At 42.5% G+C, this 72,089-nt stretch overlaps 1 protein-coding gene and 1 non-coding gene across 2 annotated transcripts; one reads left to right on the top strand and one right to left on the bottom strand.

Annotated features, from left to right (window-relative positions):
- The first annotated feature begins 35,779 nt into the window (after window positions 1-35,779).
- On the top strand, window positions 35,780-60,981 carry LOC126474369 (UDP-glycosyltransferase UGT5-like). Its single transcript, XM_050101836.1, has 4 exons — window positions 35,780-35,902; window positions 46,072-46,294; window positions 46,387-46,606; window positions 60,705-60,981. Exons 1-4 carry the CDS (start codon window positions 35,795-35,797, stop codon window positions 60,979-60,981), a joined length of 828 nt encoding a protein of 275 aa, XP_049957793.1. The 5' UTR covers window positions 35,780-35,794.
- On the bottom strand, window positions 44,158-44,232 carry Trnar-gcg (transfer RNA arginine (anticodon GCG)). Its single transcript has one exon. It is a non-coding gene; the product is annotated as a tRNA-Arg (tRNA).
- Window positions 60,982-72,089: the final 11,108 nt, after the last annotated feature.

Below are 72,089 nucleotides of genomic sequence, written 5' to 3'. Positions count from 1 at the left end.
GGCACTGGCAGGGATGGTTGCTGGCTCAATCGGAAGGTCCCTCAGGTGGAGGTTGTATATACAAGTAGGTCTGACTCAGTAGAAGAAAAAAGCCTGTTGGTTCTGCCTATATGCATGCGAGAGTAGTGTGGTCTGATTTAATTTTTATGGCACATTATGATTCCATGTGAACACTGAATCTCAAACATAACAGTGCCGAACTGCCGGATATTTTGCCTCGTCCCCCTTTCTTTTTCCCATAGTCTTACACTACTATGAGAACCTGATCAATCAGTTGGGAAAAAATTGCATCGAGTCTTGTCGAGGCTTGGCAAGTGGATGCAGGAGTGGTTTTAAAATTGATGTTAAAGTTCAATGCAGATGTCCGTGGAGTTTGTCCGTTGGAGATTGTGCGTCGTATGGAGTGGTTGTGTACTGCGATAGAAAAGTGATTAAAGCATTCTCTTTATTGTATTGTTGTGCCAAGTTCATCAGGTGCTCCTTGAAGGAGCATATGAATCTTTCAGCGAGTCTGTTGGCCTCGGAATGAAATTGTGGAATCCGGGAGTAATTTCGCAGATTGTTTAAGTCTCTGAGAATAAAATTGTCTGCTGGTATCAGTAGCAATAAATTTCGGCATTCCTTCAATAGAGAAAGAATTTGACAAAGCCTGAATAGACCTTGCACAGGATATCGATAACATTTGGATCACAAATGGGAGCCGGCCGAAGTGGCCGTGCGGTTAAAGGCGCTGCAGTCTGGAACCGCAAGACCGCTACGGTCGCAGGTTCGAATCCTGCCTCGGGCGTGGATGTTTGTGATGTCCTTAGGTTGGTTAGGTTTAACTAGTTCTAAGTTCTAGGGGACTAATGACCTCAGCAGTTGAGTCCCATAGTGCTCAGAGCCATTTGAACAAATGGGAGTTTGGAGGAACCGTCGATGAACCATCAGCTTCCGAGAAACTGTCCTGCAAAATCAGTATGCAGACGTGACCAGGTTTCTCATGCCTGAGGCCACGTAGAATATTGTAGAGGCGGAGCTGACTGGTATTTTTTACATGAGCACCATGTAGCCTATATCATTTCAATGTCTTTTTGAATATCGTTTCAGTAGCATTGCTCTTTGGCTAAATCGTTTGGCACGAGCTATTACGATTAGACCAGATGCATTTGCTCTTAGAAAAAGTGGGACCTTGAGGCAAAAGTTGGGCAATTAAATTAGAGTTTTTGTGTACTTGTTTAACCGTGAATCGATAAAAGGAATGCGTGCTTTGGAAAATATCGGCACCGCATTCTGCTTCAGCGTAAAGAGTGCTTTATAACTTTTGATGCTCCCTGTTGCTTCGGAAAAACGTCATCAAATTTTTGCAACAGATTATTCAACTTTCCAGACGGGGCGTCAGTTTGAAGCAGATTCGCTCCCTCATCGATGGTGAAGTCGGAAGCATTGACGAAATCCGGTTCGAATAAATTCGTTGCTTTATTTAAATTTACACCTGCAAATTCACATGTGTCGTAAATTGTTTACCCTTGAAAACTGATCTTTCACTGGAATCTCCAGGTTGCTGTAACTCCAACTGTGAACTTTGGCATTGCTAATTTTTGGCACGCCTGGAGCTTAACGATTGAAATTAACGATCCCCTGTCAGTTTCAAAACTGATCGGCATTTTCTTAAGTCGAAGAATTACATTGAACACCTTTTTATGGCGAGCAAAGATGGCATTCACTTTTCGTCTGTGAAAGTTTTTGCATTTTCATATGTACATTATAAACAGTAACTGACTTTTCACTATTAAGCATTGTCAAATACTTGAGATTCTGCTGCTGTTGTCTCTTGTTCATTTTGCACACCTTAGCCGTATGTCCAGTCTTGGTACAGTAATTATAAAGAGGGTTGCTATAGAAATAATCGTCTCATTTGTGGTTTGCACCACACTGTGAACAGTATTCTTATTCCGGATTATTTAAACTTGTTTTCTGACTGTAGCGTGCACGGGCTGTGTTTTCCGGGTCTGGCTCTGCAGCCTGCTTTGCCGTGCCGGCTGTTTACAAATGATGGATAGTGAGCGTAGGCACACTATACTGCTTCAGCAGGTACGTGCATTTCCTAATACGCGCAAATCATAGACAAACAATCTTGGAAGGACGGGTCTGTTAGACTACGCAATTTATTCTTTAATTAGTCAGCGGAGTCCACGACACGCATGTTTGCAGATAAGTGATCCTGCAAAAGATTTCTTACGCTGATCACTTTCACAATAAAATTTACGTTCCCGAATCACACCCTGTAATTAAGTAATCCACTCTTCATAGCTGCGATCTGACTTCTCAAAATATTTCTTTAGGGTCAGGGTAAGAGGGAGCCACTGGTTCAGGGTCAACAGAAACCTCCGATCTTACTCGTCTGCTTTGACCCGTGACGTAAGCGTGTTGTGGTGTGTGACGTCATTACGGCGCGGAGTTTAGTCTTGTTTTTGTTTGTGGTGCTCTCTGGTGGTGTGTTCATGGTTTTCGTTTGTTTTAATTTAATGCTTATTGCTGTATGTCGGGTGAGTTTGTTATTGAGTGTATTTGGTTGTGGTTTTTTGTTTAGGAATGGATATGAAAGACCGCCTTAATAGTGTTCGGTTGAGGGCGATGGTGGGCGAGACCTGGTTCGAGAAGTCTAGATTGGGCATGCGTGAGATTGTGCTTATTACATATTATTTTTGTTATAGATGCCCACAGAGTTTTTGCGCGTTTGAGACTGGTGTGAGTGAGAGGACTGTTTTAGACTGGTATTCCTTTTGTCGTGAAGTGTGTTCGGAATTTATTAAGTACAGGGGTAAGTTGGGTGGGCATGGGGTGCTTGTGGAGGTGGACGAGTCGCAGTTTGGTAAAAGGAAGTATGGGAGGGGGAAGTCTGTGGCTGGTCTTTGGGTGTGGGGGGCTGTTGTTCACGGGGGTGGGGGTACTGAATGTGTTTTTAGGGTTGTGGAGGGGAGGTCGAAGGCTGAATTAGTGGGGTTAATTGAGGAGTATGTAGAGGCCGGGTCCACAATAGTTTCTGATGCTTTTTATTCTTATAGGGGGTTGGGTGACAGGGGATTTAATCATTTAGTAGTGAACCACAGTCTAGAATTTAACAATTATGATACTGGGGCTTGCACTAACACAATTGAGGGGATGTGGGGAGCGGTTAAGTCAGTTCTTGGGAGGGGGAAGAGGCGCTCTTCCAACCTTCAGTCTCATTTAGATGAGTACTGTTGGCGGAAGAGTGTCCCAGAGGCATATTGCATTTTTCGGGTTTTTTTAAGGGCTGTGGGTAAAATGTATAGGCCGAAAGTGGTTAGTTAGGGTGCATTTGTGTGTGATTGTGGTGGCCAATCTAGTTTGTGGGGCTGGAACTTTTTTGAGGTAAGTTCCGTTTTTTTTGTTTTTGATGTGTGTTTTGTGTCAACAGAAACATCCGATCTCACGCGTCGGCTTTGACCCGTGGCGTTAGGGACCTACACATTGATCTGTAGCGTAGCCCTGAATACGAGGTTAGGTTGGGAGGTTTTTTTTTGGCTGGGGGGGTCAGGGGGGGGGGGGGCGCACCCCCCCCTGCCTGGCCTCGAGTACCACTTGTTTATTATTATCTTTGTTCGATCGTAATTTATGTGATTGGGAGCTGTTGTAGATGTATGTAGGTGTAAGGGAAGTGTTGGTTTTTTAGGTTGGTGTTGGGGGATGTGATCGGTAGGTTCTGTTGAGCTAGGTCAACGGAAGTGTTCGATCGTAATTTATGTGATTGGGAGCTGTTGTAGATGTATGTAGGTGTAAGGGAAGTGTTCGTTTTTTTTTTTTTTTTTTTTTTTTTTGTATTGGAGGATGTGATCGGTAGGTTCTGTTGAGCTACATAGGTCAAGGGAAGTGTCCGATTCTGGATAGGAATGTGTTTTTTGGTATTTGGTCAGTTTTGTGATGTTGATTTATTTCGTTGTTTTGCGTGGTTTTGTATGGCGGTCGGTGGCTACATTTGTGTATATTTAGTTTGTCCCCACCCAAAAACCCCCAATTTCCCACGCTTGTCCCGTTAGAGTCATTAGGCTTTTTGTGAAACTTGTGTATTTCAGTGTTTATAATACGTATGCGATGTTTTTATATCCGCCATATTGGATAATACGTATGCGATGTTTTTATATCCGCCATATTGGAATTGTCGTTTATAGTCGTTTCCGCTACATTTGTGACGTCATGGGTCAAAGCCGACGGGTAAGATCGGACGCTTCTGTATTTCCCTGGTTCACAAGTAGGCGACAATTTCTGAAGGGGTTTAAATACAGTTGGACTTGCATATGCTAATAAAAATGGTTGTCATTCTACACCATCAGTTACCTTAAGCTTGAGATAATGCTGCTCCAGACGCTGGATAAGGTTGTTACAAGTCTCAAATTTTCGTTCGAGTGGCGCATAGGATGTGGCGGCAGGTTTAATGACAGGGGTTTTTATTGCTGGTCGTCCTTCTTGCTTTCTTCAAGTTAGGCCGAGTGCGTCACCATGAGCTCCTCGGCTGCTTACAGCTGCAGCAGTAAATGTAGTACCGGCTGAAGGAGGAATTCCGGGTGGCTCATATATGAAATATACGCTCAGGGCAGTTAACATAATTCATAAAAATATTCATGGAACGGAGACAGATTAGCAGTTCGAGAAAAAAATAATAATCATAAAATGAAGCCTCGCAGTGCTGCCACAAAATCAACACATCTCCTACTGGAAAGCGATTTTATTTTGGACGAGTTATTTACCACATTCAGATAGAAATAGCCAGCACGAAGAATTGATATTGGATAAATAAAAACAAATACATCCATTACAGTGACATAAATACGACCATTTCAGCCAACTGAATATAGGAAAAGGTGCAAAGCATTTTCCAGAGTACGAAAACGGCCGTTGGAATTCTAAGGAAAGTAGATTCACTTAGGGACTCTACAATCTCTTGAGAGCAATCGACCGATGATTTGATACAGGCAACAAAGGGTCGGTGCTGCGCGTTTGTCAGCTTCGTTGGCTTTGGCATGTTTCGCTGCAGCGCCCCTTCATTCCGTGTCTCGACCCGTTCGACAACGCCGAACAGTAGTCTAACTAACCACTAATTGCTCGTTGCTACTTCTACAGATCGGAGACGAGTAGAGGCGTTGCTGAGGTCCAGCGCTGAAAGCAAGAAGTGTTCACGACATGGAAGGAGCACTTGATACTATGAAACGTGCCCCTGGGAAAGTCACCGAAAACGACAGTGACCGCATGTTTGTCTTTCTTCTATTAACTTGCGCTTCCCTGTGCCACGTCATGCCCTAAGCAGTTCTCAGTAATGTACCAATCCGTCAAAAACTGACAAGAATATCGTTTTGAATTAAATTGCAGTAGTAAGGTCCAGCAGTCATGTCTTCTATTTAATAAATGATAATATCTATTCCCGAGAATTTTGGTACCCAGATACTATAGAACGTAGAGATTGTGTTAGTAGCTCCCCTCGTCCTTACGCAGGTGGAGATATACCTAATTTCTCACATTAAAATCTGGTAGTTAAATAGTTAGTAATAACTGCTGCTGCACAATGTACCGGCAAAACACAGCTTTGTATCGAAAACCGTCTGATAAACCATAGTCTTTGGTCCAAACATGATTCCTAACACACTCCCCACTAGGAACTTAATTATTGTCTTCTGCACTTGTATAAGGTCACCGATGCTCCTGCCATATGCCAACTCACACCGATCTTCGTTTGCATGCTACAGTTGGTAACCCTCTAACAAATGGCTCTGAGCACTATGGGACTCAACTGCTGTGGTCATAAGTCCCCTAGAACATAGAACTACTTAATCCTAACTAACCTAAGGACATCACACACATCCATGCCCGAGGCAGGATTCGAACCTGCGACCGTAGCGGTCGTGCGGTTCCAGACTGTAGCGCCTTTAACTGCTCGGCCACTCCGGCCGGCTAACCCTCTAACAACGTGGGAGTACATTGTGCTCTCTACTTACCATGTATTACTTAATAACGAAACAACTGCATCGTCTCATGGTAGTTTTCCAACAGAACAGGTATTTAGAGAATTCATCGTGCACTGCAGCCAAGGCGGGTCCCGTCTTTGTAATACCACGAAAAGACGATGGCACTATCACAGACATTTTGACGTAGTTAGAGGAAATTCGTCAAGAATCGGAACTATTTCGTCCCTGGAAATGGGTCTCTCATCCACCGGCGAAGCTAAAGAACTTGCTTGGACTGGTCAAGAACGATCACTGCCGAACCAGTCAAGGATGATCTCTGTCACTGGTAACAAACTGCACACGAAATTCCAACTCAGTGTCGAATAACGTATACTGGGCAGATGTATCACTTTCGTGCAAGACAACTCTCACGAGAATTATCGTGACACACACGTCTTGGCTAACAGGATAACTCCAGTGTCCAGTGGCAGTGTACTCTATTAGTACGTATTATCACATGATTACATACACAAAATTATACCCTCAACTTAAAGAAAGCGATATATGTGTACACGACTGAAAATCCCTTCGCCAAGGAATTCGGAATTGCGACACATTACAGCTTGGAGCTCAGAGTTTTCTACACTGAAGAGCCAAAGAAACAAGTACACGTGCCTAATATCGTATAGGGCCCCCGCGAGCACGCAGTAGTGCCGCAGAATAGACTCGTCTGAAATAGTGCTGGAGTGAACTGGCACCATGAATGCTACAGAGCTCTCCATAAATCCCTAAGAGTACGAGGGGTGGAGATCTCTTCCGAACAGTACGTTTCAAGGCATCCCAGATATGCTAAATAATGTTCATGTCTGGGGAGTTTGGTGGCCATCGGAAGTGTTTAAGATCAGAAGAGTGTTACTGTTCCTGGAGCCACTATGTAGCAATTCTGAATGTGAGGTGGGTCGCGTTGTCCTTCTGAAATTGCCCAAGTCCATCGGAATGCACAATGAACATGAATAGATGCAGGCGATCAGACTAGATGCTTACATACGTGTCATCTCATCTATCAGAGAGTCGTTTCGTTCGCTTGTGACTTTTCCCGCAGTTAAGCAGGGTCGGCATGGTTAATGGGATTTGGCAATGCCCTTCCTGCCGCCACCGCGTACCCAAACTGTCTGCGACTAGTGTAATCGATGGAATAGTACGAAAGTGTTCAAATGTCTGCGAGCCGTGTAACTGAGGCGGGATGTGGGGATCAGCCCGGTATTCACCTACGGTGATGCGGAAAAGCGCCTAAAAACCACATCCAGGCCGTCGTCGTAAATCCGCCGGGCGGATTCGATCCGGGGCCGGTGCTCCTACCCGAGTCCAGGAAGCAGTGCATTAGCGCTCTCGGCTAATCTGGCGGGTCATCTATCAGAGAGTCGTATGTAGACGTCTTGGGGCCCAATATCACTTCAGTTGCACGCGCCCCACAACATTACAAAGCCGCCACCAGCTTCAACAGTCTCCTGCTGACAGGTAGGATCCATGGATTCATGACGTTGTCTCCGTACCCGTACACGTCCATCCGCTCGCTACTATTTGAAACGAGACTCGTCCGACCACGCAACATGTTTCCAGTCATCAGCAGTCCAAAGTCGGCGCTGACGAACTCGTGGAGTCATCAAGGCTACACGAGCGAGCCTTCGACTCCTAAAGCCTATATCGATGATGTTTCGTTGAATGGTTCTCACGCTGATACTTGGTAATGGCCCAGCATTGAAATCTGCAGCAATTTGCGGAAGGTTTGCACTTCTGTCACGTTGAACGATTCTCTTCAGTCGTCGTTGATCCCGTTCTTGCAGGATCTTTTTCCCGGCCGCAGCAATGGCGGGAGATTTGATGTTTTACCGGATTCCCGATATTTACGGTACACTCGTGAAATCCCCACTTCATCGCCACCTCGGAGATGTTTTGTCCCATCGCTCGTGCACCGACCATAACACCACGCTCAAACTCACTAAAATCTTGATAATCTGCCATTGTAGGAGCAGTAACCGATATAACAACTGCGCCAGACACATGTTGTATTACGAAGGCGTTGCCGACCGCAGCACCGTATTCTGCCTGTTTGCATATATCCGTATTTGAATACGCATGTCTATACCAGTTTATTTGGTGCTTCAGTGGTTAATCAGATATCGAACACAAGTTTTTGGCACGAAGACAATGTAACAATGGAGAGTCCATGTAACAGCCCAACATTTTTGGTCTACCAGCCATAGCAATGCCAAGCGGCAGCAAATGTGACTTGGGTTCTGTGCGGAAGGCTTCACATCGATTCCAAATTGGGACCCTCAGTACGCCAAACTCACACTGTGGAAAGTGCTCAGTTCCAGGCGTCGTGTCCGTCGTAAGTCCGCCTTGGCCACCATCACCGGTGGTTCAAACTTGTCAGCAGTCAGCAGCAACCACCAGCTCAAGTTCCCGAGCAGTTACACGGAACAAAAATTGGGAAAATTAAACAATGCTATCCATGCAGACCTGAGGACCTCGTTTTCACTCTAGTAATGCTGAGGTGAAGTTTAAGATTCAGTTAGTTATTCGAACTACCCTGCTAATCATAAACATTCTTCTGTCGCGTTTCAAAAGCTCCCCTTCTTGTCTTGTAGAAGATCACACTCGACGCATAACACCTTCCGAATATACTTCTTAACATATAAACTTTCTTTTAAGCGATTGGACACTGAATTAAATTCCGTGCTGACAAGTGAGAATTTGTGCTGAACCGGGACACGCACTCACATTTGCCGCTTTGCTCGAGCGGTCGTTTTAACTGCTTCTTAACCAATTCTCTCGAGCTTCCAGTCGGGTCAAGTGGTTCTAAATCTACGAGTTTTCGTCCGAGTACTCTTCACCTTCTGTAACGTCACTGGCGCTAGTTCCAGCACCATATAACGTACTGTTTTCGTCGAGCGCCAGCCACGCCCGCTTCAACCTTCCAATGACCGGGTCCCAAGCCGTGCTTAGCTGCAAGACCGCCGTCTTTATTGAGGATGTTGTCAGAAATTTTTATCTCACTTTTATCATGCTATCCCATAAACCGTTAATCCGTGTGGTAACAGCTGTCTCTTCGAATGCAATACAATGTCCGTTTTCTAGAGCATGCTCTGCAACCGTTGATTTCTCGGGGTACCAAAGATGCAGACATCTCCGGTGATTAAAACAGCGCTGTTTGATAGTACACACGGTCTTTTCGACGTAAAACTGTCCACACCCAAACGGTATTTCATATATTCCTGGCGTTATGAGGCCAACGACGTCTTTTACAGGCTCATGAGTTGTCGAATTTTTGTTGGAGCGCTGAAGAACCAATGTATTTTATGCGTCTTTAGGAGACGGCTAACATTTCCTTTTATTGAGACACAGAAGGCAAAAACGCAGGATTCTTAGAATCTTCCTCGGGGTCCTTCTGCTTACGTGTTTTCTGAAAGATGGCTTGTGAAATCTGGCGGTTGTTTTAGCCGTTTTCCTTGCATATTTTACGAAAACGGATCAGTTGTTTCAGCAGTTTTTCAGTGACTGAGACGGCTTCCGCTAGATGCACCAGGATCCTCAAAACAGAACGTTTCTGCTACGGATGGTGATAACTGTAGGCGTGCAGGTATCAATCCGTGTGGGTGGGTTTCCATTAAACAGTATGTCTGAGACATCCGTTTGCTTTACGGCTTCAAGGAAAGGCAAGGCACCATCTTTCTCTTCTTCAATCGTCATTTCGAAGGGATAGGACAGAATATTTTGAAATGGGCGCACGACAGCAATGTCTTCAGCTCCGGCGCAAGAACAGTTTGTGACGAGTGTCGGTGAAATGCACCATACAAGAGTGTAAAACAGCACGGAAAATAAATTTAACAAAAGTTGGAAAAGTATGTGCATATCCACGCAGAAACACGGGACGCCAATATTAAAACATTAACTAAACAGGAAGAAAGTGGTGTTAAAACAAAATAGCAGATGGACTTGGCTGACTGACGGCAAGAATAAAAAAGGAATGAGCCAGCCACACTGCAATACACTAAAACCTCCATCAAAAACCTTTAGTCACACTCGTCTCATCATCAGGTAAAACAGAGGCCAGATCCCCACTGATATTTGCGTCTACCATTGCGTCACGGCATAAAATACACTTTGTTAAAATATGTCGTACACAGATTTGCACGCCACAAGCCACACAAAATGGAGGATCCTCTTGCCGTAGTAAAAAACCGTGTGTAAGAGGGCAGCGCCCAATTCTAAGACGTGTGAGGATAAGTTCACCCACCTGAACAACATGCAGGAGGAACGCCCCAACCGCAGCTTATTGTCCGTTACCACCAGCCATTCCTCATCCCACAACTGCATGAACCTCCTATGTAGTGCAGAAACGACAGCCTGAATGGAAATAGGACACTGTGCCACATTCTGCAGGCCTCACTGGCAGCCCGACTGGCCTGTTCATTTCCCCATATTCCTACATGGCCTGGCACCCAGCAGAATCACACATGTTTTCCCTGCCGTTGGAGCAAGTATAGCTGGTCATATATCAGATGGTACAGATTGCAGGGCCCTCATGTACATTAACAGAATCGCTGTCAGATCAGGCGACATCTTCTTCTCCCCTAGCAGCGGCTGCACGATACAACATTGCAAACAGCTAAATCAGAGATGTCCCTCTTGCCCTCAGTCCAAACATGTCTTTGCCTTATACGATCGTAAATTATGATGGCATGGCATCTGCATGTGTTCAACAGAGTACATTGGAACGTACGCCTATTTTTCCGCCTTATGGGCTATCGCGGAGTCATTGGGTATCAAAGCCGAGATCAACATCTCTGCTGACACCTCAGACACAGGGACCGTCCTCTGACCGAGACATGCCAGTGTGTCAAGCTGAATGTCTAAATTGAAGGTAGCTCATCTTATTGAAGAAAGCCGCATTGTCCACCAATTTCGCATAGAACGCTCCACTCACGATGCAGAAGTCAATCCCTACTAGGCCATGTTAATAACTGCCACAAATGTCACCTCATAAGAACTGGTCAGTTCCCAACACTTTTGGTCACGCATACTCGGTCGTAATACTAAACTCTAACGACGATTTTCGTTATGATAATGCCATGGTACGACAAAGAAGTAAATTGCATGTTGACAACCGTAAACCACAACACCACCACATGCACGTTATCTCAGCAGGGATGCAGACAGGACATTTGTGCTGCTCCCTTGCCAAAGGCAGGGTGAATGACTTCTGCTATCCAGACACACTTCCACGCGTATAATTTAAACCTTCATTTGATCTTAGCAGAATTCCCATTTTCAGGACTACATTACTTTCTGCATGAAATGTATTCGCAGTTGCGAATGCGAAAAACCATCAGCTATACAAGGGAATTAAGGTAATGAAAATTTATTTCAGACTGGGACTCGAACCCAAATTTCCCAATATACGCTAGCAGTCGCCTTTTTTAATCACTTTGGCTATCTGTGTACAACTCAGGACCAGACACACTTTTCCATACATCGTCGTTCATACGTCACAACCCGCTCTCATACACATTACGTAATTCCTGTACAGGGTCGGGACAATTTCATTGAAATTCTCTGCCTGGCATCGGCTGTGAAATATGATATTGCAGTGCCTGTGTTGTTAAGAAGTTCGATGCAACGAGCCTTCGCCCTCGTCGAACACTGCATCGTCCTCAGTTTTGCCTTTTTTGCCCTGCATTTTCCTGAAACCCAAACTAATCCACCCTAAGATCGGTTTCTACCAATTTTTCAGCTCTGCTGTAAATAATCGGCATCATTATTTCTCAATTGCGATCTGTTAATCTGATGGTGCGGTAGTATTCACACCTGTCACCAATGCAGCTACTATATTTGGATTGAAATTATTAACTTATTTTTAAGACTGAGCGTCGCATCACGGAAAAAGTTTGATATGGATTGCTCTCCCAAGAAATACATTAATTCTGAGGAGATGTGGTGTATTACAGGGGCATAGTTTCTACTTAAGAAATTCAATGCTCTGTCAGGACCTTCTCGCAGCACTATATCTACCACCTCATTTTCATTTACTTCTCTTTCACCTTCTACAGTATTGGCGGCCCTTCTTCATAAGACACACACACACACACACAGACACACACGCGCGAGCGCGCGTTTTTAATTTTTGTCTCTGAGAATGGTGTGCATTACCTGAGAAATAAATCTGAAATAGGTATTTCCCTCTGGTTCTGATCAAGGCTTTCGCAAGGTATCCTCAGTCATAGGACAAAAGCCAAAACTGGAACACCCCTCCCAAATGTTTTCAGTTGGGTTTCCCTCTGCCTCCCTGCCAAACCGCTGGAATCCTTAGCCTAAACGAAGCGCGACTCTGTCATGTGCCGGATGTTAAGTTGCCCTTTCTATTGATTGGGAAAACGAATGAAAAGCGTAAAAACAGAGAGAAGTTCTGTATCCTTGACACGAAGTTCATTTTCCTTGTATACTCTATCTTCCTCTTTTAGTTTTCTTTTCTTTCCTAAGAACTTGCATGCTATCTGAACTCTTGATATTCTTACATGTGCTATTCTTTTCACCATGGGCCTCTTTTACTTATAGGTTAGTTAAGTTTCCTTTTGCATCCCTGCATTTGTCTTCGAATCATTTCTGGTCAACCATTTTGTACTTACTGTCTATTTCATTTCTTAAATGTCAAAGCAGACACGTTGACGAAAGGCAGATTTAGGTTTATAGCATTTGTAGACTTGGGGAAATCTTTCAGCAGTGTGGACTAGGCTACTGTCGTTGAAAATTTGAAGATAACATAAATAAAGTACAGGGAGCGAAAGGTTATACGCAGTTTGTACAGAAATCAGCCTGCCACTAAAATATTCTAAGAACTGAAGTAGTAGTTGAGATTGGAATGATGCCATGTTGAAGACTGTAGGGTGATTTCAACAGTAGCAGTAAATATTGTAGCCGAGTTAGCTTTTGTTGTAATTAGGAAGATACGGTAGAGAGTGAGTCACTGTGAACAGTCCATTGATTGAATTGCTCTATCTGAATCGACAGCAAACCAGCACCGAGAGCAATAGTTCAAGTATACATGCCGATGTCTCAAGCAGAGGATAAAGAGATAGTGAAAGCATATGATGATATCGGACGGGTGATTCAAGATGTAAAGGGAGATGAAAACTTAAATGAACATGAGAGACTGGAATGAGGATGCAGACGAAGGAGTAGAAGGAAGTGCTATTGGAGAACATGTGCTTGGTAGTAGAAATGAGAGAGGAGAAATGCTATTTGAGATTTGCAACACATCTCAGCTAGTAATAGCGAACACTGTTCAAGAATCAAAACAGAAGGAATTATACTCGGAAGGAGCCGGGAAATATGAGATGATTGCAGTTAGATTACTTGATGGTCAGGCAGAGATTGCGAAATCCAATACTGGATTTTAAGGGTTACGCAGAAGCAGATATAGACTCAGATCCCAGTTTAGCAATGATATAAAGTAGGCTGAAGTTGAAGTTCAATATTATTGTAATTATGTACCTCATTGTTCGTCTTGAACTGTAGTGGATTATGTACAACAAATTTCGTGAGGGAATAGATATACTGTGAAGAATTAGTGAAAACGCCCAACTCCTTAAACAGATGGCTGCAAGACGATCGTGGGTGTTCACAACATATTATTCTTACAGCAAGTTTTTCCGCAGTGAAGACTTTATTTCTTAAAGATGAATTACCCAAGAACATCATTCCATATGACATTATTGAATGAAAATTTGTTAAATATATATTTACTAACTGATTTGTCTCTCAATAAGATTTCTAATGATTCTAAACGCAAATCTGGATGAAGTAAGTTGTCTTAGGAGTTACAAAATGTGTTTTATTTTTCTGTTGAAATACTCATCGATATGGATCTCTAAGAATTTTGAAATTTCCATCGTATTTATTATTTCCTCGCCATGTGGTACACTTACCACTCTAGATGTGCAGAACTGTATATGTTGTGTCTTTCTGGAATTGATCGTGGGACCATTTGCAGAAAACCAGATATTTTTAGGAAATTTGTTTACCATTTCTTCTGTTTCTGCGTGTCTGCTTGAATTGATTACGATACTAGTGTCATCTGCAAGAAGAATTTATTCTGTTTGCTATATATTAGAAGATCGTTTTCATATACGAGGAACAGTAGTGGACTTATGATTGAACCTTCGGGAACCTCATATGTAATTACTCCCCAGCCAGAATTATGTCCCTGGACTACATTGCTTCCATTACTAAGCACAACTTTTTGCGTTCTTTTGGTTGACTATACCATCAATCCCATATAACGTCAATTTGTCTAGGAGACTACTGTCGAATGACTTAGAGATGTCTCAGAAAATACCATCAGGTGTTATTTTATTATTTAATGCTCTCGCAAAATTTGGTTGGTTATGTGTAATTGGTATTCTCAGTAGACCAACTCTTCTGGAACCCAAACTGTGTTTTGCTAAGGATACTACTGTTGCTAAGGTAAGATACTATCGTAGAATACATCAACTGCTCAAAAATTTTGGAGAATGACGGCAGCAGTGAATCAAATTGGTAGTAATTATCATCTCTCTCACCACCTTTTGGAAATTTGAAAATTTGTGGTAAGGTCTTATGGGACCAAACTGCTGAGGTCATCAGTCCCTAAGTTTACGCACTACTTAAGCTAGCTTAAACTAACTTAAGCTAATGACAGTAGACACATCCGTGCCCGAGGGTGGACTGGAACCTTCGACGGGGAGAGTCGCGTGGACCGTGACAAGACGCCCTAGACTGCACACCGCGACTATTACCTTTCGTAAAGAGGATTTTAACAACGGCATCTTTCTGTTTGTCTGTAAAAATGCCTTGAGTTAGTGATGCATTACGTATTTAGATAAGACTGGAACAAATTTTATTACTCTATTGGAAACTCTATCACAATTAGAAGATTTTTTTAATGCTGGAATGTCTAATTTCCTTAATTTCAAGAGGAGAAGTTCATGACACATTCGTATGATTCAATTTTATGGGAGCTACATTTCCATCATACTGCTGCGACTTTTTTCTCTTGAACTGTTTATCCCTAGGCTTCCTTCTACATCTACGAAATGAGTATTAAACACATTTGCTACCAGTTCCTCATTATTGTTGTTAGTAGTAAAGAATGACTGAAGGAAAAACAAGACAATGTTCATGGTACTTATCGACCTTGAATATGTATTCGACAGTATTAAGTGCTGCAAAACGTTCGAAATTCATAGAAAAGTAGGGGTAAGCAGGAAAGAAGGATGGGTGATGTACAATATATACGAGGACTAAGCGGACAGTAAGACTGGAACTCAAGACGCAGTGCTCGGATGAAAAAGGGTGCAAGACAGATATGTAATCTTTCGCCCCTACTGTTCAGTCGGTACTAGAAGAAGCAGTGATGAAAATTAAAGAATCATTCAAGAGTGGAATTAAAATTCAAGATGAAAGGACATCAATGATAAAGTTCGCAGATGACGTAATCGTCCGCAGTTAAAGTGAAGCATAATTGCAGGATCTGCTGAACGGAATGAACAGTCAGATGAAAAGAGAATTTCGATTCAGAGTAAAGCGAAGACAGAAGAAAGTAATGAGATGTAGCAGAAATGAGAACAGCAAGAAACTTAATACCAAGTTTGGTGATCATTAAGTAGACGAAATTCAGGAATTTTGCTGTCTAGGCAGCAAAATAATCCGTGATGGATGGATCACGGAGGGCATAAAAGCAGACTATCACTGGCAAAAAGGGCACATCTGACCGAGAGAAGTATATTGATATAAAATATAGGCCTTAATTTGAGGAAAAATTTGCTACGATGTACGTTTGGAACACAGAATTGTATGGTAGTGAAATATGGACTGTGAGAAAATCGGAACAGAAGGAAATAGAAGCATCCGAGATGTGCTGCTACTGAAGAATGTTGAAAATTAGGTGTACTGGTAAGTTAAGGAATGAGGAAGTTTTTTGCAGAATCGGCGAGGAAATGAATTTATGAGGAACATTGACAAGAAGAAGGGACGGACTGACAGGACATCTGTTACAACATAAGGGAATGACTTCCACAGTGTTAGAGGGAGCTGTAGATGGTACCATCTGTACAGGAAGAGAGAGATTGGAGCAAAAAGAGGAGGAGGAGGGTGAGATCTGTGCCCCTCAAATGCAGTTACAAGACGCAATGGGGGAACTAGATAGGTTGAGGAGTGTGAAAGATGCTGGGCAATAGGAACTGGCATTTGGTAAGAAGGCAGCTAGGAGGAGGAGATATTCAGACAATTGTTCTTGGCGCATGTGCAAAATATTTGACCAACTGTCACAGGAGCCTCTCGTAGATGCAGGTATAGGAATCATGCAGCAGTCCTCAGCAGTTATGACACCTAAGTCAGCTGCAAACTCTAACAGAAAGAAGAAGGTTCTGCTGATAGGTAGTTCGGATGTTACAGGTGTGGGCCAGTAGTTGCAAGAAGTGTTGAGTAGTGAATACCAGGTCACCAGCAATGTGAAGCCTAGTGCGTGTTTGGCTCAGGTGACTGACAGCATAGCGGAGTTATGTAGGAATTTTACCAAAGAGGATCAGGTAGTGATCGTAGGTGAAGCTGGGAACAGTCTTGATAGGGACAGGGAATATCATGTAGTTGGTGACCTGGTAAAGAAGTCCACTAATGTGCATTTCATGCAGCTGTTTCAGCGTCTTGATCGGCCTCATCTTAATGCTGCTGTTAGGCTTGTTAACGTGGGGCTGGAGAAGGCACTGATGGTGGAGGGCATAACTCACATTGCAGTAGTTTCACTTGAGTCTATCAATAGATCAGTTTCCATCATGCGTGGCCTGCACCTGAGTTGGTATTGGAAGGGGAGGCTGGCAAAGGTTATAGGTAGCAGTGTACTGGGTGGTGGTGGGATCACTCATGGGAAAATTCCTGTAGTAGTTGCTGTTAGAGCTGCACGTTTTTTGAATTGAAGTCAGGTGAAAGGTATATTTGCTTAAAGGAAGTCCCTCTAACAAAGGATTGCTTTCAGAGGAGGAATTATCATATTTCATCAAAATATAAGACATACTATAGGTAAAGTTAGTGAACTGCTTATACGTCTTGAGACTGACATTACTGGTACATCGGAACACCACATAAATAATTTGGCAATTCAGAGGCTTCCTTTACCATGATACACACTGGCTGTTTTTCAATAAGTTCTTTGCAGAGTGGGGAAGTGCCCATGTATGTAAAAAACAGTGTTTACTTTTATTCCATAGATGTAAAATGGCACTGCACTGAATAGGTATTTCAATGTTGTGCAGAGCAGTTGAATTTAGTGAAACCAAACATCTACCTGTACTTATTTATAGGTCCCCTAACTCTGACTTCAGAACACTTCTGCTCAAGCTAGAGAGGATTTGTGGTTAGCTTATACGAAGTACCAAAAATTAGTTACATGTGATGGCATCACTATTGATTTTTTCTGTGACTGTGCAAGAAAAAGGATGTTCGAAGATTCCCTAAATTCATATGATCTGATTCAGACTGTGTTTTTCCAACCACGGTGCAACAGCCATACACAATATTATAATTCATTCTTCATTACTAGATGGGAATCCTGTCAGTAAAAGGGTAAATGGCCTTTCAGATCATGATGCTCAAATTCTAACACTAAAAGGCGTTTGTACTCAAACAAACGTTATATATAATTACAAACTATGTAGTAAAACTAATCCAATGGCAACAGAGAGATTTTTAAACGTCGTTAAGGAAGAAGAATGGCAGGATGTTTATAGTGTCGGTAACATAGATAACAAATATAATGCTTTCCATAACACATTTCTCAAGCTATTTGAGAGTTTCTTTCCATTAGAACGGTCTATACAGGGTACTAGCAGTAAAAGGCGGCCTGTGTGGCTGATTAATAGGATAAGGGTATCATGTACAACAAAGTGGGTATTATATCAGAATGTCAGAAGCAGTGACATTCAGGCTACATTAGCCCATTACAAACAGTATTGTGAGGTGCTTCAAAATGTTATTACGAAGGCAAAGAGTATGTAGTATGCAAATAGAACAGCTAATTCACAGGATATAATTGAAACCATATGGTCAGTTGTGAAGGAAGTGTCTGGTCAACAGCACAAGGTCAATGCCATAAAGTCAGTTCGTACTAAAATTATTTCTGTTACTGATATGTCGGATATGTTTCCAGTATTTAACAATCATTTTCTGAGCATTGTTGGTGAATTAAATAAAAACTTAGTTTCTGCAGGTTATTCTCTTGTAAAATGCATTTCCAAGACTGACGTCTGAAATACTTCTCTGTGATACTGGCAAGGGGGAGACTGAGTCAATAATTATATCACTGAAGACTAAGGAACCTCGTGGATGTGATGGGGTGGCTAGCAGAATATTTAAGTACTGTGCTGAACATGTTAGGCCTGTGCTTAGCCATATTTGTAATTTTTCGTTTAAGAATTCTCAGTTTCCTGAACGATAAAAGTATTCATTAGTGAAGCCGCTTTATAAAAAGGGATAAAGTGGTAAGGCAGATAATTTTAGACCTATTTATATGCAATCATTGTTTGCTAAAGATATGGAAAAGGCTGTGAACTAAGGACAATTGATCATTTTATATCACATAATTTGCTATCAAGTGCACAGTTCGGCTTTAGAAGCGGTTTAACAACTGACAATACTATATTCTCTTTTCTCTGTGAGGTTCTGCATGAATTAAACAAAAGGTTTCGAACGTTAGGCATATTTTTTGATTGAACTAAGGTGTTTGATGGTGTTGATCACAAAATATGGCTCCAGAAGTTGGGCCACTATGGAAAATGGTGAGTAGCTCACAACTGGTTCACCTCATGCTTTAACAACAGACAGCAAAAGGTCATTATTCACAGTGTTGAGGCTGGCTATGACATGAGATCTGAATGGTGCATGGTCAAATGGAGGTATCCAAGAGATCAGTGTTGGGGACAGTCCTGTTCCTTATTTATATAAACGATACGCCCTCTAGCATTATAGGTAATTCTAAAATATTTTTGTTTGGTGATGACACCAGCTTGGTAACAGAGGATGTTGTGTAAATTTGGTTCTGTTTGAAATTGTGCGGTTCGTGATATAAGTTCGTGGCTTGTAGAAAATAAATTAACGCTAAATCACAGTTGGACTAAGTTTTTACAGTTTCCAAAATACAATTCATCAAAAGATAACGTTTCAGTTTCACAGAATGGGCATATGATTAGTGAAACTGAACAGTTCACATTTCTAGGTGTTCAGATATATAGTAAACTGTCATGGAAAGCCCACGTTCAGGATCTTGCTCAAAGACTTAATGCCACCATTTTTACTATTCGAACTATATTTGAAGTAAGTGATCGTTCTACACGAAAATTAGGCTACTTTGGTTATTTTCATTCCCTTATGTAGTATGATATTATATTTTGGGGTAACTCTTCCCATCTCAAAGAATATTTTCGGTTGAGAAATGGGCAGTTCGGGCAAAAGTTGTGTCGACTACTGTTCGCTAGTTTGGGTATCCTGACACTGGCCTCTGAATATATATATTCTTTAGTGTCGTTTCTTATTAACAATGCCAACTTCTTCCCAAGAATAAGGATATAATACTAAACAGAAGCCGAATCTGCTCTTGGATCGCAGTTCTTGACTCTTGTGCAGAAATATGTACACTATACTGCTACATCCATTTTCAATAAGGTACCACAAGACAGGTGGCAGGAGGAACAAGACTTTTGGTCAGGTGATTACAGGGTTATAAATACAAAATCAAATAGAGGTAATGCAGGGGTAGGTTTAATAATGAATAAAAAAAATAGGAGTGCGGGTTAGCTACTACAAACAGCATAATGAACGCATTATTGTGGCCAAGATGGACACAAAGCCCATGCCTACTACAGTAGTACAAGTTTATATGCCAACTAACTCTGCAGATGATGAGGAAATTGATGAAATGTATGACGAGATAAAAGAAATTATTCAGGTAGTGAAGGGAGACGAAAATTTAATAGTCATGGGTGACTGGAATTCGTCAGTAGGAAAAGGGAGAGAAGGAAACATAGTAGGTGAATATGGATTGGGGGGAAGAAATGAAAGAGGAAGCCACCTTGTAGAATTTTGCACAGAGCATAACTTAATCATAGCTAACACTTGGTTCAAGAATCATAAAAGAAGGTTGTATACCTGGAGGAATCCTGGAGATACTAAAAGGTATCAGATTGATTATATAATGGTAAGACAGAGATTTAGGAACCAGGTTTTAAATTGTAAGACATTTCCAGGGGAAGATGTGGATTCTGACCACAATCTATTGGCTATGAACTGCAGATTGAAACTGAAGAAACTGAAGAAAGGTGGGAATTTAATGAGATGGGACCTGGATAAACTGAAAGAACCAGAGGATGTAGAGAGTTTCAGGGAGAGCGTAAGGGAACAATTGACAGGAATGGGGGAAAGAAATACAGTAGAAGAAGAATGGGTAGCTCTGAGGGATGAAGTAGTGAAGGAAGCAGACGATCAAGTAGGCAAAAAAACGAGGGCTAATAGGAATCCTTGGGTAACAGAAGAAATATTGAATTTAATTGATGAAAGGAGAAAATATAAAAATGCAGTGAATGAAGCAGGCAAAAAGGAATACAAAAGTCTCAAAAATGAGATCGACAGGAAGTGCAAAACGGCTAAGCAGGGATGGCTAGAGGACAAATGTAAGGATGTAGGGGCTTGTCTCACTAGGGGTAAGATAGATACTGCCTACAGGAAAATTATAGAGACCTTTGGAGAGAAGAGAACCACTTGTATGAATATCAAGAGCTCAGATGGCAACACAGTTCTAAGCAAAGAAGGGAAGGCAGAAAGGTGGAAGGAGTATACAGAGGGTTTATACAAGGGCGATGTACTTGAGGACAATATTATGGAAATGGAAGAGGATGTAGATGAAGATGAAACGGGAGATATGATACTGCGTGAAGAGTTTGACAGAGCACTGAAAGACCTGAGTCGAAACAAGGCCCCGGGAGTAGACAACATTCCATTAGACCTACTGGTGGCCTTGGAGAGCCAGTCATGACAAAACTCTACCATCTGGTGAGCAAAATGTATGAGGCAGACGAAATACCCTCAGACTTCAAGAAGAATATAGTAATTCCAATCCCAAAGAAAGCAGGTGTTGACAGATGTGAAAATTACTGAACTATTAGTTTAATAAGTCACAGCTGCAACATACTAACGCGAATTCCTTACAGACGAATGGAAAAACTGGTAGAAGCGGACCTCGGGGAAGATCAGTTTGGATTCCACAGAAATGTTGGAACACGTGAGGCAATACTAACCTTACGACTTATCTTAGAAGAAAGATTAAGAAAAGGCAAACCTACGTTTCTAGCATTTGTAGTCTTAGAGAAAGCTTTTGACAATGTTAACTGGAATACTCTCTTTCAAATTCTGAAGGTGGCAGGGTAAAATACAGGGAGCGAAAGGCTATTTACAATTTGTACAGAAACCAGATGGCGGTTATAAGAGTCGAGGTTCATAAAAGGGAAGCAGTGGTTGGGAAAGGAGTGAGACAGGGTTGTAGCCTCTCCCCGATGTTATTCAATCTGTATATTGAGCAAGCAGTAAAGGAAACAAAAGAAAAATTCGGACTAGGTATTAAAATTCATGGAGAAGAAATAAAAACTTTGAGGTTCGCCGATGACATTGTAATTCTGTCAGAGGCAGCAAAGGACTTGGAAGAACAGTTGAACGGAATGGACAGTGTCTTGAAAGGAGGATATAAGATGAACATCAACAAAAGCAAAACGAGGATTATGGAATGTAGTCAAATTAAATCGGGTGATGTTGAGTGAATTAGATTAGGAAATGAGACACTTAAAGTAGTAAAGGAGTTTTGCTATTTAGGGAGTAAAATAACTGATGATGGTCGAAGTAGAGAGGATATAAAATGTAGACTGGCAATGGCAAGGAAATCGTTTCTGAAGAAGAGAAATTTGTTAACATCGAGTATGGATTTAAGTGTCAGGAAGTCGTTTCTGAAAGTATTTGTATGGAGTGTAGCCATGTATGGAAGTGAAACATGGACGATAACTAGTTTGGACAAGAAGAGAATAGAAGCTTTCGAAATGTGGTGCTACAGAAGAATGCTGAAGATAAGGTGGGTAGATCACGTAACTAATGAGGAGGTATTGAATAGGATTGGGGAGAAGAGAAGTTTGTGGCACAACTTGACTAGAAGAAGGGATGGGTTGGTAGGACATGTTTTGAGGCATCAAGAGATCACCAATTTAGTATTGGAGGGCAGCGTGGAGGGTAAAAATCGTAGAGGGAGACCAAGAGATGAATACACTAAGAAGATTCAGAAGGATGTAGGTTGCAGTAGGTACTGGTAGATGAAGAAGCTTGCACAGGATAGAGTAGCATGGAGAGCTGCATCAAACCGGTCTCAGGACTGAAGACCACAACAACAACAACAACAACCACAAGACTTCAAAAATCTTCGCAGTGAGCCACGCACTTTCAAATCGAAACTGATGGTTTTACTTGTGGGCCACTCCTTCTATTCTGTCAAGGAGTTCTTTGGAAAATTAAGCTGATTCCTATGTTATATTGTTGATTGTGTTTACTTAAACTTATGGCTTGTCTTGTTTTGGGTTTATAAACATTTTATTTAATATGTTATAACTTTTATGTTGTAATTTCATGTACTAACACGTTCCATGAGGTAGGAGATTTGCTCCTCAATTTGGTCCTACGAAACTAGACGTGTAAAATAAATAAATAAACAGTTGAGGTTGTGTGTTGCAAGTGGTAGTCTAAGATGAAAATCTTAGCACAGGAATGGAATGTGGCGGATCGCATGAAACCAGCCAGAAGACAAAAAAAGGGAAAACCTTTTCACTCACTCCACTCGGCTTTATCTACGAAGTTTTGACAATTTTTTTGATCTGGAGATAATTGATTGTGTTGTTGCGAACACCAATACAACCAACAAGAGATCGTCTGTGAATTATGCGAGAGACTGAGACTGCAGAAATACTTCTGCTTCTGAAATAATGGCTCGCTTAGGAGAACTGTTTCTCATTGCTGTACAAAAAGAAGGACACTCAAACGTCAAGTGCACAGGAATGATTCTTGTCAGGACTGCATTAAGCTACAAGCGCTTTCTGTTCTTGCTCCAGTCACTGAGGTTTGATGATAATTCAACGAGACAAGAGCTGCTAGCAATTAACAAAACTGCTGCCATCTGCGATCTCCACTCTGAATTTTTGAACAACTATAGAAATAACTACAGCCAAGGGGATTTCACAACCATAGACGAAATGTTTGTTCGTTTCCTAGATATTGTGGTTTTGTGCAGTACGTGCCCAATAACCCTATCAAGTATGGTTTGAAGTTTTACGCAATATGTGATAGCAAAACTTTTTACATTTGTAACTTTGAAGTATACTGATGCAGACAGAATGCTGGACCGTATTTTGCATCTAACCAGTATATGCATATTGTGAAAAGATTAGATAAACCAATCAAGGGCACTCACAGGAATGCAGCTACTGACAAGTGTTATAGAAGTTATCCTTTACGGCAGTATCTTCTAGAAAATATGCTAACCTTCATAGGCACACGGAAAAAGAAAAAGAAGGAAATTCCTCCGGAATTTTTGCCAAACGGGTGGCAAGAAACTAGAAACCGTCTTTTCAGATTTCAAGATCTGTCTTGTTTCGTGCCAAACGAAAAGAAACAATCCTGCGCTTTTTCTGTCGTCAGTGCAGGAAACTGATGAAACAGACAGTTCTGCAGCAAAGTTTGTTGTAAATATGGACTAAAATGCAGCGAAAGGTGGCGTAGATACTGTTGATTACATGTGTACATCCTACTCCACTCAGAAGACAAGAAAAAGATCGCCCTTGGCCTTATCTTTCCGGTACCGATACTTGGATATTGCTGGAATTAATTCCCAAGTGGTGTTCTTCGCAAGTAACCCAGATAAATGGTTCATAAGAACATACCTCACAGACGTCGCCGTCTCCCTAATGGAGAGTCAGTTGAAAGAAAGGGCTTAAATCTTTACTTTACCAAGGGACATCCAAAATTTTTATCACCCTATCGATTAATCCTCATAAGTAACGATGAAGTTGCTAGAAGGTGTGGAAGGTGCTACCTTTGTGGTGTTAAAAAAAAAAAATAAAATAAAATAAAAAAAAAAAAAAAAACTACAACGACTTGCAACAGCGGCAAAAGATTTATTTGCAGGAATACGGTCACATCATTGTGACTTGTAATGACTGAAGAGTTTCTCCAGAGGCACCAAGTGTATGATTCTTGATATGTGTTCACGACATTTTTTTTTGTTAATTGGATGTCTTGTTCTTTGCTATGAGTATACAGTATTTCCATTTCTCCTCACTATACATTTTTGTAACACTTGCTTTAATAAAGGCCTATAACAGCACTGAAACCTGTGGTTACGAATATATCGATCTTACCTGTAGCTCAAAACCTCTTCTATAAATCCTATAAATCCTGCCAGAAAAGTAAAACAATTGTCAGTTAAACGGTATTTGATGTTAGGCGTCACTGGGTGCCGCAAGCGCCCGCTGGCGTAATAATCTTCAGCACGCCTGCAATAGGGATATAAAACCTCCATTTAAATCCTGGTTGTTGAAATCTGGAATACTCTAGCAGCGTGGCCTTTGACCTTTATGATGGTGACCTGGTAGTTAAGGAGAATTAACACACTGGGAGACATCACTTCCATGTACCACATTTAATTCACATCTAAGCTCATCACAGGTCTAATACATCAAAATATTGTCACACCTTATTGTAGTAATTTGGACATGCAATCCACACTGTAATCCACTGATTGGTGCAATTCACGTGAGCATGTACAATCGGCACTCCATACTTTTACATTCAATTTTTGGTAAAAACAAATACTTTATATCGCTAATTGGTATAATTAACAATTTAGTAATAGTCAACCCACGGTGAAACGGACAATCTCAGCCAATATTACTCCTAATCTACTATCTTTATAATCGATAGTTTACCTCCTTGTGGCGTATGTGAGCGAATGATCATCTCTTACAGCATTGGCTCATCTTATTATATTGATTACATACAAGCAACTAGCAGACACATAACTCTTCAATGCCACGATTTACGTCAGCCGACAGGATCACATGGGCACATGCTACTGGTTCTATACTATCAACAAGTCTCCAAGACATCCCCAGTGCTTTTAGAAACATATATTTTGTTATGTGAGCTTACTATATGTTCGTCACTGGTGATGTACATAGCGCTTTCTTTTAAACCACCACTGCTAGGTGGTGACTATGAGGACAACATTGCTGCTGGCAGCTGCCTACCTGCTGACGCTGGGTGACAGGTGTCTGGGGGCCAGAATCCTGGCAGCTGTGCCGACCCCATCCATCAGCCACCAGTTGCCGTTGAGGACTGTACTGCTGGAATTGGCCAGGCGTGGTCACCAGGTCACCTTCATCACCACCCACCCCATGCGGGTAAGTCAATCAGCACTCTCTGCCTTAATTTTTATAAACATTCAAGACTTCCTCAGTCTTCCTGAGATAGACTGAGAGATATTTCATGGTGACTGGCGCCGTGAATACCGAAATTCAACTGATGAATGAATGCCAACTATCCATTTGCGTTGTATTACGTTAATCACACAATTTTAATTAAAACACGCTCACTTTAACCGAGAATGACCGAACGACCTCACCCAGGCCGTTTGAAGTATTTTGAAGATTTATATAGTTCAAAGAAACTTAGATAATAATTTTAAATGAGGATCTTCACAAACTGAGCTGGTCAGTAACACATTGGTCCACCTCTCGGCCATACACAAGCCGTTATGTGGCTTGGTATTCATTAATACAATTGTTGGATGTCCAGCTGAGGGATATAGTCCCAAATTCTCTACAACTGGCGTGCTTTATTGTCAAAAATCCGAGCTGGTTGGACGGCCCCATCCATAATGCTTCAAATGTTCTAAAGTAGGGAGAGTTCCGGCGAACTTACAGGTGAGGTAGGATTTGGCACGTACAAAGACAAGTCGCAGTATCTCCATGTGCCTTGGGACTTATCTTTCTGAAAAGTAAGCCCAGGACGGCTTGCCATGGAGAGCAACAGAATGGAACACAGTATTGTCGACGTACCATTGTGCTGTAAGAGTGCTGTAGATGACAGTCAGAGGTGTCCTGCTATAAAAAGTAGTGGCACGTCATACCTTAGGACCACAATACGGGTAACAGGCGTGCTGGTATCCCAACCCTGTCTGTGTCCTCTCCAGACTCGTCTTCACTGGTCATCAGGACTCACCACTGAACACTGCTCTACTCCTGTCAATGACATTCCATACCGAGGCGAATAACAGTTTGCTTAAGTGCTAGAGGTGGATCAATCCGTTATTGGAGCTCTTTCTCTTGAATAAGTCATCCAGTTTTTATAAATTTGTGATCATTTGTTTGTATGTACATGTAACTTAACATCTAACGATTTCCATCACAGTCAGATGATTCATTCGGAGTGCATAGTCCTTTTTTCTGAAATTGCAATCAATTGTTTTACTGTGCAGGTACATCACATCTTTCTGTTCCCACCCCATTCGGATAATTCCTTCGTGGAGCATCTTCTTGTTTTGTTTAAGAATTTATGTATGTCTGCCAAACATTATCATTAACCCTGATGACCAGTTCCATTTGCTAACAATTATATTCTGATGACTTAAAATTATTATTGTCCTTGTAATGTATCGCAAAGAAGGTACAAATTTAATGTCAGTCGACGTAGTGTGTCTGTAGACTGTAATACACTAATTGTGTGTATACTGGAAAATACAATGTCAACATTTTCATCCACTCCTTTGTCTAGGGATGTTTAGTGACAGCCAGCACATCACCTAACTTCAATATCTAATAGAGTGAAATTATACTATTTCCTTCAGGCCTGACCTGTACACTGATATACGCTTTTCATCCTAACTTGGAATATGACGTCGTTAACTTGTGTAGCAAGTGGAAATAAAAATGCTACCCATACAGCATCATAGAAGTCACGAATCGCAAACAGAGTTAAAACATTATCTTATCAAGAATATTTCAACAAAACTGGCTTGACATTTCTACTTATATTTAAAAAAAACTGAAGTACTTTGCTTGTTAATGGCGAGATAACAATTCTGAGAACAACTAAGTCGGGAGGGAGGTACAGAGAAAGGAAGCTGGGCTCCCTCAGTCCGAAAAGTACACTGGACTTTGTTGCTGAAGTGCGCATTATAGCAGTATTTAACATATTTTACGAAATCCTTTTTTTTAGCAAATTCTTTTTACTAGCCAGAATATTTACCCAGTCAAGATATTGGGGAATGAGGCTTGACGGATATTGCAGCAAGTATCGAACTTCTGACTGCTACTGTATTATTTCAGACGTATGTGGGCAAGGTTCTTCACTGCAAGAAGGGAGTTGGCTGGTTGGTTGATTTGGGGGAGGGGACCAAACAGCGAGGTCACCGGTCCCATTGGATGAGGGGAGGATGGGAAAGGTAATCTGCCGTGCCCCTTAAAAGGAACCATCCTGGCATTTGCCTGAAGCGATTTAGGGAAATCACAGAAACCCTTAATCAGGGTTGCCGTAGTTGGGTTTGAACTGCCGAGCGCTGCAAATGCAGGTGAACCGAGTCACAACCGGCGAGCCCTACAAACGCGGTTTCTCCAAGCAGATGCAGCGCTCTAGTGTAAGAATAGTAAATAGTGATATGAGAGAGAGTGAAAAATTTTAGACATTGTGGTGCTAGGTGGCTACAGTAGTCAACAGGTTCAGCAGTAGCCTAGAAATTCGGAGGACGGAATGCTCGGCATGAGGGAGGCTATATTGTGACGTTGGCCTGAGGAAGGCCATCGCAAACTGTCAAGCGGTATGCAGGCCAGCCACCTATAAAATTCTGTAGCTGTACTACCACAGAATTCTACAACACTGATCCAGTACACGCTGCAGCTCAACACGGCGTTTCCTCAGTTAATGACATGGGGGTGGGCTGACTTTTGTCATTACAGACTCAGCCATCAGCTGGTCCTGAAGCTTCGAGACTTGGAACTGGACATGCTGAGACAAGGCCACCCATTGGGTGCCACTGCCTGAAGCTCCAGCCAGTCTCTGAGAACTCTGAGTTCAACTCGGGGCATCTGAACATCCAGTCAGCGGCCTTGTACTGCGCTCTGTGCAGGCTGAGCCCACTGTCTAACCACACTGTGGTTGACTATACTTGATTGAGAAATTTCAACAAACTACATTAAAGTAAGATCCAAATATTGTAAGTAAAGTGGTACTTTGCAGCCATACAGTGAATGTAGTTTGATTGCCTATAACATGGATGGATTCCATTGTTTTGGAAAAAAGTATATGTTTTATCAGTTATCTTAATTTAATGCCACTGTACGCTTAGCTACAATTAGCTGACAATAAACCAGCAGTTGTTTCCCACAAGATGTAGCAGCATCACCCTGGGCAAACACTGCTACACATGATGCACCACATATTCCCAGAATTTGAAGTGGCAGGCAAGACTCAATTCTCTCGCCTCCTTGCCCACCCATCATTATGCATCACGAATTTTCTTCTGTAGTTTCAAAAATAAAATTCTCTAAATACGTGAAAATGACCTTAGTGATCACATCGGTCATAGCTTCACAGCATCGGAAGCTTCAGCAGCAATGCTATAGCGACTCCGAAGTAAACAACGAGTTAAGGCAATCTGCAGTCTACACATGTTGGTGCAACAGTCGTTTGGAACTACATCAAGTTCACATTAGACATTGTGAATGACACTAAATGAGGAAATCTAAATATATTAAGAAACGACGTTCTCCTGCTATAATGCAAAGAAATATTAATCTTTGTATTAAAGGAATAAATCCGGAAACAAATATAGTGAATAAGTTACGTTTTTATTTCTATTGAATAAAACTGTACAAAACATTTTATGTTCATTGTGCTGTCGGGCTATAGAGGACTGTTATTTTCTCATCCCCTTAACTCAACTAACATTTCCCTACTTGTTTCAGGTTCCTACTGCAAACTACTCTGAAATAGATATTTCACCAAGCCTTAAAGCATTCAGAGATATGATAGATTTCAATGACTTCCCTGATGCATCGTCTCCTGTGGCTTTACTTAAATTTATTCTTGGTATGAGAATATATGGGTGCGAATTTCAGTTTGGTTTGGAACCGATGAAAGAGTTCATGAAGTAAGTTCAGCCTAGACTTGTTTGTTGTGCTATAAAAAATAAAAAAATATTTTATAAGTATTGCTAAATGTTAGTGTTAAAATATCCGTGAAATTCTCCTTTATATGTGGGAATGAACTTGGTTTTCTTCTGTTTTATGACTTTTCAGTGGATGCCTAAAGTTTTATCTCTGCAAAACGACATCAGTTATTACCTGCATCAGACTTAGAATCAATCACACAGCTGGATATTGCCAGTCATGGTCCAAAAGTAACAGAAAAAATAACGCTTCAGCAGCAATGCTATAGCGACTCCGAAGTAAACAACGAGTTAAGGCAATCTGCAGTCTACACATGTTGGTGCAACAGTCGTTTGGAACTACATCAAGTTCAAGATGTCTTTGTTGGGCGGCACTGTAATTGTGGAATCGAAGATTGTGCTGATGTAAAATTTCAAAAACGCAAGATGGTGGGGAAGCAAAAACAAATTTCTAAAAAATCTCAAAAAATTCGAGAAATACCAGACATCTAAAAAAATTCGAGAAATACCAGACACTGACATTATCCCAGTTAACATTTGTAATTCTGCACTCACATGACCTCCTGTTTCCAGCTAACCACAGTGTAGTTTCTTACCTGGTATGTAAAGACAAAGCGCCAGTCATACCAGTACTTTACATATCATTAAAACGAAACAGCCATTTGTAATGTAACCCGCAGCAGCCAAGCCAAAAGGTATCTGAAATATGTAATTTTCTGCGTTATATTCAAAAGTATTTATTCAAGGAATTACATAAAAGTATAATTCGCACATGGAAAGTGCGTCAGCAAAACATACACACACACGTATATGAACGCACAAGTGCACATCACTTTTACGCCATGAACTTACAGGCTGACCAACACTTGTGAACATACGAAGATCGATCTCAGTACCATACATGGTGTAAGGCAGAACAGACATTCAAATACGTTCATCATCTAAATTATTCTATAATGCTTATCAAGTGTCACAATGTTCTTTCGAAGTCTAAAACAACTGCAAAAATACGTAACCCACATGTTTATGTCAATGTTATTTCCACTTTTGTCACAAGTATAGATCAGTAGCTCTTTCTTTCTCCCCCCCCCCCCCCCCATCTCTCTCTCTCTCTCTCTCTCTCTCTCTCTCTCTCTCTCTCTCTCTCTCTCACACACACACACACACACACACACACACACCATTATGATTATTCCAAGCGTTACAATGGTACACCCGCATCTAAAATTCAGTTTCATCTAAGGCTATGTTATTGATGGGTTGTACAATTAACTAACATGAACTGACGATTTTTCTAGTTTTCCTGTTATGCTCCATATTAACAAGCAAGATAATGTATCATGTTACACACTAGAAATATGTAATAATTATTAGTGATTGGCAATTATTGCTTTTCATTACAAATGGTTTAGCGTTACTCAAGGTAATGTACATAAACAAATTTCTAGAAAGGCTGCATACCTACCCGAAGTATGATGCCAAGCCTCACTAAATGATTTAAAGTCTGTATTTCATATACCGGTAACTAACTAATAAATTACACCAAATATGTGAAATATGTAAGCACACAACATAGTCACAGGTAAAGGAACTTATCAAGCGCCATTATAGAATGGGAAGAATGTGTTTCAACTTTATGTTGATAGCAATGTATTACTTAAGCTGCATATTTTTATAATGTATAAGGAGAACTTTACAATACCAAATATTTAGATACAAAATATTATTGACAAAGACAGTGGTGGGATAAGACAGAGATTCAAAATATATTGGTAAACCATTCCTACAACAAAGCTTGTATTCGCTTCCTATTTCCCCATGGAAAGGGAATAAGTCAGGCTCATAAATCACTTTAAGCTCAGTATATGGCATTTACATGTGATATGTAAATACAGCAATGCATGGAATATTTCGTCACAATTCTGCTGTAACCTGACGATATATAGGGAAATTTGTTACAATTTTAGTGTGACACAGTATGGTGGGGTGAAGTGTCATTTAGTTCCGAATGTGGTACTGATTACTACTGTTGATTACAGAAAGGAAGGGAAATACATTCATAAACGTTTCAGAGTGTTTTGGAACGATAGTTTTCATCGCTAAATGTTACAGCCTTCATCAAAAGTTGATATTGTTCATAATCTCCAGTACTCGTAGATTAAATTTAATAATAAGAAATATTAGCTTGTCAGTAACATCAATTATTTGTTTCTAGTGTAAAAAATGGTATAGTATCTTCTTTAACCCTAAAATGATAACTTACGACATGAAGCAGTAGCGAAATTTTTTAAAAACATGAGGTGATGAAGGCTCCTTCTATGTACCACCAGTAACACAGCCTCAAGTAGATGTACTATTGAAACACCAGTATCTTCTTGCATTCAGATGTGCAATTATCATTGTAGTACTCAATTTCAGTCATATTTTAGGTGTCAGTTGAAACATGATACTAACATTGTGACACTTATCTCTTCCAGTAGCTGACACTCACAGAACAGTAATACCAGGTAACAATTCGTTAATGTACTTGCCTGCTTAATGTAGTATTATGGTCAATATGTGTTTTGTACAGTCATGGGTTTTTCCAGTTCGTTTTGTCCAAAGCCTTTTTAGGAATAGAAACAAAGTTCAAACATTACATCGATATCAAAGAATGGGGGACACACATCAACAACATACTGAACAAGAAAGGACTGGAAGCGAGACCAGAGGGCATACAGGATACAATGGCACAAATAACTACGGAATGTGTCCCATTGGCCATGGAAGAGATCAAAGATGCCATTAACTGCACCAAGAACGAAAAAGCTGCAGCCCACAGACTTCATAGCGAATATTTAATAGACACTACTCAGCTACTAACGCCAATGTGGACAAAACTGTACAATAAATGCATAGAAACAGCTTCCATTCCAGAACAGTGGAGACAGCCATATAATGGGAAAAGAGACCCTAAGGATCTTAGGAAACAAAGAGACATAGCCCTAGAAAACTTACCTTTGAAAGTGTTCACAACAATAATAACAGAATGAATAAAGCAAACAATCGACGAACGCCTCCCCGAAAGCCAAATGGGATTCAGGAAACGAAGATTAACTCTGACTGTAATAGAACTCCTGCTAAAGAGAATTTGGGAAGCCCTTGAAGCCGAAAAGTTTTATGTAGTATTTATAGACTTCACAAAAGCCTTTGACTTTATAAACAGAAAATTAGTGACCAAATTACTGGAGGAAACTCTAAGTGAAAGCAACATATGGAAAGGAACCATAAGTGCAGTACTGCTGTGGACCTCGGTCAACCCCTCCCTCTCGGAGCCGACACTCGAATCAAACGGCATAAATTCAGGGAGATCCACTGACTCCTCTGTTATGTATACTTGCAGCTGAGGAAATTTAATGCATACCCCAAAGGGAGTGTGTAATCTCATATGCATTTGCAGACGACGTTGTCATAGACGCAAAAGACATTGCAAAGTTACAACAAACGATACGGAAGCTTGGCGAATCGAACATGGCTTTGAAATAAATGTGACATAAACAGAAACGATGGTGCTCCGAAATGGAGGAAGAGCACCTGTATCAGCTGAGATCTTCATACAGAAGAGAAAACTGAAAATCGTATTAGACATCAAGTACTTAGGGATTATAGTACAAACAACTGCAAAGAGTTTCTCAAAACACGTAACAAAGAAGGCACTGCAAGCAATAATGGCAATCCATGAAACAGAATACATTAGGTCCATCAGCCTAGAGACAGCTGTGGCATTATTCAGAGCCAAAATCTCCCCAATACTGACGAACAGCATAGAAATTATAGGACCGCATCTTACAGTGAAAAACCTAACTACACTAGAAAGAGTAAAGGCGATCTATATAAGGACAGCAACCGGAGTGTCCAAAACAACACTTCCAGACCTACTGGTGAGAGAACCATCCGTCATTGAAGGTCCATGGACAAACATGATGCTACCCAACACCAGCGCTTCGAGCGCCTACAAAAAAAACCTTGAAGGAAAAAACCGAAGACGTACCTCCAGAATTTTACAGCACAGGTGCCATGATTGACCAAACATGGGCAAAGTAAAGATTCGAAATGAAACGTGTGATCACCAGAATGGCAGTCCAAGGTTTCCACCACCGTATTTGCAACAATACATCATATCATGAACCAAACGCAACGTGTGAGTGTAAACTGAGTCATCAAATATGCAAACGTTACCATGTAGAGCTCTGTACCAAAAGGACATGGCCAATAATTGACTATGTAAACCACAATAAGTGAAATTTCTGATTTCTTGTATAATTATAATTGTACTTTGAACTTTTATGACTATTTGGTTGCAATAAATTTGTTATTATAGTATTACTCATTGCATGCCTCAAGTGTTTTGTACGTGTTTCACTTTCTGCTCATTGGCACTAGCTTATGCAGTTAACGTGAAGAAAACGGTTTTTTTCGACAGGCAAATATCTTTTAACTTGGCTCCATATCTACGTAATTCAGGTGATGCTTACTTTTTCTTAATTAGTCTTCCACATTTAACTCTCAAGTCTGCACAATGATTTTCATAACATGAGTGTGTGTATGGTGTGCTTTGAACATATGTAAAGAATATCTGTCTTAATGTTGTCAACGCACTCCTGTAAGAGCCAAATCATAGTTTAATGTCAGTTTAATTAAACAACGACAAAAAACTTTCACTAAAGCAGTGTTTCATTAAACAATAATGAAACGAACTTCAGTTGTACTACTCTGTTGCCAGGGACAGGCGTTCCCCACATTAATGACCCATTCAAAGCAATAAACAGCACTGCTGCGTCGGATCCCAGCCAACAGCTTATTCGATTACTCACTATCCCGTAGACAACTGCATCATTTTGGGATTGTCGTATTAGCTCGTAACGTGGGTCATTTTCTTTCACCAATCATAAATTTTTACCGAGCTAGGTTGCTGTTTATTTTGTATTGGATGTACGATAACACAATATGTCATTGTGTTAGCTGAAGTAATAACCAAAGATCAGGTACAGCTCGCCATTGTGAAACAACAATGGTACGGTGGAAAACTATTTTATCTTGTTTAGTGCACTTTATACATAGGCGCGCCCGCTCGAAAGTTAACATGTTACATACATACAAGATGCCTATGTTGTTTGTATTTTACGAATTTGCCGCAATATGACGTGTCTGAAATAGGGGCATGGCGTGAGACGTCACTGATAAGCGTTTATGATGATGTCATCGAAAAGTGAGCATCGCTTGTGACACCATCTGCAGGGCACTGAGCTGCTGACTTGATGTCGCAAATCTACACAAACTGTGCCTGAAGACATATAGCCCTTCTGCTGGTGGTGGTGGAAAATCAAGAGGTGAATGTTGAGAGTTGCTAGGAAAAGCTAGAAAACAAACGATGGTTCTGAAAATAAATGAGAAAAGTAGATCTTATTCTAACAATGATAAAGTAAAAAAGGAAATGAATTTCATCTGTAGCTCTGCAAACAGACGAAATGCTAAAGGAAGTCCTCAACATTATAAAACACGCAAAAGAAACATGCATGTATGCAGCTGGAGATAACGAACCGGAAAGTGTAGAGGATGCTTTTATCGAGAAGATGATACCAAATGGATCACGATCGTTATTCATGCAACATAAATGCTACGGTAATGTATTCTCGTCTCATGTATATTCTTTGACAAAGTAGGAAACATGTTTGTAACAGCTTATAGTGTATACCATACAACGAGATAAACATCGGCAGCTGTGTGCACCACACATCGAATCTCACACCTTTATTACACGCCAATTATATGTTCGTCATGTGTATAGCATCGTCCACAATGTGTTTCCTTTATTTAATTAATTAATTGATTTAATTTCACAGTATAGATTTTCAAATGCAGGAAGACGTCATTCTTTCGCATCGTCGCTTAGTTAACTACCATTGTTGATGCATGAAGTTAAAAGAAGTCAACAACACTACCGATGATTCTAGTGACTCTGAACATTAAAATTTTACTTTCCTCAGTTTTAGTCATGTGTGGGAACGATGTTCCTACTTAATATTTGAGTTCCATGCTATTACTTCTTTTTATATAATACGTATAAACTGATTTCTTCGTTGAACATTTCCTGTTAAGATGTCATGAAAATTATGTTTTATCTTTCAGATTGGAGCAGAAGTACGATGTTTTCATCATAGAGAAATTCGGCTTCACTTGCTATTATGGCTTAGCGCACAAAATGGGGTCTCCACCGTTAATTGGATACACTTCTCTTGGAATTACGTCACTTAATCGGAAGACTTTCGGCAGTCCAATTAATCCTTCCTACATCCCCGACTATAATCTCGGATACACGGACCGCATGACTTTCTGGCAGAGAATGTACAACGCTTACATCTTAATTCGATCGCTGGATGTTGAAGAGACAGTTCTTTATGGGAAAGAGGAAGAGGAACTGAAGAAGTATTCCGGTCCCAACCCACCTACCGTGAAGGAAATGGATTACAATTTCAGCCTCATGTTGGTCAACAATCACTTCAGCGTGAGCTACCCTGTGCCGAACACGCCAAATATCGTCGAATTAACTGGAATCCACATCCAGAAGGAGAGGAAGCCGCTGCCAAAGGTATTTACAAATGTAATACAAAAAATGTGAGATGCTGCTCGTCGGAGTCAGGTGTTGACGTTAGAAATGGCTGAGAGCCGTAAAATAATGTGGTAAAGAAACGTTGACGGCTTACTGGGAAAATATTACATATTTATTTAGTTCTCGCAACTCACTTCTGTGTTATAAAATGTATGTTATTTCAATTTCCATATAACAGTAGCAAAGTCATCCGCATATCTTCTAATGCCTTTACTTAGGTCTCAAAAAGGAAGAAAACGGCGTGAGACCGTAGAAGACCTAACAGTTTCATTCTTTTTTGCAACTCGGGAAAGGCGTTGCTTCAAATCTAACATCCATAAGCACATTCTGCACAACAAATGTCCAGACATATACCCAGTAAACGCTTTGATAATGTCATCCATTTCTTTCTACGGCTTTCCATCTCTTCATGTTTGCACACTTTCGAACTGCTACGTTCTTGAAAAACTATATACTTAGAAAGCAAGTGCCTCAAGAGATATTAAATTGAGGGCAACCGGATCTGTATAAGAAAACGGCAGATCTGTGGACCACTGATGATATATTTAAATCGTTTCATTACAAACAGTCATTAGCGGTCATGAAAGGCGAGATATGCTTTTCGAATGGTCGTACGCAAGGTATGATCTGAAACACTTATGAAAGAGCAAGGTTCATTTTTTGTAATAATTTTTTCCTACATGATGATCCAACATGAAAGAGTATTTTAAATGACAGTAACTGTAAGTGAAAACGTACGTCACTTCTGTCCAGAAAGTATAAACACAGAATAAATGTACGACTCATGCACATATCGTGATGTTGTTCTACGTTTTTTACTTTTGAAGTTTCTTCTATAGGTATAGCGCTAAAGCAATAAATTGTATTGCAGAACTAGGTTTCATCTTATTTTCTTCTTTCAGTAGCACCAGGACAAAATGATGAGCCAAAATATAGACACACCAATTCATGGACTTACACTCCTGGAAATTGAAATATGAACACCGTGAATTCATTGTCCCAGGAAGGGGAAACTTTATTGACACATTCCTGGGGTCAGATACATCACATGATCACACTGACAGAACCACAGGCACATAGACACAGGCAACAGAGCATGCACAATGTCGGCACTAGTACAGTGTATATCCACCTTTCGCAGCAATGCAGGCTGCTATTCTCCCATGGAGACGATCGTAGAGATGCTGGATGTAGTCCTGTGGAACGGCTTGCCATGCCATTTCCACCTGGCGCCTCAGTTGGACCAGCGTTCGTGCTGGACGTGCAGACCGCGTGAGACGACGCTTCATCCAGTCCCAAACATGCTCAATGGGGGACAGATCCGGAGATCTTGCTGGCCAGGGTAGTTGACTTACACCTTCTAGAGCACGTTGGGTGGCACGGGATACATGCGGACGTGCATTGTCCTGTTGGAACAGCAAGTTCCCGTGCCGGTCTAGGAATGGTAGAACGATGGGTTCGATGACGGTTTGGATGTACCGTGCACTATTCAGTGTCCCCTCGACGATCACCAGTGGTGTACGGCCAGTGTAGGAGATCGCTCCCCACACCATGATGCCGGGTGTTGGCCCTGTGTGCCTCGGTCGTATGCAGTCCTGGTTGTGGCGCTCACCTGCACGGCGCCAAACACGCATACGACCATCATTGGCACCAAGGCAGAAGCGACTCTCATCGCTGAAGACGACACGTCTCCATTCGTCCCTCCATTCACGCCTGTCGCGACACCACTGGAGGCGGGCTGCACGATGTTGGGGCGTGAGCGGAAGACGGCCTAACGGTGTGCGGGACCGTAGCCCAGCTTCATGGAGACGGTTGCGAATGGTCCTCGCCGATACCCCAGGAGCAACAGTGTCCCTAATTTGCTGGGAAGTGGTGGTGCGGTCCCCTACGGCACTGCGTAGGATCCTACGGTCTTGGCGTGCATCCGTGCGTCGCTGCGGTCCGGTCCCAGGTCGACGGGCACGTGCACCTTCCGCCGACCACTGGCGACAACATCGATGTACTGTGGAGACCTCACGCCCCACGTGTTGAGCAATTCGGCGGTACGTCCACCCGGCCTCCCGCATGCCCACTATACGCCCTCGCTCAAAGTCCGTCAACTGCACATACGGCTCACGTCCACGCTGTCGCGGCATGCTACCAGTGTTAAAGACTGCGATGGAGCTCCGTATGACACGGCAAACTGGCTGACACTGACGGCGGCGGTGCACAAATGCTGCGCAGCTAGCGCCATTCGACGGCCAACACCGCGGTTCCTGGTGTGTCCGCTGTGCCGTGCGTGTGATCATTGCTTGTACAGCCCTCTCGCAGTGTCCGGAGCAAGTATGGTGGGTCTGACACACCGGTGTCAATGTGTTCTTTTTTCCATTTCCAGGAGTGTATTTACACATGAGAAAGAATTAACAACGTATAAAGATTGCAGATGAAGATGCTACAGAGCAAAGATAATCATCACTGACACGAGGAACCAGACGTATAATGACAGGAATTGTACTGCAATTTGTGTATTGTGACACAGATAAAGAAATGAACCAGTACATGTGAATTCGACGAATGTTAGCTTAAAATAAGAAGTGCAGGATAATGAAGAATAAAAGTTATGTATTAATGTGCAGTGTGTCAATAATATTTACAAAGTAAAAATGAAGTTACTAAATATGTAAAGGTTAATACGTCTCTTATGGTATTAAATTAATTGCTAGATAGTATTTATCACATAGAGCACTGGGTCTGTGAATAATGAATTAGATGTAAATATTTTATAGGTGACAATACAAGCTCAGTAGTACAGGTCAGTAGTAATATGAATTCAACGTTAGCATGGGTGCAAACATCACAAAAAAGGGTAGGTAGGGAATTATTGGCAAATACCACTATTTCCTGAAACTTCCTGGCAGATTAAATCTGTGTGCCGGACCGAGACTCGAACTCGGGACCTTTGCCTTTCGCGGGCAAGTGCTCTACCAACTGAGCTACCCATGCACGACTCACGCCCGGTACTCACAGCTTTACTTCTGCCAGTATCTCGCCTCCTACCTTCCAAACTTTACAGAAGCTCTCCTGCGAACCTTGCAGAACTAGCACTCCTGAAAGAAAGGATATGGCGGAGACATGGCTTAGCCACAGCCTGGGGGATGTTTCTAGTATGAAAATTTTCATTCTAGACCACTATTTCCTACTGCAAAACCATTATCGTTACTTTGAATTATCTCTAAGTTCTCTTCGATATTTCTCAAAGTCAATATTAGAACACAAAGCAAACTTAGTTTGGCCAAAGTTCAAAAATATTCTCTCCAAATCTGCTCTCAGAGATCCTACTTGTATATTCTGTATGGAAGTTGAGAGGACTCACATTTGTTCTTCTGTACTGCAGGTTCCTTGTGGGGAGACGTTATGGTTTTTGATAAAGCTTACACTTGCTGTAAAACTTATTTTTGTAGGAAACTTCTAAAATGTTTGGCAGGTTTGTGATAAAGTTTCCATAGCAAGGACTTGGCTACATCATTTGTGGTAGATTTATCAAGCTCTTTTGGTGACACAGGAATTGACAAGTGGAAAGTGAAGCTGGGTGGCGAGTTATTTCTTGAATTTGCTTTGATGTAATGTTTGCCAGTATAAGAGGTATTAAAACGTTCGGTTCATGCTATAGCTTTAACAATAATAATATCCCTTAGTTAACGTATTTTATAAACTGGGACTTAAGTCACTCCATTGAACATTCTATTTTGTCCATGTTATGTATTTTCTTAAATAATTATTTGTATTTGCAACAAATTTTTGTGCCCATAACTTCTTTGTCTAATCACTGCAGATGTCTTTCATAAATTTCTTACAATTAACGTCAGCCATAATTACAATTATATTAAATTAATTACACATTTTCACTGTTACTGTACTTGTAATTGTCACTAGCAGATGACAGGTTAGCGAAATGTAAGGAAGTGTAGTTTAATTCAATGAGAGAACCTTTATAGCTTTTTTAAATCTATTCAAATAAAATATTTAATACCGTTCCTTGTTTGGACACTGGAAAAAAATGAAATGTTAGTTTAAGGGGGAGGGGGGACAAAGGAAAAGAAAGGGAAGCAACTAATGATATCAGCTGCAACAGAACTTTATGAAGAATCTGCCTCGACGAGTCAAAAATATGTGCCAGACCGTGACTCGAACCTGGGATCCCCTGCACACTGAGCAGTAGCGTTAACCACAGCGCAATCCGGGAACAGTGTTTACTGCAAATGCACGAACCACCTCGCCAAGCTCCCCAGCTCAGTCACAATCCCGAGTGCCACCTGTGTAACAGTCCCCATCCACGTCCTCTATACTCGCTAATTTTTAGATTCCCGCTGGTGGTCGAATGATATTGTCAATCAACATTGAAGGTTGTGGATTAATTTCCCATCGAGGCGAATCAGTTGTATGAATGCATGGTGTCTGTTCTTTCGAACATGTCCGAAAGTGCAGAATCCGCAGCTGTGATACATATTATGCAACTCGAAAGTGGAGGGGGAGAAAGCAAAGGAAAGGGAAGGAACTGATGATATCAGCTGCATCGGGACTTTATGCGGAATCGGGGGCGACGAGTGAAACTGTGGTCTGGACCAGGATCTTCGGCTCATTAGGCAGATGCTTTAACCACACTATCGAGACACAGTGTCTGTCACAAATGCACGGAGTATCTCGGCACACTTTCCAGCTGATGGTTACCTGTCCGCCGTCCCCATCCATGTCATCCGTGCTTGCTAATTTTAGGATTCCCACTGGAGGTCGAACGATACTGTGCACCTGCACTGCAAGTTGTGGATTCACTGAACATCGAGGTGACACTATTATGTGAATGTCTGTTCTTTTGGACATAACTTAAACAACAGACACCACGCGGAATCTGTAGCTATGATACAAATTATGTGTACTGAAAGAGAAGGTGGAAGAAAAAAAGGAAAAGAAGGAACTGATGATATCATTAGTATCGAGATTTAATGCTGAATCGGCAGAAATGAGTGAAAATTGTGCCGAATGGGGAGCCAAACCAGGCATCTCCAGCTTACTAGACGTCCACACAGTCCTTATTGGAAATGTATGAACTATCTCTTCATGCTGCCCAGGTGACGCCCACTCCTACCGAGAGCCACATATCCACAGTTCTCCATCGTCGCTTTCTTAGATTCTCACTGGAGATCGAATGATATTGTGCTTCCACACTGAAGGTTGTCGATTGACTGACCATCAAAACGATTCAGTTATATGAATTCGTGGTGTCTGTACTTTTGGACATGTCTGAATGAATAGACACCTTGGAGAATCTGCAGGTGTAATACATATTAACTGAACTAATAGCTACAGGTTTCATGCGGTGTCTGTTCTTTCGACATGTCAGAAAGAAAACACATTATGCATTCATATAACTGATTTGCCGCGGTCGCCAATGAAACCACAATCTTCAGTGCGGACGCACAATATTGTTCGACATCCAGTGGGAATCTAAAAATTACTGACTGTGTAGAACATGGATGGCGACTGTGGACAGGTGGCACACAATGGGTGTGGAAGTTAATCAGGCAGCATACATTTACCATGAACACTGTGTCAGTGTGGAGCAGTGGTTAACGCAACGCCCTAGTAAGTCAGGGATCCCAAGTTTGTGTTCTGACCCAGCACAAATTTTCATTCGTCGTCACCTATTCTGCATAAAGTCCTGATGCAGCTGAATCGTCAGCTCCACCCTTTTCCTTTTCTTCAAAGTAGGCCTGTGCTTTGATAGTGCCACGCAAAACAACAAGGTGTGTAAGCCCCCTCGATGAAAAACATGACCACACCATAACACCACTGCCTCCAAATTTTACTGTTGTCGGTACACACACTGGCAGGTGAAGTTCACCGGGCATTCGCCATACCCACACCCTGCCATCGGATCATCACAATGTGTACCGTGATTCGTCACTCCACACGATGTTTTTCCATTGTTCAGTCGTCCAATGTTTACGCTCCTCACACCAAGAGAGGCGTCGTTTGGCATTTACCAGCGTGATGTGTGGCTTATGAGCAGCCGCTCGACCATGAAATCCAAGTTTTCTCACCTCCCGCCTAACTGTCATAGTAGTTGCAGTGGATCTTGATGCAGTTTGGAATTCCTGTGTGATGGTCTGAATAGATGTCTGCCTATTACACATTACGACCCTCTTCAACTGTCGGCAGTACACTTTTGTGCTGTACGTGTCCCTTCACGTTTCCATTCCTCTATCACTTCAGAAACAGTGGACCTAGGGAGGTTTAGGAGTGTGGAAGTTTCGCGTACAGACGTATCACACAACTGACACCCAATCATCTGACCACGTTCGAAGTCCGTGAGTTCCGCGGATCGAACCATTCTGCTGTCTCACGATGTCTAATGACTACTGAGGTCGCTGATAGGTAGTACCTGGCAGTTGGTGACAGTACAATGCACCTTATATGAAAAACGTATGTTTTCGGGAGTGTCCCGATACTTTTGATCACTTAGTGTATCTTGCTCAGACATTCATGCCTAGATTACGTTGTGTGAGGCTTCACTATTTGTGTCGTGATAATAGTTATCAATTTTTTATTAAATTACATTTAGAAAAGACAAAGATTTCCTGCATGCTGTGATATGTTTAGATGTTCACCCACCGTTTTGACAAGCCTAGTCACCATCGTATGATGTGGGAAGAATTGTTTCGTGAAAATGTTCTTTGATCTGAATCGGAGCCATATAACGAGCAGTGATGTATCCCACATCTGCATATATACTCCTTGAGGCACTGTACAGCACATGGCAGAGGCCACGTATTCACGTATTGCCAATAGTATCGATTTTTTATTCCATTCATGTACTGAGCGATGAAAAAATGATTGTCTCCATGTCTCTATAAGTGTCCCAATCTTACTTAACTTAGTCTCATGATCTCTGCATCAATTGTATGACGTTGACAGCCTAATAGTCGCATATTCTTCTTTGGAAAGAGATTATTTTACATTTGTCCAACGTGAGAAATATGACGTCTTTATTTCCGGCGTTTCCTATTTAAGTTACCCTAGCATTTCTGTTTCTCTTTCATATGAGCTGTACCGATCTGATACTATCGTATCAGAACGTCTCTGAATTCGTTTCGTGCCTGTTGCCATGCCTGCTTTATAAGAAATCCAAACATTGGAACAACGTTCTAAAATTGGTCGCTTCTTGCGTCCTACACATAATTTACTAACCCTTCAAGCAAATCTAAATCTTTCACTCACTTTCTTTAATACGGATTTTACTTGAGTCTCTCAATTGATATCACTTGTTAGTATTACCCCTAAAGACTTATAACTATGAGATGTGCTCCAGATGTTTGTCACTAGTCTTGTAAGCAGATACTGTCGGTTCCTCCTCTTTGTTGTACGCGTTATATCACGTTTATCAGCGTTTCGAGAGAGCTGCCATACTGTCCATCGAGTGAAAGTTTTGACGTCATTCTGATATTTCTTGCAGTTGTACAATGACTAAATAATGCTCTACATAACAACTCCGTCAAGTAAAAAATCTTGTAATGTTCCTGATCCTGTCCGCTTAATCGTTTATACATATTTAGCCGTGGTTAACCATCAGTGAAGATCATCGTTCACACCGGTTGGTTATAATTAAAGTGAAGTTACTCACGGAGGCCCAGTGTAGGCCGTAATAATCGTATGGCAGCGAAACTGGGTAGGTATGCCAATGCGTTAACGTGGAACCGATTAACGCTGTAAAACAAATTAGTTTCAGTTGTGGCCATCAGATGATAGTACGACATCCACGCTGCCATTAGGCAGTCATAGCATAAGTGAATGGTATGGCTATCGAGAAGAGAGGCCATGAGCTATTAGTGGAACTGTTTTATGTGAACGGCAGCTATTACATCGCTGCATTGATATTCGCCGACTGAAAGGTCTGAATAGAGGCCCGATGCCATTCAATGGTTTAAAGAAGGTGATAGAAACATTCGAAAATACGGGGAAGCTTGGTGTGGTATCTGGGAGAGGAAGACGTCCTATCCCGGTGGAAGTTATTTACCAGGTTGCTGTTTCTGTAACTGACCATGCTACACGTCCCGGGTAGTGTTACTGCTCGTGCAGTGTCACGAGAGTTGTCCATCCAATGGACAACAGTACAGAATGTTTTTCAGTCTCTAGAATGAAATTTTCACTCTACAGCGGAGTGTGCGCTGATATGAAACTACCTGGAAGATTAAAACTGTGTGCTGGGCCGAGACTCGAACTCGGGACTTTTGCCTTTCGCAGGCAAGTGCTCTACCAACTGAGCTACCCAAGCACGACTCACACCCCGCCCTCACAACTTTTAATTCAGCCAGTACCTCGTCTCCTACCTTCCAAACTTCACAGAAGCTCTCCTGCGAACCTTGCAGAACTAGCACTCCTGCAAGAAAGGATATTGCGGAGACATGACTTAGCCACAGCCTGGGGGATGTTTCTAGAATGAAATTTTCACTCTACAGCGGAGTGTGCGCTGATATGAAACTTCCTGGCAGATTAAAACAGTGTGCTGGACCGAGACTCGAACTCGGGATCTTTGCCTTTCGCGGGCAGTGCTCTAGCAACTGAGCTACCCAAGCACGACTCACGCTGCGTCCTCACAGCTTTAAATCCACCAGTACCTCGTCTCCTACCTTCCAAACTTCACAGAAGCTCTCCTGCTTTTCAGTCTATTTTACACTGATACCCATACAAGATCCAGATGGTGCAGTAGATGATACCTCAAGATCCGCAACAACGTTCTGAATTTGCTCTTCAGTTTCTGTCATGGATCGAAGTTGATGACGTGTGGTCAGGCAATATTCTGTGGAGTGAAGAGGCACATTTCACTGTACAGGACAGTACTAACACACAAAATTGGCGAATTTGGTTTGCTGTTGAACGTCGTGTTGGTCACGAAGAGCCACTTCATTTGCCGTATGTGATTGTGTGGTGTGGATTTACAAAGAGGTTTATTCTAGGCCCGTTCTTCTTTGAAGAGAATACACACGTAGGGCCAGCCAGGTGTACCGTGACATCTGCACGGTATGTCGCTCGTCCAGTGGAACATCTGCTTAATGCAGCCTTCCACAAACGTGGTTTTTCCAGAGGATTCCCAGATGGAGGGCCTGGAAGATCACCTGGTGTCAATACCTGTGACTTTTCGCTCTGGGATATCCAAAAGAACCCATTTGCCAGGGACGCCTTCGATCTCTACTTGATCTGAAAAGCAGTTCACAGGAGCGACACGTCACTCAGATTCCGCCGTAACTGCTGCGAGCAGCTATTGTTACGCTTTTTACGGGTACAGCTTCTCGTTAACATCTCTCAGCAAACTGTGTAAACAGCAGTTAATAATAAAATCAACATTATGCCACTCACTCTTGTCTGACCTTTCCTGTCCACGTCCCTTTGTTAACCCATTACATTTCTATGCATGTTTCTTCCGTTCACAGCGCCTGATTTCCCCTGGTTGACAAAATTGGAAATTATGTTTTCAATAGTAAATCGGTTACGCATTAACGCGTTAGACTATCTACAAAGTTTCGCTGCAGTTCGATAATTACAGCCCAGCTGGACCTCTGTGAGCAGCTGGACTTTAATTATAACCTCCCGGTACTTTGTTACTGCAGCAACAACATTCTTAGACCTGACCGCTGGGTGTCAACTGCCTATATTTGCCATGATTTGGATGAAACAGAACACTCCTTCTTCAATGCGCAATTCGCTAATGTGTGACTAGAGCCTCCCGCCGGGTAGACTGTTCGCTGGGTGCAAGTCTTTCGATTTGACGCCACTTCTGCGACTTGCGCGTCGATAGGGATGAAATGACGATGATGAGGACAATACAACACGCAGTCCCTGTGCGGAGAAAATCTCCGATCCAGCCGGGAAGCGAACCCGGGCCCTTAGGATTGACATTCTGTGACGCTGACCACTCAGCTACTGGGGGCGGACAATTCGCTAGTAGAAACACATCACTGAAGATTGGACGCTGTATTAGCGGCGTCATACACCGTTGGATTTCTTGAAATGTACAACAATATTTTTCTGGAGACTTTTGGCATCATATAGGATAGCTTTATGGCTTTTGAAATGTTAAATGTTAGTGTCACATGTGAAGCGCATCTGTGTATCAGGACGTGAGGGACTTTCTGGACGGTGCCAGGGACGGCGTGGTTTACTTCAGCCTGGGCTCCAACGTGCAGAGCAGTGCCATGCCTCCAGAGACAGTCCGCGCCTTCCTGGACGCTTTCGCTGGAATCCCGCAGCGTGTGCTCTGGAAATGGGAAGCAGATCGATTGCCCGGTCAGCCCGGCAACGTGATGACCGCCAAGTGGCTGCCGCAGCAGGACGTGCTGGGTGAGTGTGCGGACGCCCTCCACTGTAACGGCCTGCGAGGTTGCCGAGCGTAGAGACTACTGTGGATAAGTGACGTCATTGTACTGTTGCAGCTCATCCGAACGTACGTCTCTTCATCACTCAGGGAGGACTACAGAGTTGGAACGAGGCAGCTTATTTCTCTGTGCCCGTCATTGGGATTCCTTTCCTAGGAGACCAGATTTACAATATTGAAAAGATGGTCAGTTTAGGCGTTGGACGAAGGCTGGATTTAAAAGACATCACTAAGGACAGTGTTCTGGAAGCGGTGCAGACAGTTCTGGAAGACAAGAGGTGAGGAAATTTGTTTTTTAGTTCTCCAGTAGTTCGTAGCACAAGGATGTTGATCTCCCTTCCAGCTCCACGTATTTAGTAATAGTAGTATAGTGTCCTGATTACTTGAACACTTGAAAATATGGTTCATATTTGTAATGGCAAGATTCTTCAGACGTGCTGCCTATTTCAGAAGTCGGGAACCCGCATCACATTAGCTATGTTCACAAACTTCGTGCAGATTTATGTTGAAATAACCATCCTTCAAATTACAAGGGTTTTCTTATATTACACATATTGAAATGAGCGTCACCCTACGGCATTTCCGACCTTACAAAACATTCTCATATAATACGATAAACATTAATCAGCTGATGACTTACTATCATCATGTACATTTGTTAAAATAAAAAAAATAAGATAACTAAGTAGATACTTCCGCATACATATGTCTTGTGTATCAAATCGGAGTTTATAAGTTTATTTTTCCTGCTCGTTTGAGTGGTGCTATTGACTTTTACGCCACACTTACGTAGTTTACAATACTACCGTCTCAATTGGAGATTTGTTTCTGTGGGAAATAATAGTGTTTAAAAAACTTCCTGACCGATTAAATCTGTGTGCCGAACCGAGCCTCGAACTCGGAACCCTTGTTTGAGCGAGCAAGTGCTCTATCAACTGCGCTAACGAAGCACGACTCACGACCTATCCTCACAGTTCTACTTCCGCCAGTACCTCCTCTCTTTCATTCTGCAAATAATGTTTAATTTAGCACAGAAATAGCTTACGTATCTAAACACAAATACTCTTAAGAGAGGGATAAGGGTATAGGATATTGCATATTCATGTCAAAATACATTTAAGTTTGAAATACTTTCATTTCTGATTAATTTGACTGAGTCCTTTATCCAAGCATCAACGTTCTCGATACGTTTACGGTATGGTCTTCCTGCATCAGACTGTATTCATTGTGTAGTTCCGCTACTGTTCGACGTCTTGTTGATGTTTGTAGCACCTTTTGTTTACCAGTAGTGTTGTCAAAGTGTTTTTGTAATCACTGCATATAAAATTAAAATTAAAAACGTTTGCGCAGCACCATGCTATGTTGCACTGAACTTGTGGCGTCCAGACGCACAGTGATAGCTTTTTTGTTATGTATGTCCATTGTACTCGGAAAATTTTTCTGTATAATACTTGAGAGCAATATTTTGTCGCTAGACGAAGATATGGTGACAGTGGGCCATACGCTTGCCGTCGGCGTGGTCATCAGCACCCGTCCTGTAACTACCAGGCCGTTAGCTTCAATTTGTAACAGTGTATTAGTAAGACCTTTCGTTTGTGATTCCAGTTGAATGTGTTTGAAGTATTGTCCTCATCACATCACACAGCTCCCAAACCACATAAAGTTCTATATGAATCCTCGTTTAGCCGCGTATTCATATGCCAAAACGACGTTTTTGAGCTGTGTTATTAACAAAGTTATCGTGACGTATTTGTCACGTTACTAAGAAAAGCATTAGTTAGCTTCAGTTGCAAGTGCTTCAGAGACCGGTCATTGTGACATGTGACGGATTTAGCAGTATCTAATGAAAAAACGATACTTCTAGTGCCGTATCGAAAGTGTCTAATAGTAATCTTAATCTGAATTTTTCTTAACTCTCTCCGTATTCTCTCTCTGTATGGGCGTATAGACGATATAAAAACTGAAATTGTGCATCGTATCAGACAGTTCTATAAGTTTCTGCAATTGTTACAAAAATATTCCTTGAACGAAAAATCGCACCTTTGGACGTTAAATGTTTCAATTTTATTTTATAGCTGCGTAGTCATACTAGATAACTACTTAGGTGTATTTTGCTTGCTGATCTTGATCATATTTTCGACCACATAAATACTGTGCATGTAACTATTTTGTGTAAACAAAACTATAAGAATGCAAGTAATATATTTTGCTTTTGGCAGTAGGATGTTAGCTTGCAAGAGGAAACAAATGTCTGTAATGCCTACAAAAGTTTTGTTTTAGGGCGTTGCAGTATAGGAGTGTGTAGATCACAATAAAATGTGTAATGTAGTGAGGAAGCGAAGGACACGAGAACCACTATAACATAGAACAACTTGATAACCTACAGTATTCGTCTCTTTACTTTCTAGTCTTTTGTTGAACGGGCTACAGCTAGAGTAGTGCTGTATCGTACCATTATAGGATAACTACGTAGAACTAAAACGTTACAATTTTAGAGTTTCGTATCTCAGTTAGTAAAAATGGAACCCTCACAGGATCACTCTTTTGTCAGTCTGTCTGTCCGGCTGTTAAAAACACTTTTCCTCAGCAACAGGCAGACAAACCAAGCTGAAATATATCACACATGAAAGTCTACGGTCCCTTGTCGGTGTAACAATGTGAAGCTTCTAAGTCAGTGCAATCAAAGGATACCGCCATGTCTGTCACATATTTTGATACTCGCAAACTCACCCATCGAAACCTGCAGAGTACTGTCGTCTACGTACAGTCACTAAATTTTGCAGGAAGCAGAGTTTCACACTAAAACAAAAGGAAAACATCTGAAAAATGTTAATTTATAATTATATCACAGTAAAAAATAATTTTTTGTCATTTGTTATCAGACTGTCTGTCCGTCAGTCCATCTATTAACTCTCATTTCTCTCAGGAACGGGGAGACGTATGAACTCGAAATTTGTGACATATGCTAAGGTCTATGGTCACTTGACTTCTAAGTTAGTTTACCAAACCGATATGACCATTTATATCACATGTATTGATATAAAGTCACTCATTAAGACCTACATTTACTTCCCTGTGACCTAGAATCACGAAATTTACTAAGAAGCAAAGTTTCACGGTGCAATCAAACGAATAAACCGAAAATTGTGAATTTGTGACAATATCACACAAAAAATATTCCTTTGTCATATGTTATCCGAATTCAAACTTAAAATTGAAACATTCTGGGAACACTTGGAATCCTCGCGACCGATGTCTTGCCAGTATCAATGTCGATAGTAGGCAAATATCGTCAAGATTCTCGATTCCCAGGCTGAATTAAGTTTGTACGGAACCCTCAGTGGGTGGACCCTACTCCAACCTCGCCTTTTTGTCATGTATGTAAACACATTTCATGATATGAAGTGAAATATATATGAGCAAACACAGTGAAAAGCACTCATGAATGTTACTTTATGTACCTGTATACATAACGTAACTAACATTGTTTCTTTCAAATCATATAAAAGTAGGTTTTCCGAAATTTTAGAGATAGTAATTCAAATTTGCAGAATACTTTTCAACACAAAATACAACAACTTAAAAAAATTAATCAGAAACTCAAAAATAATGATCACCAAACACTGCTGCTTGTGATCATGACATGGGTCACTGGCACCCAATAAAACTTATAATTTTCGGTTCAAAATAACATTATTTCGTCTTACTATCAGTGTCTTCGATATAAATTCTAGGATACTCAGTGGAGATTCCCAAATTTTTTGAAGACACAGTTTGACTTTCTTCCATATAACGTAAGCTCAGCTGCACAGAAACTAACTTTTCGGTTGCTGCGGGAGAAGACCTGTTTCTAATTGTACTATGGATCCTCCGACGGGACGACCAACTGCGCTAGCTTGCAGCTGTGGAGGGTGGTACACTGAGAAGTTTGCATGTTAAAACGGATCAGTGGCTGACATATACACAATCCTTTCCACCAGGTACAACGTGAGCCAAACTCACCAGCTGATCGCACACTATCTAAGGAGAAGAAAGAATCTCAAGCTCTAAATTGAGGGCATTAGCTAGCATACGCCATCTTACATTTTCATACAATCGCACACAGAGCTGATGAACTTCAATGCAAACCTTTTATAGACATTAGTCACTTTATGCTATGGATCTAACAGATTTTCCGCTGCATGTATAGGCTGGCAAGTGGGTGTTGTTTTGTGTTTATAATTTCAGGTATCATACATAGCTAGTCATTTGGAGATAGCATTGACCAATTTTCTTTTATAAGGTCCATCTCTACTGCAATTTTTGTAAAGAGACGATGCATATCTGACAACAGGGCATTGTTAGACTGAATCTGAGTGGTGGCAGTAGAAGCTGGTCGCAGTAAGCGAGTCGCTTGATCAAGTTTCCCCCATGTCTCCTCTTTTGACACAGCACTTCTTACTGTGTTATCTAAACGAATTGAAGGGGAAACAATGGATCCTAAAGTAGCGTCTTTGTTCTATATCAAGCTCTCAAAACTTATTAAAGCTCCAGTATGTTGGTGGCGAAAGTTTCAAAGTTAGAGCCGAAATCCTGTACTTTTCTGTCTGCTTCGATTCCAGCAGAGCATGTGATACATGACTGAATCTGAATGCTTTGATTATTGTTTGATTGGCAGGTACAAACATTATGTCTATGATGAGGAGACTGATGCTATTAGCAGAACATCCTACACATGTTATACGCATGTACTGTTCTTCCACTATTCTGTAGTCACCCTGTATATTTCTCTCATTGTCGGTGATCATTGCTATGGACTTTTCGTCCCGTATGTCTTGAATTACTGTCCTAAGGCCTGTGATGCTATGTTGTACTCTTTCTCCGCACTCAACAGAGCGAGTACTGCTGAAAAAAGTCGTTTCATGTGTCGTGGCAATGAAATTAATCACTTGGTGTCAGGGACATCTATTCATACATCATTATTTAAAACGATAGCATTTGATCGCTTAATCTTATCTGCGACAACAGCATGAACACTTTGATATTAAGCGGTACCAATGTTGTACTCATACATTGACGATTAGGTGGCTCGTAGGCAGGATCAATTAAATGAAAAGCTTTCATCCAGCATTGCATCTCTAGCATTGATAAGGAGGATCCAAAATCATAAACAGCTCTAGGGACGACTTCATCTCTCTCAGAAATGGTTGTAGGAGTGCGCCGTGAAACTGATGATGTGGTGTTTGAGAGACTAGACTCGTTATGAGGTGAGGTCGCAGATACGGACATGGTCGTTTCATTACGTGTTTCAGATGCTGTCCTCCAAGTTTTTTCTTATCTCTGTATAGGTTCCTGTGTCACACGTTTTATGGATTCTGGACAGAGCCTACACTTCTGAAGGTGATCTCACTGCGTTACGATATAGTGCTTCCTAAGAAGTTCACGTGGCTTCTGTCGTGTTTTCGATGGCCGCTGTATTATACAGTTTCCACACCTCCGAACGGTGGCGTATGCTGAAGAGTTCCGATGGATTCTCACGTTCCGTAAATTAAAAATCATCACCAATGGTTGTCGAACACTTCATCATCATTCTACCAACGGCCTTGTAGAAGCGAAGGGAGGAGCGGACAGGGTTTCAGCGCACTATCTTGCCCTTTGGATGGGAAACTGCCCCTAAAGGAGGAAGAATCAGCAATGATAATTGTATGAGTATGCAGAAGGCAATGGAAACTACTGCATTAAAGACACATAATATGTATCCACAGGACATACGGCCTGTAATTGAACTAGTATCACGATCGTGGCAAAAGATTCCGGCTAGTCACCCTTTGGGATATCCAGGAGGGGAATGCCAAGGGGAGGTGACCATGGGAAACAGATTAAGTAGCCAACGAAAGGATAACGGTCTACGAGTCTGGACGTGGAATATCACAAGCCTGAACGTGGTACAGAAGCTAGAAAATCTGTAAAGGGAAACACTAAGGTTCAATCTAGAAATAATGGAGTCAGTGAAGTGAAATGGAAAGAAAACAATAATTCCTTACCAGATGAGTTTAGGGTGACACCAACAAATGCAGAAAATCGTATCTCGGAAGCAAGATTCGTCATGACAAGGAAGGTAGGGCGGAGAGTGAGCTTGTTCTCTGCAGAGTCGACAGCAAACCAACACCGACAACAGTAGTTTAGGTATACATGCCGACGTCGGAAGCTGAAGCTGGAGAGATAGAGAGTATATGAGGATACTTAACGGGTAATTCACTACGTAAAAGGAGATGAATATCTAATAGTAATGAGTGACTGGAATTAGGTGTAGGGGAAGGAGTAGAAGAAAGATTTACAGGAGAATATGGGTTTGGTATTACAAATGAGAGAAATGATACACTAATAGAGTTCTGCAATAAATTTCAGTTAGTAACAGCGAACACTCTGTTCAAGAATCGCAAGAGGAAGAAGTATTCTTGAAGAAGGCCGGCAGATACGGGAAGATTTCACTTAGATTACATCATGGTCAGCAGAGATTTCGCAAGCAAATACTGTATTGTAAGGCGTTCCTAGGAGCAGATGTAGACTCAGATTACAATTTGGTAGTGATGAAGATTAGATTGAAGTTTAAGAGATTAGGCAGGGTGAATCAGTACGTAAAGAAGTGGGATATAGAAGTACTAGGGAATGAAGAGATACGCTTGAAATTCTCTGAGGCTGTAGATAATGCGGTAAGGAGTAGCTCAGTAGGATTTTCTGTTGAAGAAGAATAGAGATCTCTAAAAAATGCAATCAAAAGAGCGTTCAGATGTGTGTGAATTCCTAAAGGAACAAACTGCTCAGGTCATCGGTCCCAAGACTTGCACACTACTTTAAAGTAACTTAAACTAATTTATGCTAAGAACAACACACACACACACACACACATATGCCCGAGGGAGGACTCGAACCTCCGGCGGGAGGGGCTGCGCAGTCCGTGATATGGTACCTCTAACCGCGCCGACACAATCACAGAAGTTGGAAAGAGAAACATAGATACAACGGTGGCAACTGATAAGAAGCCCTGAGTAGCAGAAGAAATTCTTCACTTGATCGATGGAAGAAGGAAGTACAAAAATTTTCAGGGAAATTAAGGAATACAGTAACATAAGTCATTTAGCAATGAAATAAATAGAAATTGGAGGAAAGCTAAGTGAAATGGCTGCATCAAAGACATGAAGAAAGCGAATAAGAAATGATTGTCGCCAGGACGGACTCAGCGTATTGGAAAATCAAAACAACATTCGGTGAAATTAAAAGCAAGGGTGGTAAGATTAATAGTGAAATGGGAATTTCACTGTTAAATGCAAAAGGCAGAAGAGATAAGTGGGAGGCCTTTATCAGGGGGAAGAGTTACCTGATGACGTGATTGAAGAACAAACAGGAGTTAATATAGAAGAGATAGGGGATCCAGTGTTGGAATTTAAAAGAGCTTTGGAAGACTTAATATGAAATAAAGCGAAAGAGATAGATAACATTTCATGAGAATTTCTAAAACCACTGGGGGAAGTGGAAACAAAACGAGTATACACATTGGTGTGTAGAATGTATGAGCTTGGCTAAATACCATCAGACTTTCAGAAAAGCGTCATCCACACAGTTCCCAAGATAGTAAGAGCTGATAAGTGCGAGAACTATCACACAATCAATTTGACGGCTCATGAATCCAAGTTGTTGGTAAGAATAATATACAGAATGATGGAAAAGAAAACTGAGGATCAGTTACATGACGATCAGTTTGGTTCTAGGAAAGTTAAAGGCATGAGAGGCAGTTCTGACGTTACGGATGATAATGGAAGCAAGACTAAAGAAAAGTTAAGACACGATCATGGGATTTGTCGATGTGGAAAAATCGTTCGTCATTGTCAAATGGTGCAAGATGTTCGAAATTCTGTCAAAATTCAGGGTAAGCTGTAGGGAAAGATGGGCAATATACAAAATGTACAAGAGCCAAGAGGGAATAACAAGATTGGAAGACCAAGAACGCAGTGCTTGGATTGAAAAGGATGTAAGACAGGTCTGTAGTCTTTTCCCCTACTGTTCAACCTATACATCGAAAAATAAATAATGGAAATAAAAGAAGGATCAAGTGTCGAATTAAAATACAAGGTGTAAGGATATCAATGATATGATTCCCTGATGACATTGCTATCCTCAGCGAAAGTGAAGAAGAATTACAGGATCTGTTGAATGGAATGAATAGTCTAATGAGTGCAGATTCTGGACTGAGAGTAAATAAAAAAAAGACGAAAGTGAAAGTTTACCCCTCGTTTATTAAGCTGATTAATTTTCATGTGAGAAGTGTCTCCCTTTAATACAAGCGGACGCACTGCTCCATGGTTCCCATTTCTACCGCTATGTGTCTAATTCTTTCAATTAGGCCCGATAAATTGAGATGTGGGTAATCGAACCCGCTAGGAAAGATAGTATTCTCATTTAAAAATGAAGCAACGGATAACGCAACAACGGTGAATTGAGATGGAACAATACGTGCACATTAGGGACTGTAAGACTTTTTTTTTTTTTTTTTTTTGATACTATGATTTCAGTTAGTCGCATGAAGTGCATAATCCAAACAATGGATATGCCTGGATTGAAAATTCATAGAATATGATCATTATCTCAGTGGTATGGATGAAGGATACTAAATAACGCTGAGAGAGAATTTCAATTATCATTCTGATTTACTTCGATAATATTTAATAAAACTATTACTCTCTGTGACAAAACATACATGAAGTCTATTATATTTTAAGAAAACTACCACTCTCAGTGACAAAACCTTCATGAAGCACTCACTATCTCTTGCATCTCGTCGTACCGGAAACATAGACAACACTTCGTTGTCAATTACATCCACTAATGATTGAAATGGGTAAAAATGAATGTTACTGAATGGTGGCCTCTTAACACTATTTAGTTATTGTCACACCTATTTAACGCGCGGAGAAGGGAAGGATACCACCTTTCACACTCTCAAACATTACTTGTGTTACTTCACATGCAGTACCATGCGGATAAGTTCATGTTGAAACCGCATATTATGCAACCGCAATGCAACGTGAGCAAGCCAGCCCAGGCTTCATGACTCCATTATTCATACTATGATTAACGAAAGGCAAATCTAGTGACTACCGTTATGAATGCTGGCAACACGTGGCCAAGTTCGACAACAAAGAAACGAGTAAAATAAATCGTTGAATCATGGGAAATTTATATTGCTAGTATCTGGAACTAAACTATGCAACAAATGAAACATTAATGAACCTATGTGCTATTGACCTAAGAACAAGAACCGTTGGTTCATGCCCTCAATCACCTCGCGCCCAAGTCCGCTAGTTGAAAAACATTAATCTGAAAAATTTCTACAAATACAATATCGCTAAACGTTTCCCGGTATTAATTCACACCTGAACATGTTTCATAATCAATGTTACCCCAAAAGACCTACATTATGAATAACTTTTCTCACCATCCATTACGAGCGCCGCACCCCTGCGTCCGTCTCGTTCAATCGGCGGCCCTAGAGTGTCCTCACATGGCGCGTTGCAGGACCAACCGCCAATAGTTCAAAAAAACTGGTGGTGGGGGTAGGACCTCAGTGAGAACCTCACAAACTCTGCCTTGTTCATCCCCACTATCTTTGGAATCGCGAACTATTGCCGAATCTGCTCACGTTGTTATGTTGGTGCTAAACTACCCTACTACTACCATCTTTGACTAACCCAGATTATTATATATTCCATACATAATTACGTTTATCCGTCCACATACATCACGGGATGAAAGGATGAGAGAGGAGGTGTGATACTGTAGTGTAACGACGTCAGTTTTGTATAAACGATTTTTTTTTTTTTTTTTTGACATATGACCATGCGCAGACATCGTCACCAACGTCAGTTACAAAACACTTCAAAATTATTTAAACTCTTTTTAAAGTTGTCTCTGAATGGTTCTTGAACGAAACTGTAATTAAAACATCATCCTTTGAGTCGTATGCGCAGAATTACGTCACTCAGTCCAACTGGTTTGCGCAAACTTTTTTTCAATTTAGATGTCGTTTGTTTCTTCTCAGAAATTATATTAAAGCAAGTTATCTGCTTTAATAAATATTAAGACCACATCGAATAAACTTTTAAGACTCAAACTCGCGATGAATGTTGTCAAAAAGTAATAATCTCGTCAAATAAATCAGTAATCCTTCCTTAATATAATTCTTCATAAATAAATTCTCGGAACACGTATTTAAACTTTTGTAGTATACACTAGTTTATTATCTTCATATATACTACATATAGACGTGAACCTGAGCCTTGACAAGATAGGACTGAACATTTACAACATAATTAAACTTTCTATGACGTCATTGTTGTAGAAACATTACAAATTCTTATTTTTTCAGTTTTTAGAAGCACGATGCAACAACTCGGTTTCAGTATCTTCTGTTGCTCTTTGGCTGTCGACCCGCGACGTATAGTGGCCAGCAATTTTCTCTCTGGCCTCGGCAGTGAAGATTCTGTCTCCGTTCGTTGCGCCGCCCTCTCCGTACATGAAACATAAAAATAAATACAAAAGTTTAGATAATTCACAACCGTTACAAATATTACAAAATACATAAACAAAACACTAAATTAAACTTATATTCACCTGCAAACTGGGCTGACACTGGTGGATGGGTGACGCTTCAATTTCGCGTCCCACTACAATACCAACAGAAGAAAAAATATACACGGAAGCATTCTTGAATCCAGAGGTTAATTAACTAGGCGAAACATTGAAAGGACACTTTCGGCGTAAAATGAATTATTAAACATGTAGAAATTAATCAGTTAGTTAAATGAAGCGTAAACCTGTGACGTTTCAAAGGGAATGAGAAGTAGCAGAAATGAGAACAGCGAGACACATAATATCAGGTTTGGTGATCACGAAGTAGATGAAGTTAAGGAATTCTGCGACTTAGGCAACAAAGTAACCTTCGATAGACAGAGCAAGGAGGACATCAAAACATAGTAGCAGTGGCAAAAAGGGCGTTCCAGATCAAGAGAAGTACACAAGTATCAAACATAGGTCTTAAACTGAGAAAGAAATTTCTGAGAATGTACGTTTGGAGCACAGCATTCTATGGTACTGAAGCATGGACTATGGGAAAACGAGAACACAAGAGAATCGACCCATTTGAGTTCTGATGCTGCGTAAGTAAATTAGTTGGACTGATAAGGTAAGGAATCAGGAGGGTCTCCACAGAATCGGCGGGAAAAGGAATATGATGAAAAACACTGACAAGAAGAAGAGACAGAATAGTAAGAGTTCTCTTTTGGCAGACAGTGTAAGTTCCAGGGCATCAGAGGTTTTAAGTGCTACTCTGAGGTGAAGAGGTTAGCACAGGAGAGGAATTCGTGACTGGTTACATCAAATCAGTCAGAATACTGATGATTCAAGGAGAAAAAGAAGAAGATTATGCTGTCCTTTGTACATCATGAAGACAGAATTCATGGGACAGCGGTATGCAAGTACACAAATGGCGGTAGTATCTAGTACAGAAGGTATAAAGAGGCAGTATACTCGCGGAGCTGTCATTTGTACTCACGTGATTCACGTGATAATGTTCCCGACATGATTGTAACCGCACAACAGGAATTAACAGATTCTGAAAGCGAAATGTAGCTGTAGGAAGACGCATGCTATATTCCATATTGTAAATTATTAGAGAATTCAGTATTCTGTGATTCCCAGTGTCAAGAGTGTGCCGAATATACCAAAGACCAGGCATTACTTCTCACCAGGGACAGAACAGTGGCCGGCAACCTGCACTTAACGACCGAGAGTAGTTTGTGAGGAATTGTCAGTGCTAATAGACAATCATAACTGTTTGAGATAAACACAGAAATCAATTTGGGGCATCTGACAAACGTATGCGTTAGGACAGTGAAGTGAAATTTGGCGTTAATGGGCTATGGTACTAGACGACCAATAAGAGTGTCGGTGCTAACAGTACGGTCTCGCCTGCAGCGCCTCTCTTGGGCACGTGACGCTGTCGGGTGGGCCTAGAGGACTGGAAAACCATGACCTGGTATGACGAGTCCCGATTTCCTTTGGGAAGAGCTGATAGTAGGTTTGGAGTGTAGCGCGGACCCCACGAAGCCGTAGATCCAAGTTGTCAACAATGCACAGTGCAACTTGGTGGTGGCTCTGTAATGGTGCGGGCTGTGTTTACGTGGCATGGAATGGGACCTCTTATCAAAATGAACCGATTGTTGTGCGGAAATCGTTATGTTCGGCTACCTGGAGACCATTTGCAGCCATTCGTCGCCTTAATGTTCCCAATCAACGATGGAATTCTTATGGATGACAACACACCTTGTCACTAGGCCACAATTGTTTACGACTGGTTCGAAGGACATTCTAGACAGGTCGAGCGAATGACCCTGCCCCCCAGATCGTTCTCCATGAATCCCGTCGAACATTTATGGAACATAATCGAGAGGTCATTTCGTGTACTAAACCCTGCACTGGGATCACTTTCGCAATTAGGATCTACTACACAGCAGCATCGCTTAGTATTCCTGCAGAGGACTTGCAGCACCTTGCTGACCCTATTCCATGTGGAGCTGCCGCACCACGCGGGGAAAAGAAGGTCAGACACGAAATTAGGAGGTATCGTATGACTATTACCACCTCAGTGTATGCTCCCACTCAGTCTCTAGACTGATCACCACTTCCGATTTTTCAGGGGAATCTAAAAACTCACCGATCGAATACGTTAAGAGAGCGGTCGAAAGGAGGTAACGTCCGATATGCACGCAACACACATTTACTTACAGGTAGGTAGGACCTTAACTGCCCAAGCCTAGTATGAAAACTACCGTAGTTTATACTTACTTTTGATAATCTGCATTAGCCTACGGTAGTTTTATAACTTTAGATCCAGCCATTGCACTCATAAACTGTTACTACTAAATCTTAATACGTCACGTTCTTTAACTTCTTGGACTTCTGGTGAGCAACCGATGTGGAATCAGATTTTTAAGTCAACATGACAGCAGCAATATCCGCAATCTTTCAACCTCTGATATGTAGATTATATGATGAGCACTCAAGGGCAACAAGGGTAGGCTCCGGTTATGTCATTAGTGTTATTTCGCATCTTTCTATTCAAAAACCTGCTTATGACAAAGCAGTTTCATACAATTTTAATGATGAAAAATGTAGTTAATATTTTTGTCGATTTAGTTGCTCTAGAGAGGTAGAAGTGATGAATACTATCATCAATGTATTATGTACAAGTGCTGATTTTTATATTTGGTAACTTAATACGTACGCAAATCACGCACATCACGCAAATTTAATTCATCAGATTCTATGGGCTAAAGTGTCCATGTTACTTCATCACAGAACCAACCATAACATAATACATAATGGAACCAACCATAGCATAATATGGAGAGGGGCGATATGCAAATTCAGAAATCAGAGATGATGAATATGACAACAATAAATATATACAATAGTATACACAATGAATAACACTTGACAGTACTAAGTTGTAAGCTATTGTGAGGAATACGTATACAGAATAAATGGACTGACGCAGAACGAAGTCTTTCGATTTTGACTTGAAAATCTGTGTTGGGTTTGTATATCTTCAGTTCTCCAGGAAATATTTTAAATGTGGAACCTACAAAATAGTGGACACCATTATGTGCAATGGTTAAAGAAGTGTTATCCTAATAAAAATTGTTATTACCGATTAGTGTTCACTGAGTTTGTGGGACAGTTCTTTCTGACTGAGTCCGCGATTATTTACCACAAATGCGACAAGATTTGTATGCACCCAAAGGGCACTGATGAATTGTGCAATACAATAACAATGGCCTCCATGAATATCATGTAGTGCCACTCCACAGCATTCTGATTCTTTTTGTGAGTGTGCAGGTTACCCAAAAGTGTAATAAAGTGTAAGGGTGCTAAATAAACTGGCTTTTGTGTTTCAGTTTCTGCGGTATAGTTGATTATTCTTAAGGTAAATTTATCGCTAGTCAGTTCCTGCTCAGTATCCTGAAAGCGATACCGTCAAGAAACCCTCTCATGCAGATACCTGTCAAAAGCCCCCAAAATTTCTGGTATTTTGCGTTTTTGTTCTGTGTAAACTATTATATGCGCGAAATTTCACTGACCATTCGCTCCAAATGGTGTTTTGATGTCGTCATTGTGTTACTGACATAGGCAGACATTTTCAAAAAAGTCACACTCAGTTTTTATAAACATTCATTGATTCTATCTGATAAAATATTCTATACAGATCACTCTTAAAAAGTTCTGTTTGGCACAGCCACAGCTGTATGACTTGTCCAAATGCAATTCCCTTTCCATTTGCAGCTACCAGGAGAACATGAAGCGCTTCTCTGCCATCTACCGGGAGCACCAGAGCACGTCCCTGGAGAGGGCGGTGTGGTGGGTGGAGTACGTGATCCGCCACCAGGGGGCCCCCCACCTGCGCAGCGCAGCCCTCGACCTGCACTGGTGGCAGCTGCTGCTGCTCGACGTCATAGCCTTCATACTGGCTGTGGCGGCCACGGTGGCGTTTGTCCTCTACAAGCTGACTCGATGGCTGTTCACGTGGCTCACTCGACCCAGTAAACTAAAGAATCAATGAGACTTGCAGCGTGGCGTACCTCTGTCTCGACAGTCACTATTTTCTGTGCGTTTGTTTTGTACAAACTGGTATATTCCATGTAAGGGAGCGACTATCGAAATCGTGAAACCATTGATGATACTTCATCAGGACCTTTAAGAGTTCATAAATGACATCTTAATTACACACAGTTATAAACAGATTTGCTAAAAAACTAACTGGTTGTGTGCTGCTGTATGAAGTATATCGCTGTAGTTTTGAATGACTGAAACGTGTGTGCTGGCAGACATGTGAATCTTGTGATTACATATTCGGTTAGGATAACATAAATCAATGTTTCGCATACCATGCCAAAATACAGACTGTCTCAAAAGTCTGTTAAAGTTGGGAAATTCAGTACTTGACGTAATAATGTAGATTTATTGAAACAAAAAAGGCATAAAATGACCAATAGATGGCACTGCATATGATACAAAGGCAATAATTAGCATAAAAATTGGTTTATATCAAATATAATGTTCTTTATGCCAAATGCTCAGCATGTTGACTGTCATTCATCAACAATACCTGTAGCCGAGGGACGATGTTGTGAAGCACACTGTACAGTATATCAGTATATATGGTGATAAATTGCTATTGGATGTCTTTTAACATCCCTAATGAGGTCGGGTGATCACGATGTACTGTACTTGTGACTTCATGTAAATAAACAATAATTAGTCACATGGACTGTGGCCTGGCGACATTGGAGGCCAAGCTTGAAGGAAGCGTGGCACAGCACATGGTGATCGCCAAACAATGTGAGCAAGAGATCTTGCACAAATGTAACAGTATGGTTTGCTGCGCCATTCTGCATAAAAGTCATACCCTTCGGCAGCTCTTTATCAGCCAGGATAGGAATAATGCGATTCTGTGACACATCTGCATACGTCAAACGCTCAAGTGGTGTCACTGACGTGTTCTTGGTCAAAGCCGGATTTCGCACTCGTGTTTGGTTTTAATAAAACCCCATGTCATTTCAAGCCCGTGATTCAAGTTTTACCTCTCTACTTGCATTTTTCCGTGAAATAATGCGTTTTCAAATGATAGCAGATTTTGGGTCACCCTGAATGCTGTCACTGAATGAACCAAATCTCATTAGCTCCTCGTATATTCAAGAAGCCCATACTACTACCCTTACTGTCACTGGAGTAGTCTAAAATGTCTCTGCCTTAGAATTCAAGTCATATTTCTTTTATATTCCATCCTTTGTTGTCCGTAACTCCTGGTACCAGTAGCGAATCTCTAGTATTGTTAACTCACCATAGCAGTAAGTGACTGCGCTTACTGGTGCTCTCTGAGGCCGAAAAACTGAAGACCAAGCACTCTCTCTGCTCCACTACGTCACAGGAAGTGAAGTGGAACACAGATATGACTCACCAATAGCACTACGACAGCAGTACCATTCTTCCAGGAAAGCCAACTGTGCTCCCTCCCCCCCCCCCCCCCCCCCCAAGTGTGCTACTCGATGTTCACTTTGCAGACGAACAATACTGGCGCCGGATTTCTTGTCCAGTTTTGTTATGTGAGCAGATAGTTTGACTGACCGAAGTTGATACTTATTTGCAGTTGTTAACGGCAGTGTGCGATCAGAACAGCTCAACAGCTGGAGTTGTCGACAGTCTGCCACACTGAAGAGCCTGCCCCAAGTATAACATGTTGTCAATATGTATTCGACAATGTTGATTTCACTGTGAGTGCAGCCCATGGCTGGAATATACACTCAACCTCATAAATTATGGGTAATTGCAGAATGTTGTGCCACATGACGTGGCACTACACAAAACTGGCGCTAATAGCTTAGGCACATAGGGAAGACACACGACACAGATCTGTAAGTCCACGGTATTGGTGATAAGTTGAGGAAACCGTCCCGAAACACATGTGCTACAAAACTGCACTGTTTCCTGCGCATGTACCCGACATCAATTTGGGATATGATGACCATGCACACGTACACAGGCCGCACAACGGGTTGGCATACTTTGGATCAGGTGGTCGAGCAGCTGCTGGGGTATAGCCTCCCATTCTTGCACCAGTGCCTGTCGGAGCTCCTGAAGTGTCGTAGAGGTTTGAAGACGTGCAGCGATACGTCGACCGAGAGCATCCTAGACGTGCTCGATGGGGTTTAGGTCAGGAGAACAGGCAGGCCACTCCTTTCGCCTGATATCTTCTGTTTCAAGGTACTCCTCCACGATGGCAGCTCGGTGGGGCCGTGCGTTATCATGCATCAGGAGGAAGGCGGGACCCACTGCATCCCTGAAAAGGCAAAATGACGTCCCGATATACCTGGCCTGTTACAGTTCCTCTGTCAAAGACATGTAGGGGTATGCGTGCACCAATCAAAATCCCACCCCACACCATCAAACCACGACCTCCACACAGGTCCCTTTCAATGGCATTAAGGGGTTGGTAACTGGTTCCTGGTTCACATCAGATGAAAACCCGGCGAAAATCACTGATTGGTCAAACTATACCTGAACTCGTCCGTGAACTTCACCTGGGACCACTGTTCCAATGACCATGTACTGTGTATAAATTTCCGGCACTCTTAGGCCGAGACTATCTTGGACTGGTCTCAACATTTCCTTAATTTTCCTAGGTGGTCGGAAAACTGGTTTTATTCCTTGCCTCTTTAGGACTCTGACTATCTTGCTTGTTGTAGCACCGCAAAAAGGAAGCTGCGCTATGCGTTGGTCCTCTTCTTGTATATGGCTGGCATTGTGTCTTACTTTCTTGGACAATACTGATTTAATTTCACTGGCAGAATAACCATTCCTCTTGAAAACAGTCGTCAAATGGTTAATCTCGGGACCGACATGGTCCTTGTCGGAAATAGTCCTGGCTCTGTGTACTAAAGTATTCAGCATAGCTCTCTTCTGAGACGTATGATAGAAGCTGTGGCTATGCAGATATAAGTCTATATGGGTTGGCTTCCTCCACACAGAATGGCCCAGTCGTTCATACGGCTTGTTGGTGGAGCGAAAGCCGGATGGACGACTGGGCCATTCTGTGTACAGGAAGCCAACCCCTACAGACTTATATCTGCATAGCCACAGCGTCCATTATCCGTCTCAGAAGAGAGCTATGCTGAATACTTTAGTACACAGAGCCAGGACTATTTCCGACAAGGACCATGTCGGTCCCGAGATTAACCATTTGACGACTGTTTTCAAGAGGAATGGTTATTCTGCCAGTGAAATTAAATCAGTATTGTCCAAGAAAGTAAGACACGATGCCGGCCATATACAAGAAGAGGACCAAACATAGCGCGGCTTCCCTTTTGCGGTGCTACAACAAGCAAGATAGGCGGAGTCCTAAAGAGGCAAGGAATAAAACCAGTTTTCCGACCACCTAGGAAAATTAAGGAAATGTTGAGACCAGTCCAAGATAGTCTCGGCTTAAGAGTGCTGGGAATTTATACTATTCCTTGCGAATGCGGCAAGAATTACGTGGGCCAGTCTGCAAGAACCGTTGCCGACCACTGCATCGAGCACCAGTGCCACCTGAAATACAGGTATTTGGAAAAATCTGAGGTGGCTGTTTTGTTTTCTTTATTGTTATTTTAATCACCTTATACAAGGCGGGCTGTCAGCAGCATATTACGCTGCTCTTCAGCCGTGAGTGGTACAATAATATGACATATGGATGGCACAGATAATACAATAAAAACGGTGGGCAAAAACTGAAGACACGAAAAACAATAAACATGAAGCCGTTCACACTGGATGAGAAAAAACACTAACACTGGTTGACACGGCGCACATAACACGGATGACTGCGACGTCACACGTGAACAGTGGTGGCGTGATGGCGAAAGAACACTGAACACAAAACGAAGGCACACACACGAGACACTGATGGCGATAATCTCAGGCGCGCGAATGTCCACTGAGCGTGTACGAGTCTGGGGACCTGCCAAGAGAGGAGGAGAGGGGGTGGGAGAGGGAGAGGGGAGAGCAGAGATGCCACAGGCAGGGGAGATAGGGGGAAGGGAGGAAGGGGGAGGGGAAGCCTGGGGGAAGAGGGGTGGAGGAAGGGGGATGGGGGAAAAGTAGAGAGAAGGGAGGGAGGGTGCCTAAAGGAAAAGGCACAGGAAGTGGGGGGGAGGATCAAAGTTGATAGGAGGGGTAGATGGAGGGGAGGAGGACATCATCAGGGAGGGGGAGCTGGCGGAAGCCACCTTGAGAGAGGGTAAGGAGGGTGGAGAGATGGAGACCGGGTGGGACATGGGAATACAGGCGCAGCAGCGGGCAGGAGAGGGAGAGGATGGGCGAGACAAGCGGGTGAGGAGGATTGAGTTTATGGGAGGTGTACAGGATCCGTATCCTTTCAAGGCAAAGGAGGAGGTGGGGGAACAGAATGAGGTCATACAGGACCCGCGTGGGGGAGGGGAGACGGATGCAGTAGGTGAAGTGGAGAGCTAAGCGTTCCAGGATTTGAAGGGATTTATAAAACGTAGGGGGGGCGGAGATCCAGGCCAGATGGGCGTAACAAAGGATAGGGCGGATGAGGGATTTATAGGTGTGGAGTATGGTGGAGGGGTCCAGACCCCATGTACCATCGGAAAGGAGCTGGAGGAGATGGAGTCGGGAGCGTGCCTTGGCTCAGATTGTCCGGAGATGGGGGGGTCCAGGAGAGGCGACGGTCGAGGGTAACGCCAAGGTACTTAAGGGTGGGGGTGAGGGCGATAGGACAGCCATAGATGGTGAGATAGAAATCAAGTAGGTGGAAGGAAGGGGTGGTTTTGCCTACAATGATCGCCTGGGTTTTGGAGAGATTGACCTTGAGCAACCACTGGTTGCACCAAGCGGTGAACTGGTCAAGATGGGATTGGAGAAGGTGTTGGGAACGCTGCAGGGTGGGGGCAAGGGCAAGGAAGGAGGTGTCATCGGCGAACTGCAGAAGGTGGACGGGGGTGACGGCGGCGGCATGTCCGCCATATACAAAAGCTACAGAAGGTGGGAGAGGATGGAGCCTTGGGGCACACCAGCGGAGGGAAAAAAGGTGTCGGAATCCGTGTTATGGATGGTGACGTAGGAAGGACAGTGGGAGAGAAAGGAGCCGATCAGACGGACGTAGTTAATGGGAAGGGCGAAGGTTTGGTGCTTGAAGAGGTGACCGGAATGCCATACGCAATCGTAAACACGTTCGAGGTCTAGGGAGAGGAAGATGGTGGAGCGACAGGAATTAAGCTGTTCGGAAAGGAGATGCATGAGGGGAAGGAGAAGGTCAGCGGAAGAGAAGGACGGCCGAAAGCCACACTGGGTAACGGGAAGGAGGCAGTGCTGGCGGAGATGCTGGTGGATGCATCGGGTGAAGATAGATTCCAGGACCTTGCTGAAGACCGAGGTAAGGCTGATGGGTCGGTAGGAGGAGACAGCAGACGGCGGTTTACCAGGTTTAAGGAACATCAGGATATGGGAGGTTTTCCACAGGTCGGGGTAGTAGCCGGTGGACAGGACTACATTGTAGAACCTGGACAGGGTGGAGAGGAAAGATTCAGGAGCTTCACGGAGGTGATGGTAGGTGATACGATCGTGACCAGGAGCGGTGTTGCGTTTTGTGCGGAGTGTAGTAATGAGATCCTGTGTAGTGATAGGGGCATTGAGTTCCATGTGTGCAATGTTGTCGAAGTACTGAAAACCAGGTGCAAGGGGAGGGACACAGGTGTCAGTTCGATCGCAGACGTCCGGGAAGAGGGAGTAATCGAACTGGGGATCATTGGGGATGGAAAAGACATCAGAGAGGTAGGAGGCAAAGTGATTGGCCTTACTAAAGGTGTCAGGGAAGGGGTGATCATCATGGAGAAGAGGATAGTAGGGGGAGGGTTTAGTTCCAGTAAGGCGACGGAAGGCTGACCAGAACTTGGACGAGTTTATAGGTAGGGTAGCATTTAAACAGGTGCATGTCTGTCGCCAGTCCCGGCTTTTCTTAGCCGTGAGCAAATTTCGAATGTGTCGCTGGAGTTGCCGGTGGCATCGAGCAAATTTCGAATGTGTCGCTGGAGTTGCCGGTGGCATCGTAGTGTGTCCGGGTCATGCGTGTGGAGGAAGGCACGGTAGAGACAACGGGATTAACGGAGGAGGAGGACGGCCTGTGGGGGTAAGGTAAGATGGTGGGGGTGGATGGCGACAGTAGGGACATGGGCCTCGACGGCCTCAGAAAAGGTCTGCTGGAGAAAGGAGGCGGCATGGGTAACATCGTCTGGGTGGTGGTAGGTGAAGGGTCATCACGAGAGTCGGGGCAGAGGCTACGACCATCTGAAACGGTGAGGAGGACAGGGAGATGTTCACTACCAATAGGCTCCAGGGCATCCACTGTTATGAGGCCAAGGAGGTGAGGGGAGGAAAGGATAACATCAGGAGTGGGGTTGGATTTGGGATGGGTGTGCTGGAGGATGGGGATGAGGTCTCCTTGAAGGGAGGAGAGGAACCGATGCCACCGCCGTAACTGGGCGGCAGGACGACTATGGATGTTGAGGTCGGCGGCGATGACGTAGGAGGAGAAGGTACGGTCAATGTGGGAGAGGAAATCGAAGGGAATAGGGGCGTTAGGGCGGACATAGATGGTGGTGCAGGTGACGGTAAGGCCAGGGAAGAAAAGACTAAGGATCAGGTGTTCGGTAGGGTCGGAAAGGAGATGTTGGAGCCGAACTGGGATCTGGCGGTGGTGACCAATGGCAACTCCGCCACGCGCAATCGGGAGGGGATTATTGGAACGGTGAAGGAGGTAGAGCGAAGTGTGGATGGTGTGGTGGGGTTGGAGAAAGGTTTCATTGAGAAGGAAGGCATCCACGCGGTGGGTGGCAAGGATGTGTAGGAAGAGGTTCTTGTCGGCGGGAAGGGAGCGGATGTTGTTGAAAAGGATATGGTGCTGTCGCGCCATGACTGGGATTTATACGAGGGTTTCAAGACGGGAGAAGGTAAAATGGGCCTGGTTGCTGGAGTAGGTGGGATACATTTTTAGGTGGAAAACGGAACAGGCGGCGAGGGATATCTGTTGGAGGGTGTGGGGGCGCTGGAAAGGGTGAACATTCTGAAGGACGATGGTGAGGAATCTGATGATGTCCTCAGCGGTAGGGGGTGGGTGAAGGGAATTGCCGGGAGGGACTGGGAGCGTCCAGAGGGCAGACAGGAACGGTGAGTTCAGGAGTGGTAGGTGGGGGTCGGGCCTTACATTTCTGGGAGTAAGTAGGATGAGGGAGGTTACAGGTATTACAGGAGGGGGGGACTGGAGATTGGGGCACTGCCATAAGAAGTGGGCTTACCTACAGTCCGGGCAGGTGGGGGCCTCGCGGCACTCAGACATCAGGTGTGCATTATACCGCAAGCACCTCTGGCAGCGGAGGGATTGAGGAGGGGAACGGGAAGGGTCAATTTGGTAGCATTGGTGAAAGAGAAGGGCACCCTCCTTCAGGAGACGTTCTATGGAGGGGGCATGTTCGGAAAAGACCCGCATAAAGCGGGTGGGGCCAGCTGAATTGTGGATACGGCGAACTGCACGCACCTCCAGATGGGGCTGCACCTTGAGCTCCACCAACACCTCCTCCTCCGTGATCGTCGGACTAAGCTGAGTGATCACGGCGGTGAGGGTCGGCGGGCGACGCAGGGGTTGGGGTTGGTGGAAGGGAGGGGGGGAAGGGGCAGGGGTGAGGGAGGCATTAGGGCCAAAGCGGGTGACAGGGATGCGGGAAAGGAGATCTGTGTGAAGGGTAGGGCTGGTGGAGGAGATGAGGACCAAATCATGGCAAGGAGTGAGGAGGGAGATGGGGGCACTGGGAAAATGCTGGCGAACGAAGAGGGTGAGGTTCCGGGCCTCAAGAAGGGAGGGATCAGGACAGGAGAGGAGGTAGCGGTAGGAGGAGGGGGAGGAGGAGAAGGAGGAGGCACGGACAGGTGGCGAGACATCCATGGCATCCTGGACAGTGGAAGGGGGACAAGGCGGAGCCTTTTTAGATGCAGAGGAGGCAGGGGTGGCACTGGGGCGTTTGACGGCAGTGGAGGAGGTGTGGGGGATAGAATCAACTGGAAGGTGGCGTGGAGGCGCAGGTCCCGGTGCTGGAGTCGGCGCCAGAGATGATGAGGGCGATGGCAATGGCGATGATGAAGAAGATGAAGAGGGCGAAGGGGAAAGTTGAGCATGGGCCGTGGCCTTCACTACGCGCCATATCGCTGTTGGTATGATGTATTCCAGCCAATCAGAAGCCGTCCTTTGCATATAAAAGTGGGAGCCTCGCTAGCTCATGACAGTCCGTTTTAGCCCTGACGACGATCATGGAGGTAGTGGTCGAAAGCTTGGAGTTTTATCCTGAATTGACGCGGCATGTACACCGAGAGATTTTTATTCATACCCCGAGGGGATTTAAACCCGCAAATCGCCCACCAAAGCGTTGTTTCACCATATATCAGCACTATCCTTAATTTATGAGCATTATATTTCACAGCATGAGTAGTGTCACTTGCATCATCTCAGTCTCAATTCTTGCATCATCTGAAGAGGCCCAGAGACTGAAACTGGCCCTCTCTGCAACAGAAGCAGGTCACATAGGTGTTTTAATAAGTCAGGCAACGCATTACAGTAGAATACCGCTCTAGACTTGAACATGATCAGTACTATCCCAGCAGGCGTTTTCACAAGCAACTTGCAAGATATACTGTGGATATATGTTAAGTGGCTGCGCTAAGTGCAGCCCACTCTACAAGTGCCAGCAGTTCCTCGATGGAAGATATTTATGCAGTCTAGCAGTAACACAGTTAATGGTGAGAGAAGCGCAGTAACTTTCTGGCCCTTCATTAATTCACCACTAAGTGTTTACAACAAGCTTACACAGCTTTACTGCACACTGTCGACAACAGACAGCAACTAAATGTCACGTTTATCAACTCAATCCCTTTCTCACCCAATAACTGACAACATTACACTTCCATATTAAATACTCCTCAACCATTATTTGTGGGAACGTGTTTTATATAAAAGATCACTTCATTTTGTCAGCTGTCTTCCGACTGCTCTGATGTGGCCTGCTACGAATTCCTCTCCTGTGCTAACCTCTTAATGTCAGAGTAGCACTTGCAACCTAGGTCCTCAATTATTTGCTGGATGTATTCCAATCTCTGTCTTCCTATTGAGTTTTTGCCCTCTACAGCTCCCTCTAGTACCACGGAAGTCATTCCCTCATATCTTAACAGATGCCCTATCATCCTGTCCCTTCTCCTTATCAGTGTTTTCCACATATCCCTTTCCGATTCTGCGTCGAACCTCCTCATTCCTCATCTTATCAGTCCACCTAATTTTCAACATTTGTCTCTAGTACCACACCTCAAATGATTCGATTTTCTTCTGTTCTGGTTTTTCCACAGTGCATGTATCACTACCATACAAAGCTGTACTCCAGACGTACATTCTCATAAATTTCTTCCTCAGATTAATTCCGATATTTGATATTAGTAGACTTCTCCTGGCCAGGAATGCCTTTTTTGCCATAACTAGTCTCCTTTTGACGTCCTCCTTGCTCCGTGCGTCATTGGTTATTTTACTGCCTAGGTAGCAGAATTCATTATCTTAATCTACTTCTTCATCATCAGTCCTGATGACAAGTTCTTTACTGTTCTCATTTCTACTACTTCTCATTACCCTCCACGGATTGCGTGGCCCCTACCGCCGGAGGTTCGAGTCCTCCCTCGGGCCTGGGTGTGTGTGTGTGTTGTTCTTACCATTAGTTAGTTTAAGTAGAATGTAAGCATAGGGACCGATGACCTTAGCAGTTTGGTCCCTTACGAATTCGCACACATTTGAACACATTTCAACTCATTACCTTCCTGTTTCTTCGATTTACTCTCAATCCATACTGTATACTCATTAGACTGTTCATTCTGTTCAGAAGATCATGTAATTCTTCTTTACTTTCACTCGGGATAGCAATATCATCAGCGAATCGTGTCATTGATATACTTTAAACTTGAATTTTAATTCCTGTCCTCAACTTTCTTTTATTTCCATCATTGCTTCCTCGATGTACAGACTGAACAGTATGGGCGAAAGTCTACATCCATGTCTTACGCCCTTTTTAATACGAGCACTTCGTTCTTGGTCGTCCACTCTTATTATTCCCTCTTGGCTGTTTTACATATTGTATATGACCCGTCTCTCACTATAGCTTATCCCTACATTTTCCAGAATTTCGAACATCTTCCACCATTTTACATTGTCGAACGCTTTCTCCAGGTCGACAAATCCTATAACGTGTCTCGATTTTTCTTTAGTCTTGCTTCCATTATTAACCGCAACGTCAGAATTGCCTCTCGTGCCTTTACTTTTCCTAAATCCAAACTGATCGTCAACTAGCGCATCCTCATTTTTTTCCATTCTTCTGTATATTATTCTTGTAAGCAACTTGGATGCATGAGCTTTAAAGCTGATTGTGCAATAATTTTTGCACTTGCCGGCTCTTTCTGTCTTCTGAATTGTGTGGATGAGCTTTTCCGAAAGTCAGATGGTATGTCGCCAGGCTCATACATTCTACACACCAACGTGAATAGTCGTTTTGTTGCTACTTCCCCCAATGATTTTAGAAATTCTGATGGAATGTTATCTATCCCTTTGCCTTATGTGACCTTAAGTATTTCTTCTGTTATCCATGGTTTCTTCGCAGTTACCTTCTTCGTACCTATGTTTTCCTTCCCAAATTCTGTGAGGGCCCTTTTTAGAGATGTCCATTCCTCTTCAACTGTACTGCCTACTGATCTATTCCACATTGCTGTATTCAAGCGTATCTCGTCATTCCTTAGTACTTCCGTATCCCACTTCTTTGCGTTTTGATTCTTCCTGACTAATGTCGTAAACTTTAGCCTACTCTTTATCACTGCTAAATTGTGATCTGAGTCTATATCTGCTCCTGGGTACGCCTTGCGATCCAGTGTCTGATTTCAGAATCTCTGTCTGACCATGATGTAATCTAACTGAAATATTCCCTTATCACCCGGCCTTTTCCAATTACACCTCCTCCTCTTGTGATTCTTTAACAGGGTATTCGCCATTACTAGCTGAAAATTGTTACATAACTCAGTTAGTCTTTCTCCTCTCTCATT

The sequence above is a fragment of the Schistocerca serialis genome, chromosome 4 (assembly GCF_023864345.2).
Source record: "Schistocerca serialis cubense isolate TAMUIC-IGC-003099 chromosome 4, iqSchSeri2.2, whole genome shotgun sequence".
Taxonomy (NCBI): Eukaryota; Metazoa; Arthropoda; class Insecta; order Orthoptera; family Acrididae; genus Schistocerca; species Schistocerca serialis.
This window is presented reverse-complemented; position numbering and strand designations above follow the sequence as displayed.

Excerpts from the sequence above, each read along its gene's own strand:
- LOC126474369 (XM_050101836.1), top strand. The coding sequence starts at position 35,795 with ATGTTGGTCAACAATCACTTCAGCGTGAGCTACCCTGTGCCGAACACG. Across the intron at positions 46,295-46,386 it reads GCCGCAGCAGGACGTGCTGG|CTCATCCGAACGTACGTCTC; the intron begins GTGAGTGTGCGG and ends GTACTGTTGCAG. Across the intron at positions 46,607-60,704 it reads ACAGTTCTGGAAGACAAGAG|CTACCAGGAGAACATGAAGC; the intron begins GTGAGGAAATTT and ends TTCCATTTGCAG.